Raw genomic sequence first — 72,089 nt, forward strand, 5'->3', positions numbered from 1 at the left:
CCTAACACAGCTTCATGTACTTAGGCCTCGACATTGTCAGTCCATTTGAAAGGTGATAATTTAATCCAAATTCTCGCCATCTCAATCGGTAACTGTATTAGAAGTGGATGTATACAGTAAACTTGACATTCGACAATATCCTACACTGCTGAAGATAATATCTTTGCATTAATGTTAAAAGATGATATAAGGTATGAATACTTTACACTATTTAAGCTGTGTAGATGACACAACAGTCATGCCCCACTAAAATCAATTGTTGTAAAAGAAGTTTCTCCTTATTCCGGTTAGGAAAGACTTAGTTACACGAAATTATATAAATTGTATATATGCTCTCTCTCACACACACACTCACACAGACACACACACACACACACACACACACACACACACACACTCTCTCTCTCTCTCTCTCACACACACACACACCCACACACACCCACACCCTCTCTCTCTCTCTCTCTCTCTCTCTCTCTCTCTCTCTCTCTCTCTCTCTCTCTCTGTGTAATTTTGTATTTAAACGTGTCGTTTTGTCTTGTCGTTATGTATTTTGTCAAACTTTATAGGGAAAGTGCTTGGCATAAGTTAGAATTCTTGTGCCCTATCCCATTGAAATTGTCCATTCAATATGTTTATATATATATATATCGGGATGTTTTCGTCCTAAATTATTTTCGATCTTATACCACGCTAATTCGTCTCGCGTTCTTTTCATCCAAGACAAAGAGGGTGTTAACTAAACGAAGAAAAAACTCCCTGGTATATAGTGTAATATTCCTCCAAAACATTTCTGTCATAACAAAAGACTGACAATTATTATTAGGCATCATACAAATGTACAACAAGAAAGTAAAACATTAGCAAACCGTGATTTATTTAAAAGGCACCATCCCGGATGTAGCAGATGGAATTGTTGACAGAGAAATTTGTCTGAGAACAGTCTTCTGGAGTTGCTCGTATTCATTCACAATACAAGTAAAGAGCTGCAGCTCGTTCAGGGTGTACTACTTGAAGAGTGCAAACAGCTGTCCACAATCTTACTGTGTTGGTGGTTAGTATGTGTTAATAGCAGCAAGTCTTTATACATTACATCGTTATTGGTTTCTTTCTGCAGAAAACTTATTCTTTTGAAACAATAGCGGTGATCAAACAATTGAAAAGATGGGAGGATACACAGAAGTTTACGGAGTACTACATGTTTCCGGGTGTTTACGGAATATTACATATTTCCCGGATGTTGACGGAATATTACATAATTCTCGGGTGTTAACGGAATATCACATATTTCCCGGATGTTGACGGAATATTATATATTTCCCGGGTGTTAATGGAATATTATATATTTCCCGGGTGTTAACTGAATATTACATACTTCCCGGGTGTTTACGGAATATTACATATTTCCCGGATGTTAACGGAATATCACATATTTCCCGGATGTTGACGGAATATTACATACTTCTCGGGTGTTAACGGAATATTATAAATTTCCCGGATGTTGACGGAATATTACATAATTCTCGGGTGTTAACGGAATATTATATATTTCCTGGGTGTTAATGGAATATTATATATTTCCCGGGTGTTAACGGAATATTATATATTTCCCGGGTGTTAACGGAATATTACATATTTCCTGGATGTTGACGGAATATTACATAATTCTCGGGTGTTAACGGTATATCACATATTTCCCGGATGTTCACGGAATATTACATACTTCTCGGGTGTTAACAGAATATTATATATTTCCCGGGTGTTAATGGAATATTACATATTTCCCGTGTGTTTACGGAATATTACATATTTCCCGGGTGTTAATGGAATATTACATATTTCCCGTGTGTTTACGGAATATTACATATTTCCTGGGTGTTAATGGAATATTACATATTTCCTGGGTGTTTACGGAATATTACATATTTCCTGGGTGTTTACGGAATATTACATATTTCACGGGTGTTTACGGAAGACGATTTTGACTCATTCATTATTTACTTTGACCATGAACCAATGACCATGTATCGTTTTAAGATAATTTGATGTTCTAAAACAGCTACTTTAAATGCCACGTCACTATCTTTTTCAAAAATATATTTATTGATACCATTTTAATGGATACGTTCAAATTTCACTACAGGAGTAACCGCAACAGTGACTTCAACGCCAGCAAGCAGTACCCAAGAGGGTAGGTACCATTGTTCTTAGATATGTCACGTACTAACTTCGAGAACAATGCCAAAATATGTTCAATGGGTTTTTTTCTCTTTTTTTTTAACGATATTTATTTATGAATATATTTATATAATTCTGTTTGAAAGAATATATAAGCTTTCTATGAAGTTATTCACTATTCTCATGAATTCGAAAGAATTTTTTTAGTATATATACCATCTAAAAGAGATAATTATGCATTAGGTAATGAATCAGAAACAACCAATGACCCACAGAAGAAAAACACACTGCTGATTATTGTGATCATCGTTGTTGTTACTTTATTTATTATTGGGTAAGTATGAACAAAACCGTTCTGATTAAAGTGATTGTTTTTACCTTTCCTACATTAATATGTGGTACATATCATAAGCAAACTATAACATGAAGAGACATTTTTTTAATAAATCAAACACATTTCAGGGTGTAATTATTCATATAAATATGTTAAAAATAACTTCTGTTTATTTGAGGTTTTAGCTTATTATTGTTATTAATATTATAATTTGATTTTCTTTAATTTGGTTATTAGTATTATCTCTCTTTTACACAGAGTTGTCATATATGTCTGTAAGAGACAAAAGGCTATCCGCACTAGTTCTCGTATATCAATGATCTCCACAACCTCTCCCGCGACATCTTCGCACCAAGAGTGCGACACTGCCAATTTCGATATACATTCGCCTGGAGATCAAGAGTTAAACAATTCATGTGAGATATCCGTGGCTCCAGCACCAACTTTGGAAGAACACGCCCCCCGAAACCATCACTATATTTCGAAACGTGGAATGTCAGCACGGTCTAGGAAACAGGTCATAATACAAATATCCACTCCTACAGAGAACATCTTCGAGAACGAAACCCTTGGAACGCATCAACATTCCTGGGACCGTGGAATGTCGGCAGGAATTGGAGGACGCAACTCAACACAGCAAATAGGAAACACAGATATGTGTATGGAGTAAACTTTAAAAAGAATGATGATGAGATCGCCGTAATTAATATGTAGAAACTTATCTGTTGGTAGGTACTGTACTAGAGACTTGTTGTTCTCTAAAACGGCTAACTATAGCCTGATCAAACCTAAAAATCAATATATGTTTCTCAACAGCTCTACCATTATACGCCACTGAAATATCAGTGACAAATTGCGTTTGAACGCTATAGAACGCATTCTACTTAAATCTCAATGAAAACCCTAATACCACTGTGGTGCTTTTTTCATAGGTGTCGTGCGAAGAAATGAAATCACTGAAAAACCAGTCGATATATCTTTTGTTAACTATTGTTTACACGGGGAATCAATTGCAAGAAATAACACAAACATATTTATTTGACATTTGTTTTGTATTTTAAAAATAAGTCTTTTACATGGCTGTGACATATATATTAGGTATACCAAAAGAAACGAGCGATATGTTAGTTATAGTACGAGATGGTTACTTCTGTTGAAGAACTTCTGATAATGTCCCGAACTAGTCACAGAATCACACCAATTCGCGGCCGTTGGACGCGAGCAGATAACTTGACCCTCTGAATGAGATATTTGTTAAAACTGAGGGCGATACGGGTGAAAATCGTATTAAGCTTGCTAGTATAAATATAAACCTGCCTATAGTAGACATGGTTCTATGTGGTGATATTTCAAATATGACAAAAAAAATGTATTTCACAAATGTCATTTGTCTTTTAATTACAAGACGGAATAGTTTATGATGACAGATGCAAAATATATCTAAACCGCTGGACATGTCAGTAGAGTCGAAATTGCTAAATTCATTGCTACAATGTTGCCGAATAAAATTTTAAAATTTTCTATATTTGTTCTTTTAGTTGTTTCCTACAGTGGCGATATTCTATCAGCTCACTGATTGGCCACTTGATAAAGGGTTAAGGCCACATGGTATTAGTAAAACAATAGAGACCCTATCGATATATATCCAGCAGAATATGAAATCTGAGTCACGCCAGGCTGTACCTCGATCTTTCCCTACAAATGGGACAACAAATTCCACTAAACTGTATTATAAAAGTAATCATTTTGATATCTTTACAGTAATTTTCCTTTTTCGGATCAGATGGTTTTACAGTTGAATTCTTCAAACATTTTTGGAAACAGCTTGGGAATTTTCTTGTTCGATCATTAAATTATGGGTTTATGAAGGGAGAACTATTAATCACACAACGTCATGGCATTATTACTTGTATTCCTAAAAAAGACAAATCACGACATTTTATTGAAAACATTAGGCTTATCACTCTACTTAATATTGTATATAAAATAGCATCTGGGGTAATAGCTAACAGAATAAAACCAGTAGATAAAATTATTAATAGGGACCGGACAGGATTTCTTGCGGGACGATATATAAGTGAAAATACGAGGCTTTTATATGATGTTATGTGTTTTACTGAAGAAAATGATATCCCTGGTATGGTTCTAATGATAGATTTTGAAAAAGCATTTAACTCGGCTTCTTGGAATTTTATAGAGAAGATATTGCGCCTTTTGGCTTCGGAAATGATATTTTAAACCGGGTAAAGCTGTTTCATAATAATGTAGGGGCTGCTGTTAATCAAGGGGAGAATCTTTCTTCATTTTTTGATATCGAAGGGTGATGTCGGCAAGGTGACTCGATAGCACCATACATTTTCATTCTATGTGCTGAAATTCTTGCCATCAGATTTCGAAATAATGAAAGAATAAAAGATATCAAAGTTGATGATACATAGGTTTTACTATCACAATATGCAGATGATACATATTTGACTTTAGATGGTACTGAGCAGTCATTGAGAGAATCTGTAAGTCAAATTAAACACATTTGCAAATATTTCTGGCCAAAAGGTTAACATTGAAAAAACTGAAATTATTTGGATTGGGAGTGAAAACATAGGACAAATTCTTATCAGAATTAAATCTTCATTGGTGAAAAACTAAATTTTGTCTTTTAGGAATAGATTTTAGTGTTAATCTAAATGAGATGATCTAGATGAATTTTGACCAAAAAAAAATAATAAAATCAAAAAGTCTTTGTAGCATAATACACTTGTTAAAATCACTAATGATTTCACAATTTAATCACTCATTTATTTTCCCTTTCGTATCCGGATAAAATACACTGAAGAAAATAAACTCTATCTCTTATTTCTGAATTCTTATGGCACAGTCATGGAGAGTAATTTTGGAGAAATTAGTGAACGTAAATACACTGCTAGATATTGTAGGTAACTATATAATTATTTCTCAAGAAAATTGTAATAATAGTTTTTGGAAAGATGTTTTGGGAGCTTGGCAGAGATTAGATAACTCAGATAACATGAAACCACTAAAGGGGAAGTCACTGTTGCCAACACTTATACGGCATAATGATAATGTAACAATTGGTGGCAAACCAGTCTATATGTCTGTTATGAACGTAAATGTGTATGGATGTGTGGATGGACAGGTATATAAGGGTTACATATACGAGTGATAATGATGAAAGAGAAGATGATTTACATGATGATGGAATGATGCAGCTGATGATGGTGATGATGATGTTCATGATGATGATACGGATGATGATACATGTAAGGACGATGATGATGATGATGATGATGATGATGATGATGATGATGATGATGATGATGATGATGATGATGATGATAAAAAATCATTTCATGTATGTGTGCATGAATGTATGAAAATGTATGCATGGACGAGAGTATGTTTCATGTTATTATGTATTATGTAAAAATAAATATATTTTCCCCTTTTTGGCATTCCCGTCCTGTGACGTCATAGCTGATGCGATGATCAGGGGTTTAGTACAAATATCGCGATTTTCGTCAAGGATATTGGCGATTGGAAGACAAACGCAACACAAAGTGTTTTGTACAGATGCGGGTTGATAGGATTTTGAGGTTTTGAGGTCGTTGTCATGGTTTCGTTTGAAAATGTTATATTTCTACGTCTGATTAAGAGTTCTCAGGGTCACGTGACCTACTACTATAGACTGTTCAATATTTACATGGGTGGGGTCGTCGATGAAGAATAAATGTCTGCATTTTTTCTTTTACGACGGGGAATTTTTCAATCTCTGATATTAGATGTTAACATGATAGATGTACAATGTATCTAAGCTGTCCATAGTCTACAATGTTATTAAAACAGGTTAAGACTAAGATGGCGGTAACCAGGAAGTGATTTATCTTAACATGACAGAAGCTAAGACTAAAACGGATTATTTTTCGAAGGAAGACCAGGCGAAGATAATTAACTTATTAACAGGAGGTAACTTGTCTACAATCAACCATAGAAAAGACTATGGAGATCGGTTATGATCGAAGTCATGTTCTCATTAGCAATATCATTTTTCATTTTACAAGGCCTGTGCGATGCTCGTTCATTGAACGTCTATTTGGGTGGATACAGGTTTAAATCGACTAATACAACCCTCAACCTTTCGTTTGTCACCAGTAATTTGACTTTATATGTTAAGGATAACTGATTGTACAAACGATTGTGTCGTATATTTATTTGGATATAAATATTATCATAAAATAGATTTTCTAAAATACACATAAACTTGAAACTAAGCCAAGTTTCGATATTGAATTGCAAATATGTAATGAAAAAACGATAAAACTGGTCGTTATTACCATTTGCACGGTAAACTATTGAGATGCACTGATATCAATTACGTACTTATCTTTCAAATGAACATGAATAAAGGGCAGCACCTCTGTATTGACAATGACTTCCTGGTTCGGTAAATAGCGATCACTGGTAAGTCAACAGAGGTAACACATGCATGATTTAACATAATACCTTATTTGTTCTTAAACATTTGTGTATCACATATCATCTATAGTTGTCTAACGTAAACATGAACATAAGTAGTAAAGAATTTTTAAGATTTTTATCACATTCTGAGACTCAGTATGAAGGGCGATGCATTTTTTTTAAAAACACAGTTGTTAAAAGACTATTATTTATATACATCCCAAAATAGAAAACAAACAAGTACGTAACTAAGGAAACCTTGTGAATTTCTTTTTATAAACAGCAGGAAACGCCGATAAATGCCCTCTCTGTTATAAACCAAATACACATCCTTCAGAGAGTGAATAAGATAAATATAATTTTCATTACGAAAAAGTAAAATGTTTATGCCTCTTGAATCAACAAGAATCAGGAGAAACTATCAAAAACTAAGCCAAGCTACGAGTTAATAGCATATAGGTGATGCATTGAGATAAAACCGATCACATGCTTTGCTATTTATTATGTATTACGTATTTCAAATGAACATGAATAAAAGGCACCTCTGTATAGACATGTATATGACTTCCTGGTATGAAGCTTACAGGTAATGATCACTGATAGGTCGATATAAGTAACACATGATGTAATATCGTACTTTATTTAATCTGAAACATTGTCTATCAGATATCATAGGAATTGATTGATGTATCGATGCCTTGTATACAATGTTACTGAGGTTAAGCACAAAGTCTTCTGACCAAATATAGATTGATATAATTAATTCTAAATCTAGATTAAATTTAAATTAAAAATGCTTATATAGATATAGTGTTTTAACTCACTAGACACCCGTGTTGTGAATCAGGTTTATTCACGAATAGAAAGATTTGACCCGCTAGACATGCACATGTTACACTTTTATGTATGTAATTTATATATTCGAAATAATACCATTATCAGCAGCGATTTGCTATTGTACTCCTTTGTGTCATTCAGAGTGCCTCATTGCCTAAACAAGGATGAAATGTCGTGACACTTATTGTCTAAGGAATACAAAAACAGGGAACAAATTCACGCACATCTAGACAACAGGTAACACCTACACTATTCATAAATGTTTCGGCGTTTATCATTTCTCTTCTGTGCCTGGTCGATAGACTCAGCAATTGTATGTCAATGTAATGAAATCCCTTTTATCATAAGTAACGATAGATCGTATTTTAACTTTTAGTCAAAATGTATATATTGATGCATTGAGTGTGTTAATAGCCACTACTGATGAATTTTAATGTTCAAGTTACACAAACATTTAATCGACCTGAATTCACAACATGACTCTTTCTGATAAAAACAAAACATTATATGAAGCAAACACAACAAATTTCAATTATTTCGTAACAAATAGGACCTTTCTATTTGTAAACATGTTTCTAGTATAATTTTAAGTAAGCCTGTAGTGAAGATATAGCTCTAGTACACAGCTCGTAAATAGATTGGTGTATTTTGTCATTTCCAGCTCATGAAATCCGACTAATAATCTATCACCATCAACATACACTTCATTGATGGAGCTAGTTTATTTTAAAACAAATACCAAATATATATACTGAATTCACATTTATTTAACTGGCAATATCCATTAAACGCTGGTCTCAAACCACTGCACAACAAATTTTCAGTCTAAAATTACTGCCATTCGCAGGTAAACATGTTTTATTTAAGCGATGTCGATTGTTAACGGGTGTGGTCATCGTAAAGTTCAATTTTTTAAAGCCACAGACAATAGTGCATTCATATGACATCATTACATCCGGGTATAACGGAATACATAGTCATAATATATTGGTTCTGTCCCAAATTCAACAAACGTAAACAACCTGGGTAACAAACCATATCACTGAACTGCAGTTGTGGATTGGAGAAGCACGAAAAACATGAACAAATGTATCCTCGTGTGTGTCATCTTCGTCATAGGCAAAGTGGCTTCAGGTAACGTCAGCTATTCTATTGAGTACGATGATCTGTCCGTCGATTATGTGGAAGTAGACTAGGCTCATATCATGCAACTGTTAATCGACACAGTTACGTCTTGTTATACGCATTGTTTAACTGGTGTATTTTGGACTACAATACTTACAACATGTAGCTCACGGGAATGGTATTTTCTCTTCAAAGTTCTGTATCAAATTAATAAAATAATTTCATTATAGCCTATTTGATTTAGTCACATACTTCAAGGTGTTGTTCATGTCACGATTGATTAAATAACTACGTATGTTTTGTTACAATCATAGATCCCTGTACAACGTACGAGAATTTCACAGCCGACTCTACACGATCGCCTAGTCACATTGAGTCTGTTTACAGCAACAAGAACTGTGATAGTGTCCTGACCACTAAGTGGTACAGATTGGTAGGGGATGCAGGGACTGATCTGACCAATGATAGTGATCTTCTAGTCACTGACGGATGCGGAACAAGTTACCAGCTATGGGTGAATGGTGAGAATAAAACTAAATCAGTCATTTTTCAAGACCATTTCAACTGTAAACTACATAAGAATATGTATTTATATTTTAAAAATAGATGAGATACATGATGTAAAAACATAAACAGATATGTCTGTTTCGTTCACACGACATTATCCAATGATTAGAAATCCGAAGAAAAGCAAAGCTATAATGTTATAGAGCTAATTGATCAGAACCAAACAGGGGCTATTAAAATTTGAGCAACATATGAAGAACAGATATTCCAAAACATATTCTTATTTTCAATATCCTAAAACCAGGAAAACGATCGAAATCTAAAACATAAATCAGGCTGATAATTCTTTTTGATGAAGATCTAAACCTTAACTGTCAGAGGAGTTAGATATAATCCAGAGATAAGAGTGATTCTAAACCTTAACTGTCAGAGGAGTTAGAAATAATCCAGAGATAAGAGTGATTCTAAACCTTAACTGTAAGAGGAGTTAGATATAATCCAGAGATAAGAGTGATTCTAAACCTTAACTGTCAGAGGAGTTAGAAATAATCCAGAGATAAGAGTGATTCTAAACCTTAACTGTAAGAGGAGTTAGAAATAATCCAGAGATAAGAGTGATTCTAAACCTTAACTGTCAGAGGAGTTAGAAATAATTCAGAGATAAGAGTGATTCTAAACCTTAACTGTCAGAGGAGTTAGATTTAATCCAGAGATAAGAGTGATTCTAAACCTTAACTGTCAGAGGAGTTAGATATAATCCAGAGATAAGAGTGATTCTAAACCTTAACTGTCAGAGGAGTTAGATATAATCCAGAGATAAGAGTGATTCTAAAACTTAATTGTAAGAGGAGTTAGAAATAATCCAGAGATAAGAGTGATTCTAAACCTTAATTGTCTCATGAACCATGCCGTGATAACAGCGAGTCTTAATTTTAGATTTCCAAGATAACATAGTGGTTGTCGTCGATGAAGCAGAAGACGCTTACCCTTCTAGAACACATGGTCTTTTTCTCTGTGTAAATTCATTTGTTCATATTTTGCACTAGTTTTACTAGTTTGGACTATGATTATGTTCATATGTTAGAATGTCAAGTTTGATTTAGTGACTTTTAGATTTATTACTTCATTTTAACAGGTTCTCTACCAGAGGAATCGGGTGAAGTCCTAGATGTCCAAATATGTCTAAGATCAATTTTCTCAATTTGTCACAGTTCTTTCATGATCCAAGTAAAAAAATGCTGCTCCTTTCGTGTTTATCATCTCAAGAGCGCCACAAATTGTCCGCAGTCATACTGTGTCAGTAAGTTGCAACCCACTATGTCATGAGTTTTCAGTTTATAGACTAGGTGCTATTATTTCAAACAATCTTTTGATTTAACAAATCTTCTCGTATGTAGCTAGTTTCAATTGGTACATCTATACCTGGAATCATTTTATCACCTTTTGAATGGATAATATGAAATATAATATAATATATATTTAGTGATGTGTTTGGGCTTGGTAACCGTTTGTCATGCAGTCGGATTAAACAAAGGTCACGTTTGTTAAAATATGTATTTTGACGCTCTTAATCTACAGGTTCTGGTCTTGTTCAATCTGATGACTGTCCCGATCCAACCACTACACAATCATCCACATCAGTAGGAACAACCACAACGACTTCCATAGGAACAACCACTACCACAGGAACAACAACTACTACAACAGGAACAACCTCAACCACAACAACAGGAACAACCACAAAAACAGGAACAACCACACCAACAGGAACAACCACTACACAAACAACAACCACAACAACAGGAACAACCACTACACAAACAACAACCACAAGTGATGATGTAACTTCTGAAAAAGGCAACAGTAAGTCAGATATTCAGATTCGATATATGTGTGTGACATTTTTTCGGTAATACATTCACTTTTCCATTGTAGCATTTTTGGTCGAGAAAGGGAAATCTTGCACTTATGATTGTTTATTTGATAACTGCATTGTCCGTGAAAGGAAAGTATGTACATTAATCCATTTCAGTTATCTGCTTTCTTATTTGTTTTCCAGATCTGACGCATCTGACAATCGTGAACAACGCTAGATCTAACCTCATCACTATCGTAGTTCTGTCGGTAATCAGCGGCGTAGTTTTGGTGACAGGGTAAGACACAGTTCTGCTCTAAGCTAATTTAACATTAACTGCTAATACAATAATAGAACAATAATGATATTCTATCAAGTCAGTTTTTCGTTAGTGATATTTCAACATTGATATATATGTATGTATGATATGGGCTAGGTGTGTGTGTGTGTGTGTGTGTGTGTGTGTGTGTGTGTGTGTGTGTGTGTGTGTGTGTGTGTGTGTGTGTGTGTGTGTGTGTGTGTGTGTGTGTGTGTGTGTGTGTGTGTGTGTGTGTGTGTGTGTGTGTGTGTGTGTGTGTGTGTGTGTGTGTGTGTGTGTGTGTGTGTGTGTGTGAGAGAGAGAGAGAGAGAGAGAGAGTGTGTGTGTGTGTGTGTGTGTGTGTGAGAGAGAGAGAGAGAGAGAGAGAGAGAGAGAGAGAGTGTGTGTGTGTGTGTGTGTGTGTGTGTGTGTGTGTGTACGTGAGAGAGGGAGAAAGAGAGAGAGAGTGTGTGTAGGTGTGTGTGTGTGTGTGTGTGTGTGTGTGTGTGTGTGTGTGTGTGTGTGTGTGTGTGTGTGTGTGTGTGTGACCTTGGTTTGTGACGTCAGCGAATATTATCATTGGTTTGTCGCTTTTCTTTCCAGAATTGTGCTATACAAATATAAAAAGTGTAGTAAGGTAGCCACCGACCAATGTTCGATGTATTCCACTCCAATTTGGTACCGGCCAGAGGAACACGTATACATGGACTTGGGTCATATAGATGGCACGATGGAGAAAGGTGGGATTAATTCCAAGTCATCGGCATCTACCGGACATATGTAATGTTGACCAATGTAACTGCATTACTGTTTAAAGCAATTGTAAATCAATTCTTTAGACGAAAATCGGAATTAATTGATCGTCATGTGGAAGCACTGATTAGATTTGTTGAATGTGCAAAATACAATGATATAAAGGGTACTTCTCAATTCTCACGGACTACAGTTTATATTACAAATATACCTTGTACTGCTTTTGGTAAGTTCGTTGTAAGTATAATGTTGTCTAATTTTAGCTCATAATAATTGTCATTATTGATTTCTCACTGTGATACTGTTGTAAAAGTAACCTTCAAAGCAACAAGTGGGGTCTATCTTCGTTTGGACGTAAAACTGTATCTGATGCTTAGAAATGTTTCCATCAATGTATATACAAACGATTAATTACCACCACGAATTTAAATTTAAATTTTGGAGATAAAAATAATTAGAAGATTCATTTGTTTAACGTGCCAAGTATATAGAATTATTTATTAGTGAAATTGAAAGTGATCTCGGAAAAAAATGTATGCTTATATAGACGCACTCTCTCACTTATCTGATATTATGCTAGAATGTGTTATCGCCGAATCCAACAGAATATTGTCTGCTAAGTGTAAGGCATAAGAATTACGTGCAAGAAATATTTCGGCAAAGTGGAGAAGATAGTAACTTGCCTGTACCTCATCTACATTATTATTCTCCTATCGTAACTTATTTATTCTTACATGTTTTTAAGTGATAAAGTATCATTTAATTGCATTTGTGTGTGTGATTTTCGTTTTGTTGTTTTACAATACTGTGGACCAGTCCCTGTTTGTTCATAGTTAGTTGGAGTTGACTAGTGGTGATTAAAAATGTATAAGTGTTGTCACAAAAAAAAAAAAAAAAAAAATTATCATTCAAGATGTATCGATGAGAACTGTCAAACTAATCTGTTCCCAATTTTGTTTGGTTCAAGTATAAAAGCTTTTATTTCCAACTGATTATCTCTAACTAGTCTTTGAACAACATAGAACACGAGTCTAACGCTTGCATGTGACCTATTTATAAATGTCTGTCTCTTATGGACCTGGTATCTACTACTTTGTCCTAACTACATACTAACCCTTTAATAACTGGTAAGGTTTGTCTCTTAAGGACCTGGTGTCTACTACTTTGTCCTTACTACATTCTAACCCTTTAATAACTGGTAATGTCTGTCTCCTATGGACCTGGTGTCTACTACTTTGTCCTAACTACATTCTAACCCTTTAATAACTGGTAAGGTTTGTCTCCTATGGACCTGGTGTCTACTACTTTGTCCTAACTACATTCTAACCCTTTGATAACTGGTAAGGTCTGTCTCCTATGGACCTGGTGTATATCACTTGGTCCTAACTACATACTAACCCTTTGATAACTGGTAAGGTCTGTCTCTTATGGACCTGGTGTCTACTACTTTGTCCTAACTACATACTAACCCTTTGATAACTGGTAAGGTCTGTCTCCTATGGACCTGGTGTCTACTACTTTGTCCTAACTACATACTAACCCTTTGAAACCTGGTAAGGTCTGTCTCTTATTGACCTAGTGTCTACTATTTGGCCCTAACTATATTCTAACCCGTTCATGTAGGGTAAACTCTGTCTCTTGTAGACCAAGTCTTCAATTCTCACCTGGTCTTAACTGCCTTCTAACCTGTATTTTTTCTGATGACGAGTGTCTACCACATCGCGGTGACTATCCGTTAATTAGTTTAGAAATCTGTTTACAGAAATGTCTTTCTCTGATTGTCGTTACCATTCGTGAATACATACAAGCTTGCGTCCTTTTGCATCGCTACAGGCACTATAAATGACGTTTTAATAGCTCAGGTTGCGGAAAAACATCGGTCATGTCTTTTTACATAATTTGATATATCATGGGTCAAAAATTGCTGTTGCGCTCTATACACTAGTCACATTTCCGCCATTTTTATTTCTATTCTATCTATGCTGTCTATGTGGAACTGCTATCATCATCACAAGCCGCAATATGTAAAAATATATTGTTGATATTTACAAACTGTAAGACGTCGCATAAAATTAAAGTAGAATGACGGTGTTGTTATTTCGTGTATACACCATACCGTCTGGTCTCGCCTGCTCTTGTTAATCTGTTGCTCTCGGGCTTTTGTTTATTTTTCCCCCTTCTTCTTCAATGGATATAATGTTGATCAGAGAATATCAGCGAGTTGATAACGGGAACGGATACTAAACGATAAAGATGGTAATTAGAAAACAGAGTGGCATGTTATATGAAACCTAGCATTAACCAACAATCTAATTTTAACCAGGCTATTACGTCACTGGAAAGAAGAACTCGCCATAGTCTTTTATCTAAAACAGATATCTTAATGTCACAAAAATATACCAGGTGTGGTGGAGAGATTAGGGTCGTCTTTTTATCAGAAATGACAAATTCTAGATGATGAGAAACTATACAAGCGTGGTATGTTGCATGAGCCGAACTGGTATTGCGGTTTGTGTCAAACTTACCACTGGTTGTAACAGCTGTAAATCTGCTTTCAAATGACGTAACAGCATTTTAAGAAACCACAGCTGTGATAAAAGCGATGTGGACAATGGCTACGTGGACTTACAGGAGGTTTGGGTACATTTACAATTTGGTATGTTTCAAGTAACCAGCTGGTTTCATTCTGTAATGAGGATTTTGATTCATTGATATTCATCGCGCAGTATTCTATCCATTTGGGAAAAAAATTTTTAAAAAAGAATAGATAAAAGATAAATTGGATATACACGGATTTATAATAATGAAAAACAAGACAAGATCAGACCAACAATTTGGTACCAAATCAGACCTGACAAAATTTAGGATGACAAAAAAGGGATCAGATAGTGTTTTGCACTGTGCCATTATGCATAGGCGCTGTAGATGTTTATATTGCAAACTGATTCGTTTCCGCATCAACCATACAGCCCAGGCATGTTGTTATAGATATCTATTTTACAACACACTGAATATACAGCACTTATACACCGGAAGAAGTTTTCATTTTTAATCTTTTAAATAAAATTTCTGTATAATTTTGTCGTTATTAACCGCAGCTTTATAACTTAAACACCCCTTTGTTGTTAGAAGTATTTATATAACCAATGAAATCACGGGATTTTTTTCTAAACCTCAAGCCAACTTCCTGGTGCACAGCGGTTCCTTTGTATGTAATATATAATCATAATAAAGAATGTTTCGGGTATGACGTATCTTATTCTATAACAAGTGAACCATGAACTATAATCCTAAAACACCACCACACACTTCCTTTTATCAACGTGAAAGGTAACGACAGTATCGTGGGAGTACGTGTAACTTGTACATAAAACGACAAGTACAAAATATACCACACCAAGACTTAGATATATACCACAGTGTCAACACATACACAAAATATACCACACCAAGACTAGATAACCCACAGTGTCGACACGTACACAAAATATACCACAAGACTTAGATATACCACAGTGTCAACACATACACAAAATATACCACACCAAGACTAGATAACCCACAGTGTCGACACGTACACAAAATATACCACAAGACTTAGATATACCACAGTGTCAACACATACACAAAATATACCACACCAAGACTAGATAACCCACAGTGTCAACACATACACAAAATATACCACAAGACTTAGATATACCACACCAAGACTAGATAACCCACAGTGTCGACACGTACACAAAATATACCACACCAAGACTTAGATATACCACAGTGTCGACACGCAGACAAAATATACCACACCAAGACTTAGATATACCACAGTGTCAACACGTAGACAAAATATACCACACAAAGACTGGATACACCACAGTGTCAACACGTACACAAAATATACCACACCAAGACTTAGATATACCACAGTGTCACCACGTAGACAAAATATACCACACCAAGACTTAGATATACCACAGTGTCGACACGCAGACAAAATATACCACAAGACTTAGATATACCACAGTGTCAACACGTACACAAAATATACCACAACAAGACTTAGATATACCACAGTGTCAACACGTAGACAAAATATACCACACCAAGACTTAGATATACCACAGTGTCGACACGCAGACAAAATATACCACAACAAGACTTAGATATACCACAGTGTCAACACACAATATACCACACAAAATATACAACACACCAAGACAAAATATAGATAACACCACAGTGTCATAAAATATAACACAAGACACAAAATATACCACACAAGACTTAGATATACAGTGTCAACACGTAGACAAAATATACCACACCAAGATTTAGATATACCACAGTGTCGACACGCAGACAAAATATACCACAACAAGACTTAGATATACCACAGTGTCAACACGTACACAAAATATACCACACCAAGACTTAGATATACCACAGTGTCACCACGTAGACACAATATACCACACCAAGACTTAGATATACCACAGAGTCGACACACAGACAAAATATACCACACCAAGACTTAGATATACCACAGTGTCACCACGTAGACAAAATATACCACACCAAGACTTAGATATACCACAGAGTCGACACACAGACAAAATATACCACACCAAGACTTAGATATACCACAGTGTCACCACGTAGACAAAATATACCACACCAAGACTTACATATACCACATTGTCAACACGTAGACAAAATATACCACACCAAGACTTTTTTTACCAGTGTCACCACGTAAACAAAATATACCACAACAAGACTTAGATATAACACAGTGTCAACACACAGACAAAATATACCACAACAAGACTTAGATATACCACAGTGTCACCACGAAGACAAAATATACCACACCAAGACTTAGATATACCACAGTGTAAAAATAAAAATTCACTTCGTTATAATGAAAAGGCCCGGACATAAAATAAAATAATAACTCGTAACTGCAAGGCGTTCGTGATCTCTTGGCTAAATTTTATTCTTCTTCTCCTCCTTCTCCTTCTAGAAGCAATAGGGAATACTGCGATAGCTGTGCATGCTTGCACACAAGATTGTTGACCTACATAGTTCATTTATCAACAAAACACAAACGATCGATATTTTAAACCTGATTGTGTAAAAATCAAATCTATAATGACCAACACAGTTCATTCTAAGGAGACTGGATTGTACAATGAGACATACGAAATTTTAGGTAAACATTATACTTTGTAATGGTTGTTATTTGCACCGACTCGCCTATACACGAAGAAATCCACACCAACATCCTAGTACGAGGACATAATATTGCGATATATGTCATCGGATATTTCAGCATGTTCTGCTTTCAGATTTTTCATAGGCGTGTCTAACAAGTGTACGGTTTCTTAGAGAACTTGTGTAAATAAAGCGATAATCACATTACTCTGCCTACATGAGTTTTTATATCTAAAGACAAGGTGAATTCAACAGATGTCTAGACTACAGCCGTTCTTTGTGTACAATAAATGTAAGCATGTTGAAAAATCTGAAAATATTCTATCATTTTACTGAAAATAATATTCAACCATAAACAGAGCGGTTTACAGTACAACGAATAAGTTATGTTAAAACGTTTTGGTGATTAGAAAATGGTAAAACTTCTAACATATGAGAGTCGACAACAGCCTGACAACATGATATGAATAAATTAAGCTGTTTTCTATGCTGGAAGACTTTGGCAAAGAAATGAAAAAAGTGTGCCATGGTACAAAAAATTCCTGACCTTTCATTACATTTCAATGCCATAGTACAGAAAATGTGAAAATTCAAATATTTGTACCTTCTGATACCGCTGTGAGTATATATCAGTACATGTAAAATTGTTTTACAAGTTTTTTTATAACCTGTTTATAACCACGCATGGTAGAAATGATTTGATTTTTCGACCTATTTCAGCTGTTGGACGCATTTCTATGGCAGAATAAAATTTCAATTTGTATATCATATAAAAGTGAAGTACAGCACAAAAATGTGAAAATTCATATTAATCTGCTTAAAAGTAGTATTAAAGTTAGATAGTAAAGGATTCAGCCCATACCTGGCCATGCTGTCAAAACCATTTATAAACTTTGAGAGGAGGAGAGCTATTTCCGATATGTCAGTTAATATCACATATTACATAAAAATATCATACTGTCAAATACCGGTTCTAACATCATATTGATAGAAGGCGCTTTTAGTATTTATCTTTAAAAATGTTATCAATCATTCGGATTAGTGATATCACATTTTATCGATATATTCTAAACCGGCACCACATACTCTTATGTAAAATAATTTCTAATACCACTTAAATTGTCATGGAGTTTCTGAATTAAAACAGAATTAAGCGATATTATCGGCAATTGCTCGTAAAATTAAAAAAAAAAAAGCGTTGAGATGATCTATTTTGATGTGAAGTTTTTTTTTTATATTCTTTCTACTATCAGCTTCGATTTCGTCCTGTGTAGAATTATCTTTTTGATAATTTGCTTAATTCATAGCAGGTTTTCCAGTTTCTTTTGTAAGGAAGGTAATATAAGGCTTGTTTTGGTTTGTGAAGTATGTATCATTATTGACATATTTTACTACTATTCACACCATGGGTTAAATATCAACAACCTCCCATAAAAGGACCGATACCGACATTTCCCCTTGCTATAATGAAAGTAACAAAAAAGTGTTCTATCTATCAATACACAAATATATGGAGAATCGTACGAATCACCACATATGCCTTCCCTACATACACCACAAAAATGTCATAATTATTATTGATCATCGATAAATCCTACCGACATTTCCCCTTGCTATAATGAAAGTAACAAATTAAAAAGTGTTCTATCTATCAATCATATCCTTATTGTTAATTTCTACTTTCGTTTTAGTATAATTTTCGACGCCATCATGGCCGATCGACACATTTCTTTCCTTTTTTTTCCGAGTAATTTACATTCCTTTTGATAACATGTAATGACACGTGTGATATTAAAATTCAATAAGATGATCGGGTGTATGAAGTGATAGCAATACCTGGAGTTTGATAAAAAAAATACATCCCTTTTTTACACAGTTTATGCCATAACGCAAGAGGATACATCTTTATATTTGAAATTACTGTCTTAGGTGCAGTATTATTGAGCTGTTCATCTGTGTAGATTATATATCGTTTATGAGACCAGTTCAAGTCCATTATGCGGACAAGGACAGGTCGTGATGACGACCTACCGCAATAGTTTTAACGCAACGATGTGTGGTGTTTTACATAAGACAGGCAATTGAGCCACATTATTAGACTATAAAGGAGCATAGAGTTGTTTGCCCTATCAAATAAGTTTACAAAATATAATGGTTTCTCCTATCGGGGATAGCTTGTCTGATTGTTAATCATTAAAATGTATATCCAGACAAAGTTAGACAAACCCACGCCGGACACAATACCTGTCTCTTTAAATAAACAATTCGAAGGTGTATGTTAGTTTATGGAGAAGCTTCAGGGCTCGCGCTGGCGATCGCCAATGGCGCCATTGGCGAAAGCGAAATGAGATTGGCGATTTCAAATTTCTATTGGCGAAAATGCCGATTACAGACATTTCCAATCACCGATGACTGTATAGAGAAAAATCACTGGCGTTTAACTTATTTGTAACGAGTGACAGGTAAATTTTGCTCCGACCTGCTTCGTATAATACATGACAAAACTGTCATGGCGGTACAAGGAAGAAATAGTGGCTTTTTTTTATCTGTTCACTTACCTGTTTGTGCAATAATTAAAAGTGACCTTAAACAGAGGGTCATTGTAGGAGAAAATGAGATATCAGCACAGCAAAAAGTAATGCATATTCATTCTTCCGGGTTCTGTCTACCCACCGTTACTATATTAACATGCGCAACACTATACTGGTAACCAAAGTAGCAATATATCAACATACATGTTATGTACCTAAAGTCCAAAGTCATTCTAATAGTGTTCTCGACTGTGTAGATTTATTGCAATGATACCATTAAAATGTAGGCTTTATTTTGTTAGAAAGGAAACACTTCCTATATAGGAAAACAACTTTTAAAAATGGGTTTTGACCTTTATAACAAAATTTAATATCTCATCTGGATTTAATTATCAGAAATTTACTTTAAGCATACACTTAAAATCAAAATCTAAATATTGACAGACACAGCTGATGCATTTCAAATAAAATTATTGGTATTATTATTTTTTTTAAAAATCACTACTTTGCGGGCCTAAAATATAACACCTTGAATCTGTGGTTACTATATCTGACAAAGAAAGCAATCAAAAACCAATTTCTAAAATAAAATATTAAAGTATACAACAACATATCATTTTAGTAATTTCAAATTTATATCCTAACGAGTAAATCGGCTACTTTTATTGAAGCCATGAATCAATAAACGGCATGCATTGTGATAAAGTTAGGGAGTCATCATTTTTTATTTTTATATGAGGATCTAGAATGTAAAGAAATGTTATATTTGACAGAAAAGGATCCATTCGTCTCCTTTGACATCATGTAGTAGATCGTCAACCATCAATTGTCTTTTTCTGGCATCTTAATGAATGTTATTATACCTAAACCACAAAAACATTGAAAGATATTTGATTGTGCAATTTTTTCAAAAGTTTCAAATTAGCATTGACAAGACTTACAAAGATTATAATTGAATATCAAACACATGACCCCTTCATCAATATAGTTGCAAGAATGTTGGCAAAGAAGATTTATCTTTGTAATCATTCTCTGACATAGACTCACAGACAGACCATAAGCGAATCATTACCAATAGTCAGTGTTACGAACAATTCTGACCGACATTCTTTATAGACAGTGCAGTATTGTTTTATTCATGAACAGAACCTATGACTGATTTCCAGGTATTCGGTAAATAACAATGAGCTGTATTCGGATCATGTGCAAGTGTCGATGAATATTGAAGTTCTGATCAGTAAACAGGATAGGCTAAGGTTGGTTAATTTTTCACATTTAGACTGCGCAATAAATGTTTTGAGATTAAGTAAATTTAGCAGATAATCAACATTTCATCAATATTTATGACAAGCATTCAAATCGTTGTTTATTGATTTCAATGACACAGGATAGGCCCATGTAGAATTACCAGGTATTCCTGTTACACTAACGATGTTCAAGTAAACACCTGTATTAAGGTACAATATAATAGTGTTATGCCATCTGGTGGTATAATGTAATGCATCGCAGAGATATATAGACCACAATTTATCAATAAATGCAGACAATTTGATATATTTAAAGTCCCAATATACGTAACATTCACCAAAAATTTCGTGGAGAATCACACATAATTATTGAGATATTCTCTAAGATGTAGTTAAAATCAAGTCATTCAAACAATAGTTACCATGACTTTGTGCATAAAGTCTTGATATATGAGCAGTTGAAACTCGCTATTTGTAAACACGCCTCCATCTTAAACACTCCGCCATCGAAATTACGATTGTTGCCGAACCACGTCGGAAAGTTCATGACCTGATCTCGCGAGAGTTGAGATTTCTACTTATAGAGGAAGCACATGCATATATGTCTACGGTCAGTTTTTGTTTACAACCATTTTCTTGTCTTGTCTTGTCGTAGACTTGAGGTATTTCTGTGATAAACATTCAGTTTTTGGGAAATTATTAGAAGGAATAATTAGTTCAGAAACGATACGACGCACAATCATAACGTAAGAATTCAGAACTGGCCTGATGTATGATTGGAAAAAAAGGAAACGACTGGTGAACGTCTGTACTGTGTCTGCCATGTTTACACACGCGGAATATGCGCATGCGCAATGTCATCGCTACGAGCGGTAATATATGAATTATTGTGGGTCCCACATTGTTTATTTTCCGATGTTTTCAATCTTTATTCAAATTGAAAACAGTCAGTTTTATTTTTTTAATTAAAGGAAAGTATTTGTTTTGTTACATATATTACGGGAAAATAAGATAAAGTTTTTAATAGTGATTTTTACGTATATTGGGGCTTTAATATTTTCATCAGTCCAGACTTCGATCACAGCGTCAACATAAAGACTGATACATCACGGCGTCAACATAAAGACTGAAACATCACAGCGTGAACATAAATACCGATACATCACGGCGTCAACATAAAGGCTGATACATCACAGCGTCAACATAAAGGCTGATACATCACAGCGTCAACATAAAGGCTGAAACATCACGGCGTCAACACAAAGGCTGAAACATCACAGCGTCAACATAAAGACCGATACATCACGGCGTCAACATAAAGGCTGATACATCACAGCGTCAACATAAAGACCGATACATCACGGCGTCAACATAAAGGATGAAACATCAAAGCGTCAACATAAAGACCGATACATCACAGCGTCAAAATAAAGGCTGATACATCACAGCGTCAACATAAAGGCTAATACATCACAGCGTCAACATAAAGGCTGAAACATCACGGCGTCAACATAAAGGCTGAAACATCACAGCGTCAACATAAATACCGATACATCACGGCGTCAACATAAAGGCTGATACATCACAGCGTCAACACAAAGACCGATACATCACGGCGTCAACATAAAGGCTGAAACATCAAAGCGTCAACATAAAGACCGATACATCACGGCGTCAACATAAAGGCTGAAACATCAAAGCGTCAACATAAAGGCTGAAACATCACGGCGTCAAAATAAAGGCTGATACATCACAGCGTCAACATAAAGGCTAATACATCACAGCGTCAACATAAAGGCTGAAACATCACGGCGTCAACATAAAGGCTGAAACATCACAGCGTCAACATAAATACCGATACATCACGGCGTCAACATAAAGGCTGATCCATCACAGCGTCAACACAAAGGCTGAAACATCACAGCGTCAACATAAAGACCGATACATCACGGCGTCAACATAAAGGCTGATCCATCACAGCGTCAACACAAAGGCTGAAACATCACAGCGTCAACATAAAGACCGATACATCACGGCGTCAACATAAAGACCGATACATCACAGCGTCAACATAAAGACCGATCCATCACGGCGTCAACATAAAGGCTGAAACATCACAGCGTCAACATAAAGACCGATACATCACGGCGTCAACATAAAGGCTGATACATCACAGCGTCAACATAAAGACCGATACATCACGGCGTCAACATAAAGACCGATACATCACGGCGTCAACATAAAGGCTGAAACATCACAGCGTCAACATAAAAGATACATCACGGCGTCAACATAAAGACCGATACATCACGGCGTCAACATAAAGGCTGAAACATCACAGCGTCAACATAAAGACCGATACATCACGGCGTCAACATAAAGGCTGAAACATCAAAGCGTCAACAAAAAGACGGATACATCACGGCGGCAAAAGAAAGGCTGATACATCACAGCGTCAACATAAAAGTCAGAAACATCACCGCGTCAACATAAAGACCGATACATCACGGCGTCAACATAAAGACCGAAACATCACGGCGTCAACATAAAGACCGATACATCACGGCGTCAACATAAAGGCTGAAACATCACGGCGTCAACATAAAGGCTGATACATCACAGCGTCAACATAAAGACCGATACATCACGGCGTCAACACAAAGGCTGAAACATCACGACGTCAACACAAAGGCTGATACATCACGGGGCTTTAACAAAGATCAAATACAACACACAGCGTCAACACAAAGGCCAATACATCACAGCGTCAACATAAAGATCAAATACATCATAGCGTCAACACAAAGGTCAAATACATCACAGCGTCAACACAAAGGTCAAATACATTTAAGCGTCAACACAAAGGTCAAATACATCACAGCGTCAACACAAAGGTCAAATACATCACAGCGTCAACACAAAGGTCAAATACATCACAGCGTCAACATAAAGATCAAATACATCACAGCGTCAACACAAAGGTCAAATACATCACAGCGTCAACACAAAGATCAAATACAACACACAGCGTCAACACAAAGGCCAATACATCACAGCGTCAACATAAAGGCTGATACATCACAGCGTCAACATAAAGACCGATACATCACGGCGTCAACATAAAGGCTGAAACATCACAGCGTCAACATAAAGACCGATACATCACGGCGTCAACATAAAGACCGATACATCACGGCGTCAACATAAAGGCTGATACATCACAGCGTCAACATAAAGACCGATACATCACGGCGTCAACATAAAGGCTGAAACATCAAAGCGTCAACATAAAGACCGATACATCACAGCGTCAACACAAAGGTCAAATACATCAAAGCGTCAACACAAAGGCCAATACATCACAGCGTCAACATAAAGATCAAATACATCACAGCGTCAACACAAAGGTCAAAAACATCACAGCGTCAACACAAAGGCTGAAACATCACTACGTCAACACAAAGGCTGATACATCACGGCGTCAACATAAAGATCAAATACATCACAGCGTCAACACAAAGGTCAAATACATCACAGCGTCAACACAAAGGTCAAATACATTTAAGCGTCAACACAAAGGACAAATACATCACAGCGTCAACACAAAGGTCAAATACATCACAGCGTCAACACAAAGGTCAAATACATCACAGCGTCAACATAAAGATCAAATACATCACAGCGTCAACACAAAGGTCAAATACATCACAGCGTCAACACAAAGGCTGAAACATACATCAACACAAAGCGTCAACACAAAGGTCAAATACATCACAGCGTCAACATAAAGTTCAAATACATCACAGCGTCAACACAAAGGTCAAATACATCACAGCGTCAACATAAAGGCTGAAACATCAAAGCGTCAACACAAAGACGATACATCACGGCGTCAACATAAAGATCAAATACAACACAGCGTCAACACAAAGGCTGAAACATCAAAGCGTCAACATAAAGGCTGATACATCATGGGGCGTCAACATAAAAAGATCAACACAACACAGCGTCAACATAAAGGTCAAATACATTAAAGCGTCAACACAAAGGCCAATACATCACAGCGTCAACAATAAAGGCTGATACATCACAGGTCAAATACTGAATACATCACAGCGTCAACATAAAGGTCAAATACGTCACAGCGTCAACACAAATGTCAAATACATCACAGCGTCAACACAAAGGTCAAATACATTAAAGCGTCAACATAAATACCGATACATCACGGCGTCAACATAAAGGCTGATACATCACAGCGTCAACACAAAGACCGATACATCACGGCGTCAACATAAAGGCTGAAACATCAAAGCGTCAACATAAAGACCGATACATCACGGCGTCAACATAAAGGCTGAAACATCAAAGCGTCAACATAAAGGCTGAAACATCACGGCGTCAAAATAAAGGCTGATACATCACAGCGTCAACATAAAGGCTAATACATCACAGCGTCAACATAAAGGCTGAAACATCACGGCGTCAACATAAAGGCTGAAACATCACAGCGTCAACATAAATACCGATACATCACGGCGTCAACATAAAGGCTGATCCATCACAGCGTCAACAACAAAGGCTGAAACATCACAGCGTCAACATAAAGACCGATACATCACGGCGTCAACATAAAGACCGATACATCACAGCGTCAACATAAAGACCGATCCATCACGGCGTCAACATAAAGGCTGAAACATCACAGCGTCAACATCAAGACCGATCCATCACGGCGTCAACATAAAGGCTGAAACATCACAGCGTGAACATAAAGACCGATACATCACGGCGTCAACATAAAGGCTGAAACATCAAAGCGTCAACATAAAGACCGATACATCACGGCGTCAAAATAAAGGCTGATACATCACAGCGTCAACATAAAGACCGATACATCACGGCGTCAACATAAAGACCGATACATCACGGCGTCAACATAAAGGCTGAAACATCACAGCGTGAACATAAAGACCGATACATCACGGCGTCAACATAAAGGCTGAAACATCACGGCGTCAACATAAAGGCTGAAACATCACAGCGTCAACATAAAGACCGATACATCACGGCGTCAACATAAAGGCTGAAACATCAAAGCGTCAACATAAAGACCGATACATCACGGCGTCAAAATAAAGGCTGATACATCACAGCGTCAACATAAAGACCGATACATCACGGCGTCAAGATAAAGACCGATACATCACGGCGTCAACATAAAGACCGAAACATCACGGCGTCAACATAAAGACCGATACATCACGGCGTCAACATAAAGGCTGAAACATCACGGCGTCAACATAAAGGCTGAAACATCACGGCGTCAACATAAAGACCGATACATCACGGCGTCAACACAAAGGCTGAAACATCACGACGTCAACACAAAGGCTGATACATCACGGGGCTTTAACAAAGATCAAATACAACACACAGCGTCAACACAAAGGCCAATACATCACAGCGTCAACATAAAGATCAAATACATCACAGCGTCAACACAAAGGTCAAATACATCACGGCGTCAACACAAAGGTCAAATACATTAAAGCGTCAACACAAAGGTCAAATACATCACAGCGTCAACACAAAGGTCAAATACATCACAGCGTCAACACAAAGGTCAAATACATCACAGCGTCAACACAAAGGTCAAATACATCACAGCGTCAACATAAAGATCAAATACATCACAGCGTCAACACAAAGGTCAAATACATCACAGCGTCAACACAAAGGCTGAAACATCACGACGTCAACACAAAGGCTGATACATCATGGGGCTTTAACAAAGATCAAATACAACACAGCGTCAACACAAAGGCTGAAACATCACGACGTCAACACAAAGGCTGATACATCATGGGGCTTTAACAAAGATCAAATACAACACAGCGTCAACACAAAGGTCAAATACATCACAGCGTCAACACAAAGGTCAAATACATTAAAGCGTCAACACAAAGGTCAAATACATCACAGCGTCAACACAAAGGTCAAATACATCACAGCGTCAACACAAAGGTCAAATACATTAAAGCGTCAACACAAAGGCCAATACATCACAGCGTCAACACAAAGGTCAAATACATCACAGCGTCAACATAAAGATCAAATACATCACAGCGTCAACACAAAGGTCAAATACATCACAGCGTCAACACAAAGGCTGAAACATCACGACGTCAACACAAAGGCTGATACATCATGGGGCTTTAACAAAGATCAAATACAACACAGCGTCAACACAAAGGCTGAAACATCACGACGTCAACACAAAGGCTGATACATCATGGGGCTTTAACAAAGATCAAATACAACACAGCGTCAACATAAAGGTCAAATACATTAAAGCGTCAACACAAAGGCCAATACATCACAGCGTCAACACCAAAAAGGTCAAATACATCACAGCGTCAACATAAAGGTCAAATACGTCACAGCGTCAACACAAATGTCAAATACATCACAGCGTCAACACAAAGGTCAAATACATTAAAGCGTCAACAAATACATTAAAGCGTCAAATACATCACAGCGTCAACACAAAGATCAAATACAACACACAGCGTCAACACAAAGGCCAATACATCACAGCGTCAACATAAAGATCAAATACATCACAGCGTCAACACAAAGGTCAAATACATTAAAGCGTTAACACAAAGGTCAAATACATTAAAGCGTCAACACAAAGGTCAAATACATCACAGCGTCAACACAAAGGTCAAATACATTAAAGCGTCAACACAAAGGTCAAATACATTAAAGCGTCAACACAAAGGTCAAATACATCACAGCGTCAACACAAAGGTCAAATACATTAAAGCGTCAACACAAAGGCCAATACATCACAGCGTCAACACAAAGGTCAAATACATCACAGCGTCAACATAAAGATCAAATACATCACAGCGTCAACACAAAGATCAAATACATCACAGCGTCAACACAAAGGTCAAATACATCACAGCGTCAACACAAAGGTCAAATACATCACAGCGTCAACACCAAGGTCAAATACATTAAAGCGTCAACACAAAGGCCAATACATCACAGCGTCAACACAAAGGTCAAATACATCACAGCGTTAACATACTGATCAAATACATCAGATTGTCAATACAAACGGAAAATTATCAAAAGGTCAAAATAAGTCAACAGACAAATAAAATTCATCACATCACCTTCTGTCTATAATTCCGTTTCCTGTATGAGAGGATTATCCAATATGAAGGTTAAAACCAAGTGTCAGATATCTCCTCCTCAGGACAAATTAATTCATCCCTGTGACTAATCAATACACTGAGTGAATTACAAAGTAAGACAATAACTGGTTTTCAGTATTTCAGAACCAGTTTTTGTTTTTGTTTATGGAGATTTTGCGTCAGATATAGAGAAGCTTTATGCTCATGCATATATTAGTACATGAAAAAAGGCAAACAATGCAACGTAGGTGAGGATCTACGTCACGCCATGGACAATACGGTGATTATGTTATACTGTTTCACATCTTTTGTTATACGTACATGTTAATAGAAATCGACGTACTTCATATTAATTTTATCATTCTCCATATTAAGATTAATTTTTGTGAACTTAAAGTTCGAACATTTGTCCATGAAGATCTTTATTGGTATACCCCTGTTACCTCGCTGTCATATATGTTCAGTAAGGACCATTTAATAGTTCTATCGTCCGTAATTCTCTTATTTAACTCACCGTTCTGTGCCACTCGTTTGTGTCAGACTAAACAAGGCCGTTACACAATACTCTGCACTATATGCATATTTATAGAAACCAAGAAACAATTCTAAGCGTTCTGCTTTATTTTAAAGTTACCATGAAAGTGCGAAAGATATATCTGTAGTTGACATTATTATGTAAACAAGGACAAAGGGGTCCAGTGCTGCCGGAACTGAAACTAAATGCTTTTACGTAGCAGCGTAACAAACAACACACACCTGAATGTCTGAAATGCTATCAGTTGACCTGTTGACATGCTATGTGTCTGGCTCTACTGAAGCGATGAATACAAATTCTTTAAAACATTATGTTTTGTTAGGGTATAGTCTGGTTTACATTTTTTTCAATATCTCCTAAATTGATCAATATACGATCGTTAAATGAATAGAAAATCAAGGACACGACAGACTCTTTTACATCAGCCGCTTTTCTTGATGATTCCAACACAAGGACCAACAGGACAGCTTTCAACCAAGCTGTATGATAAGCGTGATGATTTCAATTTCCCAATTGTGAATTTTCCATTTCTGGATAAATACAGCACTGCTTCCACAACATATGGTGTTAACATGTCACGATTTATTCGTTATTCAATGACCTGCTTCCAATATTACGATTTTCTTCAAATGACAAATTCATCACCGGATTTTAAACGGTGCAGGTTGTTGTAAATCATCAGGAGGTTTTACGGTCGTCATAAAGATCTCTTTGAGAATTTTTTTTTTTTGAGATATGAATCTGGACATTTTTGCTGCTCGTCAGTTTGTCTGTTGGTTCCGTTATTGAATATTTTGCTCTAATTCCATAATGGGATATTTACCCTCTTGGATTGACCAAGATTTACACAGAGGGTGTCGTCGATGAAGCAAAAGACGCTTACTCTTCTGGAACACCTGGTTTTATTTACCGTGTATCGAATCGAAGATTGTATAAAAGACACACAAGTGATAAACACCTTTTACTTAGATTTAAGATAAGATAAAGTAGAGCCAAATCAGGGATTAAATCGAAGCTTGAATTCGGCTTTGAAGCCTACCAACCCGCTCGGAATATTCGGCTATAACTATTCAATTTCAAGTTCACTTGTCCCGTGTACAAGACAATGGTATGCTTGTCGTCCAGTAACATTACGTCTTCTCGTTTATTTTAAACTCCCCTTTCAATTATAGCCTGTTTCAATTGCACTTGTCATAATGTTGGAAATTCCGTTGTTTAGTGTCTAGGTGAAGCTTACCAATCACCATGGTGATAAGGCATATAGAAGAGTATATGGTCTTGTTATTACTTATACCGATCGTAAATGCGCGATGTTTACTTACATCATTAAATTTTACACATGGTTGAATATACAGATACACATGCAAGACATCTAGATGAAATGTATCATCACACATTGTGAAATAGGTTCGTGTTTGTTTATGATTCATTATGAAGTCTCTAACAGGTAATTGTTCACATTAATTTGGGACAATTTCGATTTGTTTCCTCCTAGGTTTCAACATTTTAAGCCTTCAGCATCACTTTTGAGTTCTCGAAGGATGACGGATGAATATTATTCACTTATATGGTATTTACGACGTATTTATGTATATATACCATGGGCCAAACCGTGTTGTATAACAAATGACGATCGTTAGGTTTTAGATGTTTCTGTTTAAGTAACGGCTGAGATCGTCATCAGGGTGGAATGTAAGACATGTACGATAAGTAACATCATATGTTTTGTAACTAATTATTCGTGCAGAATAACAACATCTCGGATTTCGGGATCCGGGACAGACGTAGGAGTACCTCGGCTCAAGATTCAGATTAATTTATGTGATGGCCAGTCCGACAGCAGACAGGTAGGACCATCTTGTTAGTTTGAATGAATAGCATACTCTATCGATATAAACATTTCATTCAGATCTACATTACAGAATGCATGAAACTTCGTATTTTAACATATGTAAATTCGTCTCCGTTTCTACAGCTCATTGTTTAAACACGGTTACATGTAGAAATAAAGGATCGCCAAACTACCTGCCTGGTTAACCTGATATTGGTCATATCATGATCTCTTCAAACTGTGCAAAATGCTAGAATCATCTGATTCTTTCTTTATCTATCATAATCAAAATAACGCTCAAACGTGAAGTAGAACATCATTTAAACTCATACATATGTGATAACTATACTATATGATAAATCATTAGGTCTTTGTTTTACCCTATGATCCTGTAAAACCACTCCGTCACATTTTACTGTAGTATATGACCAGATATTACTTGACAATAAGTTGGCGACCCTGTAAACACACACACACACACACACACACACACACACACACACACACACACACACACATATATATATATATATATATATATATACATAAACTACAAAACAAATAATGAGAGAAGATGAGGTAAGAAAATTACATTAGAAGAAGTGGGTCAGATTAGATTAATTTTAGAAAGACGATAGCTGGTACAGTAAATCACTTTCTGTGTAACGACCGTTACCAACTTGGCCCCCCGCAGTGCCATCGAAATATCTTTATTGCAACAAAATAATCACACGTACCAGCTTCTTCTGTTAATACACTCATTCCAATAACAACGTTTGTAACGCAAACCCTCTAGCGAAACAACCTTATTAGGAAAATTTGTCATTTAACGGCCAGAGATATCTGGTTGGGGATGATCTGAATGGACGGATGAACATTTATTCCTTTCATTTGATATGTTTCCCACTGTATCATACCATAAAACTTGTTGAATCTATAAAGAGTTTGCTACACAGATTTTGATAATGCTTGGGTAGAAGGATATAGTTACGTTAATGAAATGATGTTAAAGCTACAACTAGATGATACAGTATTACTATAAAAACAAATAATTCACTGTGTGTTTTCCTAAACCAACAAGTATTTTGCTATGCAAATTGTTTCCATCAAATAAGATATTATCTATATGAAAGATATCAACACAAGATGATAATTAGTCAAGTGCAAAAAAATGCAAGTGTAACATGCAATTGAAATGGCAGCAAACTGTGTATCTAATGGAAACGCCAATGTACAGTCCTAGTTAATGTCATTTTAACACACAATTTTGATAAAATATATCTTCATGTACATTAACTTCTGAATACTGTTAATTGGATATTTCACGTGCTTACAAATGCACTTGTTTGTCTAAAATATACAGCTGGCTGCTCTGGTTTCCTACGTTACCAATATCATCTAGAATATTGCGCATACTGTTATATACTGACCAAAGAGTAAGAAATATCCGTGGATGGAACTCACCAAATTTGTGATGTGAGTGACCCCGATGTCAGCAGCTCCATGCTCTTTGCTGTTAACAGCGGCCGGTTTGTGACCTAGATTTTTGCAGCTTTAAAATTTACACCTACGATATAGTAACAGAATATGTCCATGATCCTTTATCGTCATGTTCTGTTATTCCATTAAAGATGTTTAATCGCCTATTCACATGAGTTTAATTAAAGCTAACGATACTTTCAGTTTTGAGAGACATGCGCGTATATTTACAACTGCGATTACCTTAATTACTTTACTGATACTTAAGAATTTCATATAAGTCTTCATGATATTTCTTTTCTCGTGCAGTTTCAAATGGGGTTCACGCAAAAATATCAACACCACAGGCACTCGAGGCCAGGATATTATTTTTTAAACATTGATTTTTGTTTTAGCACTCATGACTGACGTTATTTAAACGAAATATCAGCAGAATTCAAGTTTATGTGCTGGTTGACAAATCCGAGGTCCACGGTGTATTTTTAATGACCGTGGAACTCGGATTTGTCAACCGGCACATAAACTTGAATTCTGCTGATATTTCGTTTAAATAACGTCAGTCATGAGTGCTAAAACAAAAATCAATGTTTAAAAAATAATATCCTGGCCTCGAGTGCCTGTGATCAACACAGCAATCTCCACGCGAGTTGAATGATAAAGGTTGCCCATGACATTCTCTCGGATAATGAAAGGTTGACTGCAATGCGTAAACTATTCACATTATGTGCACATGCGCAAACAATTTCTCCTCATAATATCCGGAATTCTGCCTGGAATATTACCACTCAGAAAATGTGTTTTTTCATATTCAAGCTAAAGGTTTGTCTCAGTGGAATACCTGATCTCATGTTTACATTCCCTTTCAGGAAAAATTCAATAGAGAACTCAAACTGTTTCGAACTTACATTATCTCAATGGACTTGTGTTTTACCAAAAGAAATCGAATTAAATCTATAAAATATCAAACTAGATCACTATTGATTTATTAAGCAATATACATCTTACCTTCTCCACGTGAAATGATCATCAAGCCAATTAATAATATTGACTGTAAAAAAAATTACACCAAAGGACCAACTGAGTAAAAAGGATCTATACATTCTTTAACATTACAGTAATAATTGTGAAATAAATCGATAATCAAGACTTTCGGTGATTGAGTAGTACCAACAGACGAACAGTTCCACAACTCTGACCACATATTATACTAGAGCTGACTCCGTCTTCATTTGAAAATTAAGGTTGTTTACAGGTTAATGAAAGGAAACTATGTATTGTCCGCTGAGATAGAAATGTGTTAGCATCAACGTATTTCTGACTCAGTTGACTTGTAGTGCTAAATTGTATCTCAATATCAGTTTGATAGTTGATAGTTGTGTCTTACGTACAGTCACCCTAATCTTATGCCTCTGGGTAGATTGCTCATATCTTACTCTATATTTTTTAATTATTATGCATTATATATACTATAAACTTTATTTATTTTACAACAATTGCGAAACAAGTTATGTCAACTTATACTAATCACTCTTGTCGGCCCGGATGTAAGCGCGCGAGGGGTCTTATTGTGGGAGGAAACCGGAGTACCCGGGGAAAACCCTTACCTTTTCACATCCGTTCCGGGAATCGAACCCCGGTCGGCTAGGTGAAAGGCGAGCGCGTTAACACTGCGCCACCGACCACCCATTATATAATATATATGCCATACCTCTCTAACTTTTGGTCAAAGACAATTGATTAATTTGTCTTTTTCTTCAATTCAGTTGTTGAACATGTGATATATGATCGTATACATGGTCATTGAAAACAATTTTATGGGCCTTCGCGTGGTTTCTTTTTTTAATGTGACTCCTTTGAAATCGAAGCAGATTTAATTTCCGTTTTATCATGTTCGGATTATTTGTAATTATTGTAAACAACATTTCTGTATGATGTTCTGTTGACTCTGTGTCACCGTGATATGATCTTTGAGAAACCAATACCAGGTAAGGTTGTCACGTAAAAAGGAGACTATTCGCTTAGGTTATCCACAGAAAAAACACAATATCTCTTTACGACGGCAATGTCGCCTTTCTACCAATGAAAACAAAGAACAGAGATACAAATGGACACTTCTGCTAACAAGACAGACGTCAGGAAGCGCTATAAATAGATAGGTTCACTTTTTTTCTGGAAAGGTGAACTTATCCTGATAACGATGGCGTCTGTCAGATTTGAACTTAAACGCTTACACAGTAATGACAAGCATGATCATATGACAGGTAGGATATTGTACAAAAGACACAGAAGTGAACAGCACCATTTAATTTAAATTTAGATACGATACAGTAGAGTTAAAAGATGACTTAAACTGCATTAGGCAGTTGTTTCGTCTTTCTAGGACTCGTCAGTGATGCTAAGATACAGTAGAGCGAAACAATAACTTTATACAGTTGTTTCGTCCTTCCAGGACTCGTCAGTGATGCTAAGATACAGTAGAGCGAAACAATAACTTTAAAAGCATCATACAGTTGTTTCGTCCTTCTAAGACTCGACAGTGATGCTACATCATACAGTTGTTTCGTCTTTCTAAGACTCGACAGTGATGCTACATCATACAGCTGTTTCGTCCTTCTAGCACTCGTTAGTGATGCTAAGGGCCAAATGTTTAACTAGAAGGCGAATGAGGAAAAGTGATCGAAAGAAATGCTAAACCCTAATTTAGAAGTTGCAATAGTCCCATGATTAAGTAAATATCGTTATTTTCATATATATCTGATAATTTTAAGAAGAACGTCAAGGACGGGTATTCTGAACGGTGCCACCACTCGAATCAAATAGAACACGAATATGCAGGCTTTAATACATTCCAGTCACCCCATGAAATTTCTTTATTAGATTGCTATCTCTTATTTCAAGTACATGCTAACACGGTTTGTTGTCCGAGGTTTTGTATAGTATGTAACTACCAGTCACAGTTTGTCAACTTTGTTTATCCTGGTGTAATCTCCACCTATGTAGGCACACATTCAAGTCTTAAAATAGCCTATGTTGTGTCATTTTTTACTTCCTAATACCACATAACTTCGTTTTCAGACAGTATATATAACACATGCTACGCGACAGCTGACTATAAGCATGGACCATGGAACAGAGAATCGGTTTGTTATCCTCCTCCTTATCACAGGAATGCAAACAGGTAGGAGACCTTACTTGTGTTTTCAGGAGCTAAGGCATTTGCTGTGTGATTTCTATTGACCTGAGAGATAAAAACAGAAAATTGCAATTGTTCTGCTTCACAACATATGTTAATTTTGAAAACAAAAAATACTCACTATATACATATACACGAAATGAAGTCGTTATCATCTGTATGTTAAATAAGCGATATCTGTGTCGATATAAAATATCCTTGTAATAGTTATAGTGCATTGTTTCCTACTAAGTGGATATGTTGAGGATGTTTTTAACTCACATTTTTGTTACATACATTGTACAACTTTCTAACACAATTTTGTTTATGTATTAACACATTTTAATGTTGTATATCACGTTTGAACACATGGTTTTATTTTATATCACATTTTAAAACATGGTAGTGCTTTATACCGAGTTTAAACACATGTTTTGGTATATATCACGTTTAGACACACAATGCTTGTTTTATATTAAACGTTTAAACACACGGTTTTGTGATATATCACGTTTAAACATACTGTTTTATATGTAACGTTTAAACACACTGTTTTATATCTGACGTTTAAACACATTTTATATCAAGTTTGAACTCGCTGTTTGTTTAATATATTACGTTTGAAGACACTATTGTGTTTTATATCACGTTTCAACACTTTGTTTTATAAACTACGTTTGATCACACTGTTACTGTTGTATATCGATATTTAACACACCGGTTTGATACATATATGTGTACAACGTTTTAACAAATTGATTTTTTACATTTCATACTCTAAAAAACTCTTTTGTAAAATATATAAATTTTTAACTTTATGTCTTTTTCTTCATCAAGTATTTTCCCAGGATCCTTGTTCTATGTACACTGAAATATCTGTGGATGGTAGACGATGGCCGAATAACACTGATACATCCCATTCTCTCTGTGACAATCTGATTGTAGAAGACTGGTACAGGTTCACGGGGTTTGATGGTACAGACCTGGTTAATAACACCGTACCTTCTAGCCGGTGTGGAACAGATAATCCCCTCTGGATGAATGGTAACAACTAATAACACATTTCAGTTTATATCGCATTATTCTATTATAGTTTTGTATATATTGTAAAATGACAGATAAACTCATGGCATAATGTTTCAAGACATGCAGTTATCTACAGATAATCAAAAGATACAAATCCATTTTTTAACAGGTAACATTCCGGCAACGTCTGATGGTATCGTTTCAAGGACGGTCTGTACGGCAACCGTATTCATTTCATGTCATGTTTCATTTGAAATTCAAGTAAAGAATTGCTGTTCGTACCGTGTGTATTATCTCAAACCGCCAGGTTCTTGCTCATCAGCATACTGTATATGTAAGTATACCTCAGTTTGCGTAGGCATTTACTGTATCAGTAAGTATAAAATCGCTGGTTTGTCCAGGTATATATACTTTATCAGTAGGTATACCATCACTGGTTTGTCCAGGTATATATACTGTATCAGTGAGTACCATCACTGGTTTGTCCAGGTATATATACTGTATCAGTAGGTATACCATCACTGGTTTGTCCAGGTATATATACTGTATCAGTAGATACACCATCGCTGGTTTGTCCAGGTATATATATTGTATCAGTAGGTACACCATCACTGGTTTGTCCGTAGGTACCATCAGGTATACCATCACTGGTTTGTCCAGGTATATATACTGTATCAGTAGGTATACCATTGCTGGTTTGTCCAGGTATATATACTGTATCAGTAGGTAGGTATACCATCACTGGTTTGTCCAGGTATATATACTGTATCAGTAGGTATACCATCACTGGTTTGTCCAGGTATATATACCGTATCAGTAGGTATACCATCACTGGTTTGTCCAGGTATATATACTGTATCAGTGAGTACCATCACTGGTTTGTCCAGGTATATATACTGTATCAGTAGGTATACCATCACTGGTTTGTCCAGGTATATATACTGTATCAGTAGGTATACCATCACTGGTTTGTCCAGGTATATATTTTCCAGGTATATATATTGTATCAGTAGGTATAACATCACTGGTTTGTCCAGGTATATATACTGTATCAGTAGGTATACCATCACTGGTTTGTCCAGGTATATATATTGTATCAGTGAGTACCATCACTGGTTTGTCCAGGTATACATACTGTATCAGTAGGTATACCATCACTAGTTTGTCCAGGTATATATACTGGTTTGTCCAGGTATATATACTGTATCAGTAGGTATACCACCACTGGTTTGTCCAGGTATATATACTGTCTCAGTAGGTATACCATCACTGGTTTGTCCAGGTATATATACTGTATCAGTATATATAGTATCAGTAGGTACCATCACTGGTTTGTCCAGGTATATATACTGTATCAGTAGGTATACCATCACTGGTTTGTCCAGGTATATATACTGTATCAGTAGGTATACCATCACTGGTTTGTCCAGGTATATATACTGTATCAGTAGGTACACCCTCTCTGGTTTGTCCAGGTATATATACTGTATCAGTGAGTACCATCACTGGTTTGTCCAGGTATACATACTGTATCAGTAGGTATACCATCAGTAGGTATACCATCGAATACCATCGCTGGTTTGTCCAGGTATATATACTGTATCAGTAGATACACCATCGCTGGTTTGTCCAGGTATATATATTGTATCAGTAGGTATACCATCACTGGTTTGTCCAGGTATATATACTGTATCAGTAGGTATACCATCACTGGTTTGTCCAGGTATATATATTGTATCAGTAGGTATACCATCACTGGTTTGTCCAGGTATATATACTGTATCAGTAGGTATACCATCACTGGTTTGTCCAGGTATATATACTGTATCAGTAGGTACACCATCACTGGTTTGTCCAGGTATATATACTGTATCAGTAGGTATACCATCACTGGTTTGTCCAGGTATATATATTGTATCAGTAGGTATACCATCACTGGTTTGTCCAGGTATATATACTGTATCAGTAGGTATACCATCACTGGTTTGTCCAGGTATATATACTGTATCAGTAGGTATACCATCACTGGTTTGTCCAGGTATATATACTGTATCAGTAGGTATACCATCACTGGTTTGTCCAGGTATATATACTGTATCAGTAGGTATACCATCACTGGTTTGTCCAGGTATATATACTGTATCAGTAGGTATACCATCACTGGTTTGTCCAGGTATATATACTGTATCAGTAGGTATACCATCACTGGTTTGTCCAGGTATATATACTGTATCAGTAGGTATACCATCACTGGTTTGTCCAGGTATATATACTGTATCAGTAGGTATACCATCACTGGTTTGTCCAGGTATATATACTGTATCAGTAGGTATACCATCACTGGTTTGTCCAGGTATATATACTGTATCAGTAGGTATACCATCACTGGTTTGTCCAGGTATATATACTGTATCAGTAGGTATACCATCACTGGTTTGTCCAGGTATATATACTGTATCAGTAGGTATACCATCACTGGTTTGTCCAGGTATATATACTGTATCAGTAGGTATACCATCACTGGTTTGTCCAGGTATATATACTGTATCAGTAGGTATACCATCACTGGTTTGTCCAGGTATATATACTGTATCAGTAGGTATACCATCACTGGTTTGTCCAGGTATATATACTGTATCAGTAGGTATACCATCACTGGTTTGTCCAGGTATATATACTGTATCAGTAGGTATACCATCACTGGTTTGTCCAGGTATATATACTGTATCAGTAGGTATACCATCACTGGTTTGTCCAGGTATATATACTGTATCAGTAGGTATACCATCACTGGTTTGTCCAGGTATATATACTGTATCAGTAGGTATACCATCACTGGTTTGTCCAGGTATATATACTGTATCAGTAGGTATATATACCATCACTGGTTTGTCCAGGTATATATATATCAGTAGGTACCATCACTGGTTTGTCCAGGTATATATACTGTATCAGTAGGTATACCATCACTGGTTTGTCCAGGTATATATACTGTATCAGTAGGTATACCATCACTGGTTTGTCCAGGTATATATACTGTATCAGTAGGTATAACATCACTGGTTTGTCCAGGTATATATACTGTATCAGTAGGTATACCATCACTGGTTTGTCCAGGTATATATACTGTATCAGTAGGTATACCATCACTGGTTTGTCCAGGTATATATACTGTATCAGTAGGTATACCATCACTGGTTTGTCCAGGTATATATACTGTATCAGTAGGTATACCATCTCTGGTTTGTCCAGGTATATATACTGTATCAGTAGGTATACCATCACTGGTTTGTCCAGGTATATATATTGTATCTATATACTGGTTTGTCCAGGTATATATACTGTATCAGTAGGTATACCATCACTGGTTTGTCCAGGTATATATACTGTATCAGTAGGTATACCATCTCTGGTTTGTCCAGGTATATATACTGTATCAGTAGGTATACCATCACATCACTGGTTTGTCCAGGTATATATACTGTATCAGTAGGTATACCATCACTGGTTTGTCCAGGTATATATATACTGTATCAGTATATATAGGTATACCATCACTGGTTTGTCCAGGTATATATACTGTATCAGTAGGTATACCATCACTGGTTTGTCCAGGTATATATACTGTATCAGTAGGTATACCATCACTGGTTTGTCCAGGTATATATACTGTATCAGTAGGTATACCATCACTGGTTTGTCCAGGTATATATACTGTATCAGTAGGTATATATACTGTACACCATCACTGGTTTGTCCAGGTATATATACTGTATCAGTAGGTATAACATCACTGGTTTGTCCAGGTATATATACTGTATCAGTAGGTATACCATCACTGGTTTGTCCAGGTATATATACTGTATCAGTAGGTATACCATCACTGGTTTGTCCAGGTATATATACTGTATCAGTAGGTATACCATCGCTGGTTTGTCCAGGTATATATATTGTATCAGTAGGTATACCACCACTGGTTTGTCCAGGTATATATACTGTATCAGTAGGTATACCATCACTGGTTTGTCCAGGTATATATACTGTATCAGTAGGTATACCGTCACTGATGTGTCCAGGTATACATACTGTATCAGTACGTATACTATCACTGGTTTGTCCAGGTATATATACTGTATCAGTAGGTATACCATCACTGGTTTGTCCAGGTATATATACTGTATCAGTAGGTATACCATCACTGGTTTGTCCAGGTATATATACTGTATCAGTAGGTATACCATCACTGGTTTGTCCAGGTATATATACTGAATCAGTAGGTAAACCATCAATGGTTTGTCCAGGTATATATACTGTATCAGTAGGTACACCATCACTGGTTTGTCCAGGTATATATACTGTATCAGTAGGTATACCATCACTGGTTTGTCCAGGTATATATACTGTATCAGTAGGTATACCATCACTGGTTTGTCCAGGTATATATACTGTATCAGTAGGTACACCATCTGGTTTGTCCAGGTATATATACTGTATCAGTAGGTCCACCAGCACTGGTTTGTCCAGGTATATATATCAGTATAGGTATATATACATCAGTAGGTTTGCTGGTTTGTCCAGGTATATATACTGTATCAGTAGGTATACCATCACTGGTTTGTCCAGGTATATATACTGTATCAGTAGGTATACCATCACTGGTTTGTCCAGGTATATATACTGTATCAGTAGGTACACCATCACTGGTTTGTCCAGGTATATATACTGTATCAGTAGGTATACCATCACTGGTTTGTCCAGGTATATATACTGTATCAGTAGGTATAACATCATTGGTTTGTCCAGGTATATATACTGTATCAGTAGGTATACCATCACTGGTTTGTCCAGGTATATATACTGTATCAGTAGGTACACCATCACTGGTTTGTCCAGGTATATATACTGTATCAGTAGGTATACCATCACTGGTTTGTCCAGGTATATATACTGTATCAGTAGGTATACCATCGCTGGTTTGTCCAGGTATATATACTGTATCAGTAGGTATACCATCACTGGTTTGTCCAGGTATATATACTGTATCAGTAGGTATACCATCACTGGTTTGTCCAGGTATATATACTGTATCAGTAGGTATACCATCACTGGTTTGTCCAGGTATATATACTGTATCAGTAGGTATACCATCTGCTAACAGTTTAAGCGATAACTTGAGTTCATTTTGCCAATCAACCTCAAATTCAATACAATGTTCCCTTACCAACAGTGCTTTCTTGTGCTTTTTCAGGTCCGAAGGTCAAAGGTTAAGGTCACTGTAACTATGAATGGATTTTTTTTTCGCAATAACTTCGGTCCTCTTAGTCCGATCAAAGTCAAACTTCATACAGTGCTCCCTTACCAACAGTGTTTTCTTGTGAATGCTTCTCAGGTCCAAAGTTCAAAGGTCAAGGTCACTGTAACTATGAATAGAAAATTAGTTTTTTTCGCAATAACTTCAGTTCCTTTTATATGAAAAAGATGATATAGTAGCATTCACTGGAATGATAGTAAGCTTGACAACAGTTTGGTGCAAAGTTTGCATTTTGTTTTACTATGTACTATACTAATTTTCATCTAAATATAATGCATGTTCCGCATTTGTTTTTTGTTTTTAAAAAGTACAAAGCAATAATAAATAATAATCAAAAGCAATTGTATGAAATAGTACAATCACAAATTTAACGCGTTTATTGATACAAAAGTGTAGATTATCGCTATTTTACAATAATTATATTATATTATTTTTTTCATTTAAAATGACAATAGTTCATTATGCATTGATAGGGATAGGCTCTCATTAATATGATGTGTGGCAAACTTACATGTTTGACAATAAATTTACCATGTTATAATTTGATGGCTTTGAAAAGTTTCTTATTTTTGTGAAGGTCTTACATAAGTTCAACAACTTCAGAAATGTCAGTACACCGTATATTGATACCGAAGTGACATGTGTAGTATGTAACCTCTATGAAGACAACAACATAACCTATATAACGGCTCTATAAGCGTTAAGGGGACATAACCCATGGTTTTGGCGAACGTCTTACCTTGACCACCGAATGTATTCATACGCTTAATGACAACTTAATTCCAGGACTACCCGGGGTATCTATGCATCATTCACCATTATTGTACATAACACTATATTTACTATGAAGAAGTTAAAGAAAATTGGCAAAGTCAATAATGACACGTGGCTTGTTCGTGAGGCCTACCTGTGGCAATAATAAAACAAACTTTTACATACGTTATTATGTCTTTGTAATGCTATATTTGTCGTCTTCTCTGTTGGTTCATGACAGGGTGTTAATCTGCTTAATGCTAATGATGTGAATCAACTTTGAGGTCCTTTATTTCGAAACACTCTCTCCAAGGATCTGCGATTGATCAGCATTTCATTTTTTTTTACTAGATCCATTTGCGGAAAATGAAATGTGTTTCGAAAATACGTCTTCAACATATGGGTCCACATCTACAACCATCGAGACGACATCTACAACATTGGCGTCAACATCCGAGCTGACACCTACAACATTGGCGTCAACATCCGAGACCACATCTACAATATCGCCATCAACATCAACAAGTTCTTCAACGACAGCTGTACCTACGACAACTTCATCAAGCACATTAAAAACAACATCTACAACACGCTCCTCAACGCCACAACACGGTACTTATTTTCATCTTTAGATACTTATAGATATACGTCATCATGTTGCTTGTTCAAGATGAACACTTTTGATTCATATGTTCTACATTCTCACTTCATTTATCAGAAGAAAATGATTTAATTCGGCTACTTTAGCACCAGAATTCAAAGTAAGGGAACAAAGTTCCAGTGTTATTAATTGTAAAAACTTTCGATCTTTATATTTTCTTCTCTTATTTAGTCGTTTTGTTGACTATTTTCAAGGAATCACATTTAAATTAATTAATTTCAGTAGTTTTCATAAGCCTAACAGTGGAAGTAAATCTGTCCACTTGATAAATACTTTATAATCACTGATGAACTTCAGTAGAATAACGGTATTTGATTTAGATATTAAACAGGAATACATACTTTATAAAGTCTAATCGCTGGAATGTAGCATGGCTTTCAAACTTATTGATACTAATATGTTTACACGTCTTTTAAACTAATTGATACTGTTTGATACTTATTTGTTTACACGTCTTTTAAACTTATTGAAACTTATTTGTTTACACGTCTTTTAAACTGATTGATACTGTTTGATACTTATTTGTTTACACGTCTTTTAAACTGATTGAAACTTATTTGTTTACACGTCTTTTAAACTGATTGATACTGTTTGATACTTATTTGTTTACACGTCTTTTAAACTGTTTGATACTGTTTGATACTTATTTGTTTACACGTCTTTTAAACTGATTGATACTTATCTGTTTACACGTCTTTTAAACTAATTGAAACTTATTTGTTTACACGTCTTTTAAACTGTTTGATACTGTTTGATACTTATTTGTTTACACGTCTATTAAACTGTTTGATACTTATTTGTTTACACATCTTTTAAACTGTTTGATACTGTTTGATACTTATTTGTTTACACGTCTTTTAAACTGATTGAAACTTATTTGTTTACACGTCTTTTAAACTGTTTGATACTTATTTGTTTACACGTCTTTTAAACTGTTTGATACTTATTTGTTTACACGTCTTTTAAACTGATTGGAACTTATTTGTTTACACGTCTTTTAAACTGTTTGATACTTATTTGTTTACACGTCTTTTAAACTGTTTGATACTTATTTGTTTACACGTCTTTTAAACTAATTGAAACTTATTTGTTTACACGTCTTTTAAACTGTTTGATACTGTTTGATACTTATTTGTTTACACGTCTATTAAACTGTTTGATACTTATTTGTTTACACGTCTTTTAAACTAGTTGAAACTTATTTGTTTACACGTCTTTTAAACTGATGGATACTTATTTGTTTACACGTCTTTTAAACTGTTTGATACTTATTTGTTTACACGTCTTTTAAACTGATGGATACTTATTTGTTTACACGTCTTTTAAACTGTTTGATACTAATTTGTTTACACGTCTTTTAAAATTACAAATTTTGTACATGTTTTGCAGGTCGAGATATACAGCCCATTAACTATCATTTTGACAGTATTTATTCATTTACACGCATTTAAGCTGATGGGTGAACACATGGAGAGTATTTTTGTAGCAGAGGACGATAACACAGAATTTGACATTTGATTGCTGCATTTTATATTGTTATTGTGTCGTGTCGTATGTCTGTGTTGTAGTGTCGTATGTCTGTGCTGTAATGTCGTTTGTCTGTTGTATGTCTGTGTTATGGTGTCGTATGTCTGTGTTATAGTGCCGTATGTGTTACAAGTCTTGTCATACTCTGGCGTATAGTAACGTGCGTGTGCGATAGAAGGGAGGGAGAGAGAATTGACATTACGCTTTTTCAAACCCATAAGGTAAGTTGACAAATATTTTGAAATCTATTATCTGTAAAATGAAATTACCCAACGTTAATATGGTATTGTAATTGGAATTTTATTTCTTGATGTCTCCTATTATTTCTCAAGTTTTTATAAATACTAGCTGTCTACATTATATATCTAACATTAGATCGATATATCTTCATATATAAAATTCTTTCAGACCACATAAATAACTGTGTTGATGATTCAGCTATTTCATCAAAAAATATTTCAAAGTTTATTCAAATCTTTTATTAAATGAAACCGTCTGAGCCGTCTTTTTTTTCTTTTTATAGAGCGACAACACCATATGTATCAGATAGTAGCCCAGACTACGTATCTACAGCTTCATCTAGTAGGTTTTTTTAATACACGATATTCCAGTTTTTTGTTTTGGTTTTTTTTTTGTTTTTTGTTTTTTTTTTTTTTTTGTTTACCGACTGAATGCCGCGGATACTGATGTAATGATGTAAAGAAAACACGGACTATATAGCTGAATGTTTATGTTCCGGGTATAACATTCTTACACTCAATAAGGTTAGTTTGATACAACTATCAGTATTACACCAAAATTAATCGATAACAATGACATTATTTCCAGGTCTTTTACCGATTTTTGCGTTCGATGGTAAGAGCAACTCAAACCTCCAACAGGCGTGGAATACAAGGACGCGTTACACTGACTCTAGATTCCTTTCTTTGTTGCGGACGACTCGTATCTGGATTCTGAGACTTTGCGTGTTAATTAATAAAGCGCCAGGAGTGAGAATGAACACCCTGTGCATTGTATGGAATAACGATTTTATATGAAAAATATCTAAGAAATGACAACATTATATCTTCATAGCAACATGTACATATTAAAAGATATTTTAAACATTCATCATTTTGTCCATTATAATTTGTTCGTCATTCACTGAATAACACTGATCAAAGCGCTGATACATTCCACAAAGGGCAACGGAATAGTCGTTCAAATTCTATGAAACGACAGGGAACAAAGGGGAGTACTTCTACGTATACACAAAATAGATGTGCCGTAACTGTATGTTCTTCCTGTAAAGTTTATGATCGAGAAATCTATACCGTACACCTCTCAGTAAAATTATGTGAACTAGAGCTTTGTTAACTGGATCACGGAAAACTTATCACTTTGCAACACTTTAATTTTACAAAAATATTCTTTAAGGTATGAAGGACGATAATCAAGTTATTTACTATATACAATGATAGAGAGATGTATGATACAAAAATATCATTGAAGGACGAGTAATGAAAGAAAAATATCTATAAAAATTAATTGATGCAATACAGCATGGATAGACTATAATAAGTCGGCTATTTTGATTTTAAAATATATTTTATTTCACTTAAGTAGCAATAAGATTGGACACAAGTTTTACAACTTATATAAATCGGTCATCTTGTGAGTGGGTGTATCTATTTTACAGGTATACAACCATACACTACACGTGGTCAACACTGAGCTGTCCGTTTTCAACCACAGGGAGATAACTCCATCACGATAAATCGCTAACAATTCAAAACTGATAGAAAAAATTACATCGATAGCGCACTGAAGAGACAATGATCTGTTGTTATTTCATTCTCGGGTATGAGAACACATTCGATTCACATACAAAAGTAAATGATCAGTCAATTAATGTGTCTGTCATCGCGTACCACATTGACGAGTTTTGAAGTCTAGAGTGTACGAATCACAGTCTATATAATTAAAATACGGCTATAGATATGATCAGAAACACATACACATTGATTCTATTTGATCAGCACTTCTTCATTATCCTCTCACTTAAGAAATATTGACAGTAATATGATATTGTTATACTGTTGTTACTCTTCTGTACTGCCCTTAATGATGCATTATAAGACAAATATTGAAAGTCAACAAAGAGTCGGTTTTAACAAGGTCATTACCTACATATATATAGCAAGTCAAAATTAATTTATGCTTAAACTTATTTAATCAATATGTCTTATCTTCTGTTTCGCATTTTATGATTTTACTTTGTTATAACGATATCGAAAGTAATCCTGGACCATCTCAAAATTTAGTTTATCTTCATGTTTGTTCTCTAAGAATTAAAACCTCACTGATTGAAACTGAGCTGGGAGATAAGGATATTATTTGTATAACCGAATCTCACTTATCTCCCTTGATATCTGATGTTGATATTCAGATGCAATCATTTAATACACCTCCCTTTCGGAAAGATAGAAACACTTGTCTAGGGTGGGGTTATTGTCTCTTATAAAAATATTGTTGTAATGTAAGGAAGGATAGAATTAGAAAGGGACTATATTGAAAAATCTTGTCAAAGGTTTTTTTTTATACAAAATCATCAATTGCGCCTTAAGTGCCTTAATAGACCAGATTGTACTATTTATTATTGGGACAAAGAAGATGACACGCGAGTTGTTGATACTACTCTGGATGTTATTCTTACAGGTAATATTAATATGTTAAATATACCACTATACGATCATTTATCCAGACTCCTTATTAAGCATAACCTCACTAGTGATATACAGGTACCTACAAGGATCACACCTGAGAGTGCCACTCCCATAGATGTTATCTTTACTGACAACATGAACTTAACTAAGAGTATTGATGTATCACTACCATCTTGTAGTTATCATTCATCCGTTCATACTCAAATTTCTTTTACTGTATTACAGTCAAATTATTTTTAAAAAACTATGTTTCACTATGACGAAGCTGATTTTGAAAGCATGAATAATGCCTTTCTTAATATTGATTGGTTGAACTGGTCATGAAATCATGATTCAAACACATTTAATTCATTGATAGTTAATTCAATCATGGCACAAGGCACCAGCTTCATTCCTACCAAAGTTATTACAGTACGCCCCCACACAATAAGCCATGGATGAATAACATTATTAGATTAAAATGAGACCGCGCGATAGAATTCATAGAAAGGCCATAGAAACAAATAGTTATCTTCACTGGGAAAGACTTCGCATATTAAGGAATGAAATAATTGGCTCGATCAGTGAGGTAAAAGGGAATTATTTAAAAGAAAAAAAAACTTGAAAGATGTCTAAAAATGAAAATAAGGTTCCTACTGACAAATGGTGGAGAATAGCAAAATCTATTACTAACTTCACCAATTAATCTTCTTCTATCCCCCACCCCTCCTCTTGACAAAGCAGAAATCTGTATTCCAAGGGTTGTCTAGATTTGATTCATTCCTCTAATATACAGAACTAACAATTACTTTGACAGTTTGTTTTCACTAATGTGTCGAACTATTAAGCATACCGATAATGACCTCAACTCCTCGACTCTTACAAAAAAAATACAATGTAGATATCATTACTGAAAGTGTGTCAACTTTATTTTCAAGACTGAAGGTGATAGAAGGGCGAATATTATTCTTTGTCAACTTAGAAATTCTTGTAGTAATTTAAATTTTGATTGACTTAATGACCATTTAACTAAGAGTTTATCCTGTGCCTGCTCTTCTGAATATGAAACTGTTTCCCACTACTTTGTTGAATGTCCTATGTACTATGATCTTAGACTCTTTCTGTTTACTTCTGTTAATATTTATGGAAATTATGACCATATTGGTACAAACACCTTTCTACAATGTCCTGACTGTAACAGAATTACAAACAGAATTTTACTGAATGATATTCAGTTATTTATTGGTAAACCAGTCGTTTTAATCTCTATAAGACCTAAACAGCCATATTATGATACTTTTCATGATACTTTTCTGCTGTCATTGTGTCATGTTATATCTGAAATATGTGAAAATGCCCTTTAATACTCCAGTGTGCGTTAATTTACTACGAATTTCATTCTTGAAATATATATACATCAACTCTCTGTCTTCAATGACTGTATTTTCTATATAAAACTGAATAGTATCGACAGCTATGACCAGTGTATATATTTATGCACGTCGCTTTTTGGTCAATATCTGCCAATTACTTTATGGTTTCATGATCTTATTTTATATAATATATCCTTATAATCTATAAATAGCTGCGTGTATTTTTGTACGAGTTATCTCCCTTAATTTATGTTTTTCATTTCTAACTGATTCTACTCTCTACTTCACTCAAGTCACCTCGGAGAGAACTTCCATAGGCTCTATTAACTAATTATTGACTGATTTTTTTTTACAATTTTCGTCGATTTTTTTTCGAAATTTGTTGAAATGAAATGTCATTTTCTACTTCTAATGTTTTAATGCTGCATATTTGAATACAAAAACAAAGTGAAAAAAATAACAATGCCTAAAATTGTTATAAGCCACAAAAATCGATAAACTGTTGAAGTCCATTTATACCAGACTCAACACATATTTGTGGATACAAGCAGGTATAACTAAGATATTTTCATGCAATATTTAAAACACGTACAGATGACTTCACAAAACCTGACATTATAATCGATCTCATTTGCATCGGCATAAACGTCAGGGATGGAAGTCATATGGTACAGTAAAATGGACCATTTGCTTTGTATGGTTAAATTGCAATATGGTAGGAAGTGCTAGCAGGGTCGTGATGAAATATCAGTCCCCAATGTCAGCCTCAGACACAAATGTTGGTTGTGTAGGGATATCAGACCCCAATGTCGGCCTCTCACATAAATATTGGTCGTGTAGGGATATCAGTCCTCAATGTCAGCCTCAGACACAAATGTTGGTCGTGTAGTGATATCAGTCCCCAATGTCAGCCTCTCACACAAATGTTGGTCGTGTAGTGATATCAGTCCTCAATGTCAGCCTCTCACACAAATGTTGGTTGTGTAGGGATATCAGTCCTCAATGTCAGCCTCAGACACAAATGTTGGTCGTGTAGTGATATCAGTCCCCAATGTCAGCCTCTCACACAAATGTTGGTCGTGTAGTGATATCAGTCCTCAATGTCAGCCTCTCACACAAATGTTGGTTGTGTAGGGATATCAGTCCTCAATGTCAGCCTCAGACACAAATGTTGGTCGTGTAGTGATATCAGTCCCCAATGTCAGCCTCAGACACAAATGTTGGTCGTGTAGTGATATCAGTCCCCAATGTCAGCCTCTCACACAAATGTTGGTCGTGTAGGGATATCAGTCCTCAATGTCAGCCTCTCACACAAATGTTGGTTGTGTAGGGATATCAGTCCCCAATGTCGGCCTCTCACACAAATGTTGGTTGTGTAGGGATCTCAGTCCCCAATGTCGGCCTCTCACATAAATGTTGGTCGTGTAGGGATACCAGACCCCAATGTCGGCACTCTCACACAAATGTTAGTCGTGTAGGGATCTCAGTCCCCAATGTCGGCCTCTCACACAAATGTTGGTCGTGTAGGGATCTCAGTCCCCAATGTCGGCCTCTCACATAAATGTTGGTCGTGTAGGGATACCAGACCCCAATGTCGGCACTCTCACACAAATGTTAGTCGTGTAGGGATCTCATTCCCCAATGTCGGCCTCTCACACAAATGTTGGTCGTGTAGGGATATCAGTCCCCAATGTCGGCCTCTCACATAAATGTTGGTCGTGTAGGGATATCAGTCCCCAATGTCGGCACTCTCACACAAATGTTAGTCGTGTAGGGATCTCATTCCCCAATGTCGGCCTCTCACACAAATGTTGGTCGTGTAGGGATATCAGACCCCAATGTCGGCCTCTCACATAAATATTGGTCGTGTAGGGATATCAGTCCCCAATGTCGGCACTCTCACACAAATGTTAGTCGTGTAGGGATCTCATTCCCCAATGTCGGCCTCTCACACAAATGTTGGTCGTGTAGGGATCTCATTCCCCAATGTCGGCCTCTCACACAAATGTTGGTCGTGTAGGGATATCAGACCCCAATGTCGGCCTCTCACATAAATGTTGGTCGTGTAGGGATATCAGTCCCCAATGTCGGCACTCTCACACAAATGTTAGTCGTGTAGGGATCTCATTCCCCAATGTCGGCCTCTCACACAAATGTTAGTCGTGTAGGGATCTCATTCCCCAATGTCGGCCTCTCACACAAATGTTAGTCGTGTAGGGATCTCATTCCCCAATGTCGGCACTCTCACACAAATGTTAGTCGTGTAGGGATCTCAGTCCCCAATGTCGGCCTCTCACATAAATGTTGGTCGTGTAGGGATACCAGACCCCAATGTCGGCACTCTCACACAAATGTTAGTCGTGTAGGGATCTCATTCCCCAATGTCGGCCTCTCACACAAATGTTGGTCGTGTAGGGATATCAGTCCCCAATGTCGGCCTCTCACACAAATGTTGGTCGTGTAGGGATATCAGTCCCCAATGTCGGCCTCTCACACAAATGTTAGTCGTGTAGGGATCTCAGTCCCCAATGTCGGCACTCTCACACAAATGTTAGTCGTGTAGGGATCTCAGTCCCCAATGTCGGCCTCTCACATAAATGTTGGTCGTGTAGGGATACCAGACCCCAATGTCGGCACTCTCACACAAATGTTAGTCGTGTAGGGATCTCATTCCCCAATGTCAGCCTCTCACACAAATGTTGGTCGTGTAGGGATCTCAGTCCCCAATGTCGGCCTCTCACACAAATGTTGGTCGTGTAGGGATATCAGTCCCCAATGTCGGCCTCTCACACAAATGTTGGTCGTGTAGGGATATCAGTCCCCAATGTCGGCCTCTCACACAAATGTTAGTCGTGTAGGGATACCAGACCCCAATGTCGGCACTCTCACACAAATGTTAGTCGTGTAGGGATCTCAGTCAATGTCGGCCTCTCACATAAATGTTGGTCGTGTAGGGATATCAGTCCCCAATGTCGGCCTCTCACACAAATGTTGGTCGTGTAGGGATCTCAGTCCCCAATGTCAGCCTCTCACACAAATGTTGGTCGTGTAGGGATCTCAGTCCCCAATGTCGGCCTCTCACACAAATGTTGGTCGTGTAGGGATCTCAGTCCCCAATGTCGGCCTCTCACATAAATGTTAGTCGTGTAGGGATCTCAGTCCTCAATGTCGGCCTCTCACATAAATGTTAGTCGTGTAGGGATCTCAGTCCCCAATGTCGGCCTCTCACACAAATGTTAGTCGTGTAGGAATCTCAGTCCCCAATGTCGGCCTCTCACACAAATGTTGGTCGTGTAGGGATATCAGTCCCCAATGTCGGCCTCTCACACAAATGTTGGTCGTGTAGGGATATCAGTCCCCAATGTCGGCCTCTCACACAAATGTTAGTCGTGTAGGGATCTCAGTCCCCAATGTCGGCCTCTCACACAAATGTTGGTCGTGTAGGGATCTCAGTCCCCAATGTCGGCCTCTCACATAAATGTTAGTCGTGTAGGGATCTCAGTCCCCAATGTCGGCCTCTCACATAAATGTTAGTCGTGTAGGGATCTCAGTCCCCAATGTCGGCCTCTCACACAAATGTTAGTCGTGTAGGGATCTCAGTCCCCAATGTCATTCTCTCACACAAATGTTGGTTGTGGTGGGATATCATTTCTTAATTTTGACCCCCGTTGAGATATCTGTCGTTGACGTTAGCCCTGGTGGTATATCAGTCTAAAATCTGCTGTGATATCACCTCACTGTTTGCCCTGTAAAGAGATTGATAGAAGATTTCTATAAATAATGTTGTGGCCGTTTCTCACTGATGACTCCTAGAAGGACGAAACAGCTGGTTGACGCAGTTTCGTTCTTCTTGGGTCTAATTCTTAATTTGTGTTGAAAGGTGTTATTAACCTGCTTTTCGTAAGATCGTTGACATTGCAGGTAAAAGAGCCTGCTGATGGACATTTAGTCCCCCCCCCCCCCCCCTTTTTTTTTTTATACTTCATTCGACCGTTTTGGACCTTACCCAGTTGTCTCCTAGATTTCAGCAATTCAGTTCCTTAGCACCACTGACGAGACCTAGAAGGACAAAACAGCAGTGTGATGCAGTTTGTTTCATTATTCAGCAAAAATTCATACATTATCAATACAATTGCGATGTTCTGGACACCAACTTTCTGTAGTGTCGTAATCGACTTTCTGTCGTATCGTAATTGACTTTCTGTCGTATCGTAATCGACTTTCTGTCGTATCGTAATTGACTTTCTGTCGTATCGTAATCGACTTTCTGTCGTGTCGTAATCGACTTTCTGTCTTATCGTAATCGACTTTCTGTCGTGTCGTAATCGACTTTCTGTCGTATCGTAATCGACTTTTCTGTCGTGTCGTAATCGACTTTCTGTCGTATCGTAATCGACTTTTCTGTCGTATCGTTATCGAATATATTACATCCTCAATAGGCTGTATTTCATGTCAATTTTTATTACACACTCACACACCGCAATCAATTAATTAACTAGTTATCTCTGCAGTTCACATCTCGCATGCATTTAGAATCCTATGTGAATTATATAATACATAATTCATATCTATTATAAGATACTTGTTTTACTATCATAATTCAAAGTACGTGTATCCAGCTTATTAGTTCTCTTATGATTACGATTAATGAAGATGAATAATTTTTTAAAAAAAACTAGACGATAATGCCTGAACCGTGTTACTTATTTTGATAACATTCCTGTTCCAATCGACCTTTCATATCGCGACCTTAACCACTCTATATCACAAGTAGTATCGGCACAATAGTTTAATACGTCACTATGACACAAAAAAGAGGAAAAAATATTTCACTATAATGTATGTGCCATGTCTACAATTTATTGTCGTCTTCTGAACTTGATGACAACTTCCGAACACATTTGTATATTGACAAAGAGCTTGAAGATTTATTATTAAAATTTGATGTAATAAAGTGACTCCTGGGGGCAGTAGTATAAAACTTTATTTATGTTACAACAATTGCGAAACAAGTAATTTTAAATTGTATAAATCACTCCTCTTGGCTCGAATGTAAGCGCTGTATGGGTCTTAGTGTTGAAACAAACTGGATTCCCCGGGGAAAATCCACGGGAATTTGGTCCGTTAGCGGCGAGGTGAAAGGTCTCCGCACCACCTGACCACTGATATGAAATAATTGACGTCCTATTTTTGAGACAATGACTATCACCTTCCTGTCGGTGACCGTCACACAGTGGTAACTTTTATTCCTATTACAAAAAGATATCCAATAACAAAAAGTTCAGACTGCCTAATGGAATGGGTTTTTTGACAAAAGAGTTCTAACGATTCATTTCATGCCAATCTCTTTAAGTTAGTTTTTATTTTTTTGAAATTCTACGATATAAGTAGGTAATATGCGCTTTGAGGAGTAAGTGGTTACAAAACAGAATCCTAACTACAAATGTAGCAATAAAATTGACGGTAACAATTAAAATTCACAATTATAAAATCGATTGTCCTTAATACACATATTGATTTAAGTATTCGTGCTTTAATTGTGTGTTAATCATTGAGATATATCCTGAAGGGTTTTTAGCACATCTACATGTAGAGGCGAATTATTCAATCAATAATTTAGAAACGATAGACAAAATGGCGACAACGAGTAGATCGATAGAAGGTATTGATTGTATTTAAGGATGAGCAGTCTTTCCATAGCTTTGGTCATGATTCATTCCTAAGGGTTTAATCAAACAGCACGTGATGTCCCAAGCGCCCGTTGTCTGAGTTCGGAGTTTAAAGGATTACCTCAGCAGACCAGCAGAAAAATGAAGGTAGGCGCATTAGTCCGTATAAGTAGAAAATTAAGTAGAATGGATTTTTAAGAAGAATGGATATTTAAGTTTAGTTTAAAGTTTAAAAATATTTTATTTGACCCAAAAATCAAATGGAATTGGACACAAGTTAAACAACTTAGGAACATCCTCTTCCATAAACAATTATACAAGGTTACATACATATATGGCAGCATTTCATCAAACATTGAGTCATTGATTTATACATAAAGTAAACATTATTGTATATTGATGGGAAAATTCCCAATATCAGCAGCTTTATAATATTACTAGTAAGATATATAGTAAAAATTCCATATATATACTTTGTATAACTTTATGAGAATCTATTTGTATTTTTAATAAATTCTTGAACAATCAGTCGAATATATCATTTTCGGCTTTGTTCAGATGAACAGAACCGTTCAACAGGACATCTAGATCAACGATTATGTCATATCACGAGAGAAGTTGTACATGTTACACTGAAAAAAATAATGAACATGATTTTCTAAAGGGTAGGTACAGTTGCCTGCTGGAGATAATACTAATTTACATCTGAAAAGATCTGCATTCAAAGCACTAAAACCGTGACGAATTCTAGCATGTATCACATCTAATTTTCTGTTTACCTACAGTCAGGTTATTCACAGGTTTGATCTGTCTTGAAATATGACGTTAAAGCTCTATATATCTAAAGAGGTCCACATTCTGAGGGTACTCGGGATAAAAGACCTTTCATGCATAACTTGTCTACATTTTGGTAATACATAATCTTGACCAGTTCTTAAATTATATCTACTAATATTGTTTACTCTATTAGGCAATAGTTCCTTTAGATAATATGAAACTAAGTCATGGTTTATTTTGTACAGTAATAATATTTTTTTTTTGTTTTTTTGTTCACGTCTGTCATCAAGTTTTTCCCAACCGGTCTCATTATATAAAGACTGTACACTTGCAAATAAAGGCAAGCCTGTGACTATTCTAGCTTCGAGTTGAAATGTTTCCAGCTTATCAATGTTAGCAATGTTACAGCCATCCCAAACCTCGCCCGCATATTCCAAAATAGGTCTGTTGAATACAATGTATAATTTAGATAAGATTTTTTTATTTACTGTAAATTTCAATTTCCGTAAAACTGACAAGTGTTTAGAAGCTGATTTGATCATATTTGAGATATGTGTTTCCCACTTGCAATTTCATTTAAAGTTACTCCTAGATGTTTTTGTGTAGCACTTTTAGACAAAATTGTGTTATTTTAAGTCAACTGAACATTAAGCCTTCTAAAGAACCAATAAAAACAACAACGTCCGTTTTATTAGGACTGAAACTCACATTCCACTTCTTTGACCATTGGTCAATCACTGCTAAATCATGATTCATATGATATTCTATTTCTGCACTTTGTTTTGAAGAATATGCGAGCGAGGTGTCGTCAGCAAACATTCTTGACATTGAAAATAAATTTTCACAAATATCATTTATATACAACAAAAATAGATATGGACCTAAAAGAGAGCCGTGAGGTACACCAGCATTCACGTAATCTGTGTGCGATAAAGCTTCTTCCAAGTATACAATTTGATTTCTATTACTTGAGTAATCTTTCAACCATTTATAAATATTGCCTTGAAAACCATATGCTTTCACCTTTTTCAATAGACCATAATACCAAACTCTATCAAATACTTTTGATATATCGAAAAATGCTATACATGTATGGAGCTTGTTTTTTAACGATAGACAGATATTATGGTAAATTTCTAGTAATTATGTAACAGAAGAATGACAAGGAACAAACCCTGACTGATGCTTATACAAAAGATTGCTATCAATGACAAAATTATATACATGTTTGTACATTACTCGTTCAAACACTTTACTAACAGTACTAAGAAGAGATACAGGTCTATAATTAGAAGATATAAAAACGCTCACCTTTTTTTAAATAAAGGTACTACTATAGCTGACTCGGTAACTTACACTGACTTAGAAATAAATTGAAAAGCAATTTAAGTGGTATACAAACACTTTCAGCGGTATATCTTAGCATTTCGTGACTGATTTGATCTTTTCCGGTAGCCTTGTTTAGCATCAATTTTAAAATAATATCCTTTATTTCGGTTTCAGAAAAAAGATATTTTCAATAGAATTGGGGCACCTTGTAGGAAATTCTGAAATAAAAGTAGGCTCACCGATATTATTAGAAATAGAACAGAAAAAACTTATTAAGTACATCTGCTTTTTCATCATCAGAATAGACTAACTCAACTTTATCACTGTCTTATAATGAGGGAATCGATACTGATGAAGATGATTTATCGAGAAGACGATGAATAAGTTTCCAATATTGTTTAGAATTGTTCAGTGCCAAATTGTCAAGAATTCCGTTAATATTTTCAAAACATAATCGTTTTGAATACTTTTTCATATTATTATTATTAACGTTGTTTATCTGTTGCTTGAATTAAGAATGTCGCATGGCCGATTAAGTCTACGTGCATATTTGTGAAGCCTATCTCTGATTTCCCTTCGTAAATCTGAGTTAAACCAGGGTTTATCGTTCTTCCTGACAGTGATGGTGTTCTTATGTATACAAAGGTAAGCAAATTCTAGAAAAGATGAGATAAAAATGTCACAAGCTTCATAAACATTACAATTTTCGAAACATTCATCCGATGATAAAATTTCTAATCAAAGAGTTAAACCGAACATAATCTGCAGAATTGTAAATCCATATATCACGCGTGTATTTATTTGTAGTTTTACCTAGTATTTTAATAACAACATGAGTGGCAGAATGATCACTAATTTCATTACAAACAGGTATTACAAAAGCTTCTAGAACATTAACAGTATCTCCCACAAATATGGGATCAATCAAAATTTGTATATTCGCTGTAATACCGGTAGGTTCGTAGAATAGTAGAAAATTAGAATAGATATTAAAAGTAGAATGGATATTTAAGCAGAATGGATATTTAAGAAGAATAGATATTTTAGTAGAATAGATATTTAAGAAGAATAGATATTTAAGCAGAATGGATATTTAAGAAGAATAGATATTTAAGTAGAATAGATATTTAAGTAGAATGGATATTAAAGGATATTTTAGTAGAATAGATATTTAAGAAGAATAGATATTTATGTAGAATAGATATTTTAGTAAAATGGATATTTTAGTAGAATGGATATTTAAGTAGAATAGATATTTTAGTAGAATGGATATTTAAGCAGAATGGATGTTTAATCAGAATGGATATTTAAGTAAAATGAATATTTTAGTAGAATATATATTTAAGTAGAATAGATATTTTAGTAGAATGGATATTTAAGAAGAATAGATATTTTAGTAGAATAGATATTTAAGAAGAATAGATATTTAAGCAGAATGGATATTTAAGAGTAATAGATATTTAAGTAGAATAGATATTTTAGTAGAATAGATATTTAAGTAGAATGGATATTAAAGGATATTTTAGTAGCATAGATATTCAAGTAGAATAGATATTTTAGTAGAATGGATATTTAAGTAGAATAGATATTTAAGCAGAATGGATATTTAAGTAGAATAGATATTTTAGTAGAATAGATATTTAAGCAGAATGGATATTTAAGTAGAATAGATATTTTAGTAGAATAGATATTTAAGTAGAATGGATATTTAAGAAGAAAAGATATTTTAGTAGAATGGATATTTAAGTAGAATGGATATTTAAGAAGAATAGATATTTTAGTAGAATAGATATTTAAGTAGAATAGATATTTAAGTAGAATAGATATTTTAGTAGAATAGATATTTAAGTAGAATGGATATTTTAGTAGAATGGATATTTATTTATATATTAGATTTGGACAAAAAAAATTTTAAAATGATTTGAAATGAAGGGGTGATATCACTTATTTCTCACATGAATGCTGTCATCACTAATCTATATTGAATAATCAATAATCCAAAAAGTATTGATTATTCTATCAACAATCCTATCGTTGCATCAAAATTAATCCTAACAGTCAACTATGATTAAATTTGTTAATTCAAAATAGGAAAGTAATAGCCAACGATAAAATTCATAGGCTTTGTCAAAACCACATAAGTGCAGACAACAAGACAAACGACTTTAGACAAACAAAAGGGCAAAAGGCTAATTGAAAACACAAGACAAGAGGATTGGGGTAAACTGCAGATCAAAACGCTTAGGACACACTGCATGTCAAAGGCTTTGGACAAACCGCGGGTCATGAGGCGTAGACAAATAACAGGTAAAATGTTTAAGGCAAACAACAGTTCAAAAACATTAAAGCTTAAAAAGACACATGATACAAGGCTTAGAACACTCAAGACAAAAGGTTTGAAACATGCAATAAGACATTTGAAAGTGTTGCTAAAAGATAAATTCTTGAATTATTGGGTAGAATTCGGGAACTTTTTTGCATGACTAACCAACATATTCATAAAGTTGAAATAGGTTAGTTTTGACTTGCTTTTAGGACCCGAAATATAGTTTTGAAAAAAAAGGTATTTGGACGATATTTGCCAAATTAAGCACAACGCCGTCTTCCTGAACGTATTAAGCATTCCACAACAAATGTTTTCAAAGGAGAACATTTTTAAATGTAGGATTTCAGTAGTTATTCAAAATTTGCATTTTTTGATTGCTATGATATTTAGAAAGTTTATATATATATATATATATATATATATATATATATCCCTTTTACATCCATAAATTGTCTTCTAATAAAAAAAAATGCTGTAAGACAGATTGTCTCTCAAAGAATAAAGAATGTCTGTTATTCACGAAAAAATAAAAACTTTGAGAGAACAAGAATATCTCATACCTCACATATTCTGAAGTCTTTTTCTCCTTTTTTAAATGATTTTTTTCTTACCATTCCAAAAATCTTCACCAGTACAAAAGTTAGGTTTTTATCAGTTTGAAGCTATATAATGAGCTTGTATTTGGTTCCTGAGCCATTGTATCACCGTCTGAAAACAGTTTAACATCCATTAGCTTGTTTACATTAATGTGCTACAGCAGTGATGAGGACGATTTCCTTTAAAACTTCATATACAAGTTCTGCTTGGTTAATCGTCATCGTTAATGTATGATACAGAAAGGATACAATTCTAAGGGGACTGAAGCGCCTTTTTAAAATTCATTTAGTGAACTAAATCCGGTGAAGACCGAGAACAGTTTTCCGCACGCTATTGATATGAGGTATAGGAACATCCACTGATCTATACTAACGTTAAAGTTGTTCAGCAGAAATTTCAGCAAATAGTGAAATATTCATATGGTTTAAGTCCAGTTTCTTATTTTCGAAAATGACATTTTTGTATTTGTTTTGCAATAATTATGACTCTTGTTCCAGTAACCTTCAATCATCCATGTGATATATATATGATAATAACATAGATGTATTTTTCACGTGATATGCTATGTATGTTTCGTATTTGGACATCACGTTGATATTCTATTCATGAAAACAGGAATAGGATGTAGATTTAATATTAGAATAAAACAAACCAGCATCCATATCTAATATAAACAAAAGATCTTAGCATGAATTCCTATCATCATAACTTTTTTGTAAAAACATGAATAATGTATATTCAATTGCCTTTTTAATGCACTGTAACAGGATATACGATAAATACTTTCATGAGATTGAGTGTGAATGCGTGACTGATGAGCTGATAGCACTGACTAGTATGTGTAAATATGTAACCAGTAGACGTTACATTGTCAGCGTTTGCTTTGTTTTGTTAACTCCGGTTATAAATGACTGGAAACACAGTCACCATAAACTATCCGAATTTGAAAGGAGATTTTTTATGACTTGATTGGTTAAAACAAGGTTATCGTTCGTTGATTCCAATGTATTTATTAACCTATTATGTTACCAACATATCAAATTACCTTTAATGGTATTCACTCATTTGGTAATTAGTTACAAAGCATATACGTAGCATTTGATGTCTATTTCTAATTAGACTGTAGTATTGTATTGCAATTGTCATCATTCTAATGTGTCCCTTTTTTTATTCCTCTACATCGTCTCGTGCAGGAAGTCGTCAACTGATGGTCAAACTCGTAAAACAGGGTTTCAAAAGATGCAAGTTGATGAAAAGTATGGGGAAGTTTTACTGTCGTCAAAGCGATGTCATTAAGAAAGACTATTTTTTCTTTATTCGATATGAAGCTTGACGTGTTTGATGCTCCTGTGTTTGCCTGTTTTTTCACATAGAAATACAAGTATGATAGATAGAATCAGCGTCTCAAATATTGACAAGTAGACATTTTTGTACTATATTCAACTACCCAAAAGATATTTCTTCTACAGCTTACATCGTATATTTAGTATATATATATGATTATATTTCTAGAAAATGTGTGTATACGTATTTGTAAATGTTCATTCCAAACAAAAATTTCAAATTACCATGCAAGAGATAGAAAAATAAAAAAAACTTCTATCGAACATTTATTTCCCTTACATAGGATATACCAGTATGATTACATTAACGCAAAAACATATGTCAACCAGAATCACTTATCTAGATCATCGATTTTAATTAATGAGGCGTGATTATATATGTAGCGTGTTGTCAAGGAAGCATTCCTAATTTCTAGTCCACTGTTCATGACTTTGTATCTATGTGACCAGCTATCGTGTTAATTTTGTAATGCATATTAATTCGTTTAATTAAGAGTGATGATCAATTATTCTCTTTTATTTTGTTTGAGAACTGTCTATAGGTTATTCACACCCATCGTCAGCTAATTTATGTATGACAGTTTTTCTAGGGAGGGCGCCATCAGATCGATTCAACTCTTCAATAATACATACTTTAATATAAAGTAATAACAGATGCCGTTTTATACCCGTATAGTTGATCTAATCTGATTCAATTAACAGTGTTTCGGAACTGGGTAGAACATTAATTCAAATTATTCTGGCTGATGTAAAATTTGACTGAAGAGCATTGGAATGAATTATAGAACTAGGAGAATATCGCCAATAAATCATCATGTAGATGTGTTTTTCCATGGGCTCAGAATATTGTAAGCTTTCACATAACATGTTCAGTTTGTATTGTCATTTCAGTCATTTGATTTCGCCAATATTACAGATGACGTATCCTTGGATCTTTAGATGGTATATTATTTTGTGCCAACCCGATATTTCCATAACAACGTTCCGAGTTGCTGTAAATGATACAATTATTGTTATTCATATTATTATTATCAAATTTTTACTTCTGTGACTATTTATTTGCATTTTGAATACTGTTCCTCTAACTTACAAGTAGAGGGAGGTAACAGACCGCCGGTTAAAGTAATTTACTTCCGCATAGATACAATATGAAAGAAGAGATGGGAGGAACGAATGTATACATGGCTAACATCTGCTGATTTCCCGCATATTGCACCGATTCGGGTCACTTTAAAACATCAGTATATACAGTTACTCGCTAAAACTTGAAGTACTCATGTCATCTTCAACCTCAGGTGTATGTTGTGTCTGGGAAAGATGGGGACAATTTGTGGTTAAACGTGCGGAATCATCCACCAAAATAAATTAATATAATCAGCAATTTATCGAATAAAATCAATATCTAAAATGTATTGCAAGTGACAACTGTTTAGAATCAAAGAAGCATTACATGTGGCCAACAAAGGCAGTGAAAGACAGTCAGACAGAAAAACAGACAGAGGCACGGACGTAAAAAGAGTGACAGTCACAACAAGAAAAACTCAGACCCACAAAGCCGAAGAAAGACGGACTGAGAGACAGACATTACGGACACACATATAGGCACGAAAACACGCTAACGAATGGGTGGAATAAATAGAAAAAAATACATATAGACAGAAACTTGTATCAAGGCAAGTATCATCACAGACTGACAGGCGTCCGGACAGACAGACAAATAAAAAGAGTGAGACACAGACAGAATGATACAAAAACGTATAAAGAGAGCGACACACGCACAGACAGAATAGATAAGAAAAGAGAGATGGAGTTTGAGAGACAGAGACATACACAGACATACGAGCGGACAGATATTAACACAGATACACAGGCGCACGTCACTCCAGACAGTCAGGTAAGGAGACTAAAAAGAGTAGTAATAAAATTAGTGGAAATGGGTTTTAGCTTATGTCGATCAAAGATCTACATAATTTCTATGTTGGAAATTTTTCCCACCAAACATCTGTGTATCAGTCACTATCACTTTATCATGAAACGTCATGATGAAATTAATAAGAGACGAGAATATATGATTCTGAATGATTGTAAAAAGCCACTCATTTTTTGCGGATTGCATTCATTTAAAACCTGACTTTTACAATTATAATACTCTCCTACAATATACATGATGTAACACCCATACACCAACACGCATAGAACGATAAATTGTTTCTTTTTATTTCAATTTTGTATTTGAAGATTTAATTTGTAAATTAGAATAAAAAAAGTATATACACTGAATATGCTTATTTCAAAAGGAAAGAAAAAGAAAAAGAAAAAAATCAACTGATATCACATTAATTTTCAATGTATCAATAATCACTGATATTTTCTGGAGCAATTGTTTTATTACTAAGATAATGAATACGATATTTAAAATTAAGTAATAATTGCTGGTGTGATAATTAATCTTTTTCTGTTCAGTGACTGCGCTGCTTGAACTGATTGGTGGTTCACAGTTCTCTGCATTCCATTCGATAGATAACTTCTTTTCTGAAAGAAAGTTACAACATGGCCAAAGTATCGGTAAATATCGGTTTGAATTTTATTTTGAATACTTTTCCAATATATTCTTTAATTGTTTAAGTAAGAACTGTATTATCGTTTTTCCGTCAATTACATGTATCCTTCTTTTTGTTAAATGATTGATCAATTGCTATGATTTTGGATTTGTTAAACCTGAAGTTAAGGATAAACATTATAGAAATTAGTTCTAGTTCATTGACAAAACACGTCTCAAAATTTCCTAAGCATTGCTCGTTACTGACTATATTTGTGTTTCAGATGTCTAAAGTCATGTCGTTTCGGATAACGTTCTTCATTATATTCGTCAAGCATTGCGTGAATACGGTTGAGGTCAAAGGTAAATATTTTTTTATTTATCAATTGATTTAGTTTCTAGTATCTACGATGGTGCTAGTCATTATGATACACATACCTGGGTTCAGTAGGACTGATACGAAGCGATACATGAAAATCAGCATTGTGTAGACATGGCCGTTGATTGTTTGAAATATAAGTTACACTACGCATTTTGCCTTAGGTTGTTAAACCAGCATTTAATTTTTTCATATAGACACAAGGTTTGAATAAAATAAAAATGACGGGTAAATTAAAAAAATAAAGAAATACAGTCAATTTGGCTATATATCAAACATACATTATGTGCTTACAATAAGACGAATATCCCAAAATAGATTTAACAACATCGTATTTATTTTCAGGATCTCTAGCGTTTTTCATCAAATGTTAGATAAATGAATTTGCCATTATTGGAGGTATCATTCTGCCATTAAGGAGGGTTGCTGAGAAATATAGTCATAGAAACGATATAATTTTCGAATAATACATTTAGAATATCTTCCACCGGAATCAATGGTTTGCTTTAGTCGTAACTTGCTTAACCTCCTATCATAAATTATGGTCATTTAAGCACTCTCATATCGATGGATACATGTTGTGGAACCAATCCCTTGTCTTTCCTAACTAATACCAGGACAATAGATGCACCAAGAACCTCATTATTTTGTAATTTAGGCCTAGAATGTCTTCTAAGTACAATCAAACGTTGAAAACCAATTTTACATTCAATGTGACAGAGTGAATTTCATGTTTGTAAATCTTGGAGTTACACAAGGGTACAGCTTCTTTAATTGCCAAATCGGATTGTTTACAACTGTTCCTATTTGAAACCGGCATGTTAACAAAATATTAATTCAAACTAAATTAGAAGAAACTAATGAAAATTTGAACAAATGAAAGATTTACACGTATACTCCTGAACAAAATAAGGCCGGGTGTTTCGGAAAGTTAAGCTTTTTCTTCTTCATCTGTCATGTAACTTTTGGTCTATCCCAGTTAGTAACGTCATGTTCCCAAATGAGAAGAAGATAAACAAGAACAGAACTCGCAGGCATGCTGACGAGCATCAAACACGTCTAACTTAATATCGCACAAGAAATAGGCTATGCCGACCGCATAATTCCCTTCGTAATCTTGATCAATCTACATCTCTTTATGTTGTGAGAAAACTTTTGGAAAATTAATCAACTGTGGCACGTAAGCAACATAGGTTGGCGATGCAGGGATTTTATTATCCAGTTTCATCGGTTCCGATATACCGCTCTCTTCATCCAGGGACAAAACTGAATATTCCATGTGCGACATCTGACACAACGTAGCATTCATTCCGCCATAAACCGTGCTCAAATTATCAATACATTTACATTACAAAACACCCCGATTTTTATTTTAAGTTTGGTTATTAATGTCTGTGTGTTTTAGTTTCCTCTTGAAGCGATTTATTATTTACAATCATACGACATGTTCCAATTAAGATAGTGTTAGACCATTGATATAAGAATTACGCTGTAAATACAACCCGTGCCGCGGTATTGTGACGTCACTATATTTTTGTTAGTCATTCTGCGTTTCGGCTATTCTCTGTCCTGAATCGTGTAAGATGGGGTTTGTTGCTCGATATAAGTAGAATCATAATCAATACGTTTCAAGATATGAATTAATTAAATGTGTTCTAATTAGAATTGCTATTATACCCTGGTCCTGCCTGGCAATTCTTCCATGAAACCCGAACGGGTGTCATAGCATTTTGTTGAAGGCAACTTTTAATTATTTCGACTGTAATTACTATAAACTGCAATTGTATAAACCGTGATCGAAATAAAAACAACTCTTTAGTATTTCATTGTTTAAATGAAGGGTATATGAATATAATCTTATCATTGTGTTATTCTTTGCAATTGAATCAGATGCCCGTATACGAGGGAGCACTTCAGTCCTAGACGGAATTGTAGAAGTTAAATGTGGAAACCTCTGGTATACAGCTTGCGAATTCCAATACTTGGCAAGCGGTGAAAGGAAATACGTTTGTGAAAAACACTTTGAAAACCTTGTGAGATATGCAACGTGAGTTTGAAAATCTTGTGTTGTTCCATGTCGTGAAATGAATGCAAACCTTTCGAATATGTATATTTTGTCATTGGAATGAAATAAGTGTTGATTAGTCTGTGGCACGATACTTGTTATAATGAAAAGTGTAACTTCCGAACGGATTTTTTCAGACTTTAAGGGTTATTGCCTTCTTAGGATTTATATTTGATATATGAGGCATCGTTTCAGAATAAAATGGAATCGATAAAATTCGTTGATATCAAGATTATGTATGCATTGCTACGTCTCTTGATTAAATTTGTTAATTGCAGTCTGCCTGCTCTAATATGATAACAGCATTACCAGGCATCATTTGTAATATGATTAGTATGTGTGAAATTGCTAAATGTAAGACACAGGGTGAATGTAAATAGCTGTACATTGTATATTAAATTTTATTTATTTTTATAACATTTTTTCACAATATTATTTAGTTTCATTGAAATATAATATGGTTTATTCGAAATAAGAATATCGGAAAAAAAAACTAATCAATATCCCGATAAAACCAATTCAAAAGAAGGCTACACGTACTTGACATTCTTTTGAATTCGTTTAATGGAAATAGTATCTATTTTTTCGTAATGATATTGTTTAAATGAATTCAAAAGAACATAAGGTACATGTGTTTGTTACAATTCATGCCGTTACTCAAACGAACAAAAACGTGGCATGCAGGCTTTAACTGTATCAATAGGTATGGATACTTTTTTGCTGCCTAGTTTACCAAAATCAATTGTGCTTTCGAAGTTGATATGAGTGATCAAAGGAAGAAAATATTATTTTTATACACCCCCTACAATTTAATGTATTCAATCTTAAAGTGCTTCGAATATAGTTCAAAATTTATTGAGGACAAGTGGCCAAATTTCTTGCTTTCCTTTTTCTTTTATAATACTTACAAGTGTAATTCGCCTACATTTTATTGTTTTCAAATATATATTTTCTTGTTGTTGGTGTTCACGAAAGATTTTCTATCATAAATCGTGCATTTACTTATATAAGGTAAGTCATTATTTGTTACAGGAATACATATCACACAGACTGGGACACTGAGGTAGTAAATGGGTCATTCGCTGTGGTTTATTACATTTCTAAATATGCTGATTGCAACTTCGAAAGCAGTTGCAGTCAGATATTAACCACGGCATGCGAAGGTAACGTCAATGTCCTTTTCTAAAATGTTGGTGTCGTAACGCATATTTTTTCATGATCTTATCACGTCTATACACACGAATCGTCATTCAGACGCTAGCAAAACGTGGCGACCATCTTTCTACAGGAATATGGTTGGCATTTGGAGTTGAGAAATTTATGATAACGACATGGCATATTCAGACATCGAATCTTCCTGAGAAGGGAACGATCATGATGATCTTAGTGGCATGTTCTTGTTCACTGCCTTTTCATTAAGTCTAATAATGTGTCAGTAGTATCAGAAATATGAAAGAATATATATCAGCTTACTTTTATGTCCTAAGATGAAGTAAGGTGTCACATGGTATTGCCTTCTATATTTACCAGAAAATTCTATACAGACTGGTATATCCAATGGTCCTGCCATTGACTGTGCTCTCCAAAATCACTCAACAATGTCAACTATTATATCAATATACGTTAGTGAATAGTGATATTTGTCATGGATAGAATTTCATCTATGAACAAAAGAAATCCATATGAACAATGAACTAACAGATATTCAACACAGAGAAATAGTTACAGTCTTCTCATGTACTCCATCAATAGTTGAAAGGAGCGATGTGATTGGCTAATAGAGAATGAGGGACAATTTCGAATCATTAATTTCAGATGTCAGTTTCTGTTGAATTTCTCCTGTAAATTCGATATTTTCATTATTTTAAGACTCAAATAATTGTCGGATACATCTTGGTTTTTAATAGAAGACAAAGTCGAGTATCAAGAGGACAAAATTCTTTATTTAATATCCGGAACATACATAAAAACAAACATATTACCCTCTAAATGTTATGTAAAACGTATCAAAATCCAGAAACAAGATGACACTCCAGAATATGATACTGAGCTGTAATTTGTTTTTGAACGCAACTGATATGTTCTTACTCAAATAACTAAGATATTGAAACATTCAAGTTGAATATAGTCTAATTTTTTCACCTAGTGCACTAATACTACACAAGATTTCAACTGGAAGTTCGCAATATTTTGAATAAAGGTCAAATACTAGTACAGTAGAGCTAATACAGCTATATCCTTAATAATCGGTCACGGACAGTGTCAATGACTACCTGTGATTTGTGCCTGTGGTGTATCTGTATGGTATCATGGAGTTATGTCTTTCTCATTCTTAAAGCCTTGTAAATTTTGAATTTAAATCACTAAATTAGTTTTTAAAAATTGAAATTGTTCTTATTAATTGAAATAAATGAACGTAAGATATTTAATTAATCAAAGCCAGTTTTGATGACAGATTTATACTGAATAAGCATTGCTCAGAAAATTAATTGGTTGAAAAAGGAAAGCGAATTTGAAACAAAATTCTACTTGTTGATTATCTTCTGTTAATAATAAATACATATGATAAAATCATTTCTTAAACATCAAAATAAGCATGTGATTAGAAATTTAAATGATTTAGATTAAACTTAAATGAAATCAATAAGCAAAATCTTTTAAATATATTATATATATATATACCCTTTTGTATTTATGGTCGACAATTCGTATTTAACAATAGAATATTTTATTTTGACATATTACGAATGTTATGTGTCTATAAAAGTATGATGTATGTAGAAGTTTAATATCATAACGTTAAAGAGATATATCCTATAACAACAGTGTATCCAATTTGATTAGATGGTAATTATACAGCAATAACATACAGACATACAGATTCCTAATTTATAAAGCCTGACTCTGATTTCTCAATAACGATATTGATCACATAAAGCATACATAAAACTTTTGTACAATAACTAAAATATACATATTTAGAGAACCAAAAACAGTTATTTATCTATTAAATTGTTTAGGTAGGTCAGAGCACATATAGGCATGAAAAAAGCGCAGATTTACAGGTAAAAAATACATATCTATTTCATATACGTCACTGGTAATTTCAAGTTTCAAGTATTAATATCAATTATGCATTGATTATAACCAAAGTTAAACTTCAAGGGAGATAGGTCCAGGTAGGTTTAGGTGATAATAAGCCCAAAACCATTAATGGAGGAAGGAAACTGATCAGGTGTTGAAAGTGAAGTGAAAGCCCACGTGACTATAATGGAAGAATGACTATCTTTTGATCAGAAACTATAGAAGGGTCTACACGTATAGCAAGCCTATCTCAATAACTATTATACAGTCATGTTTATAAATTAAATAACAAAATACTGAATTTGGGTCAATGCTGGATGAAATCTTTTTCACAATCGAGCAAAGACATAAAAAGTCTACTTAATAAGTTTTAAACAAAGACATCATTAAAATATTTTTTAGAAGTTGAGAAATTTTTAGAAACATTTGTCGTGTAAAATTCATTTTAGTGTCAATTTGAACTTTTTTTGTATTATAATTAACATAATTACAGGCGAATATTACTTCCTATCATTATATTGTTTTGTTTATCTAGTATACTAAATGGTCGGTATTTGGGAGTAGTTAACACTTCACACTCCCACAGTCTTTGCCTGTAAGTTTTATGGTTGACTTAATTGTAAGAGCGTAACAGTCCAGTGGAAGGGCTTAATTATCTACATGTAACAATGGAGTGGCACTGATAAGCTCTTTGGATTGGCCATGGCTATTGGATGTTCAGTTTGGTAATACAGGTATTGTTTGTGATACAGGAGGCTAACATAAGATATTATTATATAATATATTTGGGTGTAGGGATAAGTCTACACGCAACTGCATGGTATGATCAGACAAAAATTATTATGGAAAGTTGATAACAATCAAATTAAGTGTATGTAATATAATTATTTTAATGTGATTTTAATTTTCCCGAGATAAGACATTTGAAGTGTTTCAGGTCTTCAGGCTTCAACACCGGCTGTATCGGTTCTTGATACAAGATTTGCTCATTCGGAGAACACAATTATAAGCATTGGGTGTAAGGTGATGGGTGGTATTCCAGAACCTACTTTAAGGATAATTCCGAGAGATGGAGCCAGAATAGTGACAGATCCAACATACCTGACAAGAAAAGAAAACATGACAAATTATTATCAAACGTTGGTGTATTACTCAAAACTCGAAGTGAATATTTCACATGAAGACAATGGCGCCGTCTACTGGTGTGAGGTTGAACAGCTCAACTTCCAAACCCAAAATGAAAGCATCACACTAAACGTACAGTGTAAGTACATCTCTGAATCCTTAGTATTTTATTCAGTCAAAGTGATTTACTGGTTTTAGCTCAATAAATCATCGATATTTGTTATGAAATATCAGTTACTCCTTTTTTACCATTGAGGACTGAATGGAGACATTCAAGTTAAAGCATTTTTCATACAACTTTAGAGTTAAGACCAGTTGTGCCAAACAATGAAGTAAAATACATCATGCAGCTGTCCTAGAATTTGTCAATGGCCCTTAGGGCCTAACGAAATTTTGAGGCCCAGAACACGACGGAAGAAAATGCGAAAAAGTGATCGAAAGAAAGGTCAAAATATAGATTTGGAGGCGCACAAATAAATCAATGAATTTTGAAATTTTCCTATATCTGATCATTTTTGAAATAACATCAGTTTTTTTTGTATATATTCTGAACCGTGCCACTGATTTGCAATAAACGTTTTCAAAACTTTCCGTTAAACTTCTTATTTTTTTACATGTAAAGAAAAGAACACGGGATTTTCATTGTTTTGTGTTGCGTGTTAAGTCTCTCCAGTTGACACCGTTTGTTTATGGTATATATTCCGTTAAACATGTGAAAAACTGTATATCAAACAAAATAGTGAGATATCATTACATCATGGATCTTAGCTTTTGATTAATTATTTCCATGTCTAGGATGTACTTACCTACTCGTAGTACCACTGTTGTCCGGTAATTCTGCGCAGTGGAAACTTTATCACGAGTTACGGAGGCCCAATCACGTCGTCTTCTCTCTCTTTGTTACAGATGCTCCTGTTATCAAAGTTCCTGTCAACAAAACGGTCAATGAAGGAAGCAATGTTACTGTCGAATGTGTTGTCAGATCCAACCCTACCGCAGTTGTAGGCTGGTATGGCCCTGTTGGTGTTGAAAGATCTAACTCAAAAATTCTAAACCTTCAAAGTGTGGGGCCTTTACAAATGAAAAATTACAGTTGTGTTGCTGTGAACAATTTTAATAGTTCAACATTCACAACCAGCAGGACAACGGCAGTTTATGTTAATCGTAAGTAATTCACTAGCTAACTTTATATCTAGATATAATCTTCACTTAAAGAATGATATTGTGATAACCTAGATGTAAATAGGGATGACCCGACACTATATATGGCAAATAATCAAGGATTTAAATCGTATATATGTATGATTTTTTCTCAAGACATTATGGTCCCCCGCCAAGTGTTCGTAGCTGAATTCGAGGACATTGAAATCAACTGTACCGTCGTGTCATATACGGAGATAACAGAAGTCATATGGCGAAGAGGAGATGATACAATTCTTTCCAACTCGTCCATCTTGTATCTGAAAAACACATCCCGCGGAGACATGGGATTATATTTCTGCCAATCAAAAAATAGGATAGACGCCGAAATACAAACGATGTCAAAAGTCACAAAGCTGCACGTAGAATGTAAGTACATCACTGGCGTGTACTGTCTTTCTGTTTCCATGTAAATAATGTCTCCAGCGGGGTTTCTTTCTATATCATGTTAAAGTACTTTTAAACGGAGTATATCCATAAAAAGTAAGAATTTTAAAAAAAAATCAAACCAACATATGCTTTTAGTATTGAAAGTCATTTCCCATATACATGAAGCTTTTTATTTAATATGATAGACCCGCCAATCGCTAAAGTACCAGATAACACCACTGCTGATGACCAAGAAGACGTCATACTCCATTGCATAGTCGACTCTCATCCTGAATCAACGATCACGTGGTACAGTCCAGATAATGAGGTGTTATCAAATACGTCTATGTTGGAATTGAAAAATGTTAACCGTTC

The 72,089-nt window shown here is 35.2% G+C and overlaps 3 protein-coding genes across 3 annotated transcripts in view; all 3 read left to right on the forward strand.

The window, feature by feature from the left end:
• The first annotated feature begins 8,898 nt into the window (after positions 1-8,898).
• Positions 8,899-12,388, forward strand: LOC132560257 (uncharacterized). Its single transcript, XM_060224921.1, has 5 exons — positions 8,899-8,953; positions 9,259-9,465; positions 11,030-11,314; positions 11,511-11,604; positions 12,208-12,388. The coding sequence occupies exons 1-5, from the start codon at positions 8,899-8,901 to the stop codon at positions 12,386-12,388; spliced, it is 822 nt and encodes a 273-aa protein (XP_060080904.1).
• Positions 12,389-35,548: 23,160 nt separating this feature from the next.
• Positions 35,549-45,216, forward strand: LOC132560247 (oncoprotein-induced transcript 3 protein-like). Its single transcript, XM_060224909.1, has 5 exons — positions 35,549-35,583; positions 36,415-36,621; positions 36,773-36,937; positions 43,019-43,279; positions 44,718-45,216. Exons 1-5 carry the CDS (start codon positions 35,574-35,576, stop codon positions 44,777-44,779), a joined length of 705 nt encoding a protein of 234 aa, XP_060080892.1. The 5' UTR covers positions 35,549-35,573; the 3' UTR covers positions 44,780-45,216.
• Positions 45,217-71,467: 26,251 nt separating this feature from the next.
• Positions 71,468-72,089, forward strand: part of LOC132560258 (neural cell adhesion molecule 1-like) — a 5,615-nt gene continuing 4,993 nt past the window's right edge. The window contains exons 1-2 of the mRNA XM_060224922.1: positions 71,468-71,714; positions 71,921-72,089. The exon at positions 71,921-72,089 is cut by the window's right edge and continues 197 nt beyond it. Coding sequence (XP_060080905.1) covers positions 71,468-71,714; positions 71,921-72,089 — 416 coding nt within the window. The remainder of the gene's footprint in view (positions 71,715-71,920) is intronic.

The sequence above is a fragment of the Ylistrum balloti genome, unplaced genomic scaffold (assembly GCF_031769215.1).
Source record: "Ylistrum balloti isolate Yb309-2 unplaced genomic scaffold, AGI_CSIRO_Ybal_v1 Utg371040, whole genome shotgun sequence".
Taxonomy (NCBI): Eukaryota; Metazoa; Mollusca; class Bivalvia; order Pectinida; family Pectinidae; genus Ylistrum; species Ylistrum balloti.

Coding starts and splice junctions, on each gene's coding strand:
- LOC132560257 (XM_060224921.1), top strand. CDS start 8,899: ATGAACAAATGTATCCTCGTGTGTGTCATCTTCGTCATAGGCAAAGTG. Junction 9,466..11,029: donor TTACCAGCTATGGGTGAATG/GTGAGAATAAAA, acceptor CTTAATCTACAG/GTTCTGGTCTTGTTCAATCT. Junction 11,605..12,207: donor GGCGTAGTTTTGGTGACAGG/GTAAGACACAGT, acceptor TTTTCTTTCCAG/AATTGTGCTATACAAATATA.
- LOC132560247 (XM_060224909.1), top strand. Junction 36,938..43,018: donor CTCATCAGCATACTGTATAT/GTAAGTATACCT, acceptor TTTTTTTACTAG/ATCCATTTGCGGAAAATGAA. Junction 43,280..44,717: donor CTCCTCAACGCCACAACACG/GTACTTATTTTC, acceptor CATGTTTTGCAG/GTCGAGATATACAGCCCATT.